This window comes from Citrus sinensis, chromosome 7 (genome assembly GCF_022201045.2).
Source record: "Citrus sinensis cultivar Valencia sweet orange chromosome 7, DVS_A1.0, whole genome shotgun sequence".
NCBI lineage: Eukaryota > Viridiplantae > Streptophyta > Magnoliopsida > Sapindales > Rutaceae > Citrus > Citrus sinensis.
This window is the reverse complement of record NC_068562.1, coordinates 25991669-26063757: the sequence shown is the minus strand read 5'-3', so window position 1 is coordinate 26063757 and position 72089 is coordinate 25991669. Positions and strand designations below refer to the sequence as shown.

The 72089-nt window shown below is 34.1% G+C and overlaps 2 protein-coding genes, 2 long non-coding RNA genes, 1 other non-coding gene and 1 pseudogene across 8 annotated transcripts; 5 read left to right on the top strand and 1 right to left on the bottom strand.

Moving 5' to 3' along the window:
- The first annotated feature begins 20684 nt into the window (after positions 1 to 20684).
- LOC112496301 (uncharacterized) lies at positions 20685 to 22152 on the top strand. Its single transcript, XR_008050674.1, has 2 exons — positions 20685 to 21129; positions 21757 to 22152. It is a non-coding gene; the product is annotated as an uncharacterized LOC112496301 (long non-coding RNA).
- Positions 22153 to 22299: 147 nt separating this feature from the next.
- On the bottom strand, positions 22300 to 24933 carry LOC107175956 (uncharacterized). 4 transcript variants are annotated; one of them, XR_008050672.1, is made up of 3 exons: positions 23257 to 24838; positions 22758 to 23162; positions 22300 to 22616 (listed from the first exon to the last, which is right to left on the bottom strand). It is a non-coding gene; the product is annotated as an uncharacterized LOC107175956 (long non-coding RNA). The 4 variants fall into 4 exon arrangements; XR_008050673.1 differs by lacking the exon at positions 22300 to 22616 and having other exon boundaries at positions 22859 to 23162; positions 23257 to 24445; positions 24598 to 24832; XR_003064645.2 differs by lacking the exon at positions 22300 to 22616 and having other exon boundaries at positions 22859 to 23162; positions 23257 to 24175; positions 24598 to 24826.
- Positions 24934 to 25566: 633 nt separating this feature from the next.
- LOC107175507 (egg cell-secreted protein 1.4-like) lies at positions 25567 to 25992 on the top strand. The gene has a single exon (XM_015526946.1). The coding sequence runs from the start codon at positions 25567 to 25569 to the stop codon at positions 25990 to 25992; it is 426 nt and encodes a 141-aa protein (XP_015382432.1).
- A 3758-nt stretch (positions 25993 to 29750) lies between these two features.
- Positions 29751 to 30233, top strand: LOC107175508 (egg cell-secreted protein 1.4-like). The gene has a single exon (XM_015526948.2). It carries the CDS (start codon positions 29756 to 29758, stop codon positions 30173 to 30175), a length of 420 nt encoding a protein of 139 aa, XP_015382434.2. The 5' UTR covers positions 29751 to 29755; the 3' UTR covers positions 30176 to 30233.
- A 20495-nt stretch (positions 30234 to 50728) lies between these two features.
- LOC112499417 (small nucleolar RNA R71) lies at positions 50729 to 50835 on the top strand. The gene has a single exon (XR_003067024.2). It is a non-coding gene; the product is annotated as a small nucleolar RNA R71 (small nucleolar RNA).
- Positions 50836 to 52905: 2070 nt separating this feature from the next.
- LOC112495567 (tyrosine decarboxylase 1-like) lies at positions 52906 to 58814 on the top strand (annotated as a pseudogene).
- Positions 58815 to 72089: the final 13275 nt, after the last annotated feature.

Here is a 72089-nt window from a genome sequence, read left to right as displayed (position 1 = left end):
AATATGGCTTTCCAGAAATGCAGTCACATGGATCAGAGCTTATTTACAAGGTTTGTTCGTCTGGGAATTCCCTATATAGAGCTGAATGCTCAGGGCAGAGCTTGACCGAGCATAGCCAGACTTTACAATTGGAGGTACAGAGATTTGGGGGACCTTTCTTACATGAATGAGGCAACAATTTTCCGTGGGGCAAATGCTAGATTCTCCTATGATTATCAGTTGGTGGATGTTCCTGATTTCAATGGCAGAGGGGAGAGTGTCCCTTCTGTTGTGCGCAAAATGCGAAACCAAAAAATGCACCAAATAATCACAGAAAAATAAAAGGACACAATTATTTAACATGGTTCGATAATTAAACCTACATCCATGGAGGCAAGAAAGAATAATTATTTATTTAACAATTAATAGAGTACAAATATTTGAGTAACGAATCTCACTTCTCATAAACCCAAATATACCAAGTACTCTTACACTCTGCAAAAAAGATAAATTCCCCAGACACACTTCTCTCACTTCTCTCAAAAGCTTAGAACTTATAAACTTAACAAATTTTTTAGATGAAATGGAATGAAGAAATGCTCTTTGTTTATAGGCACCAAGCTTGTACCTAACATCCAATTTGCATGCATTATTTCAATGATTGCGGCCACGATTTCTAACTTTTGAAAAACTCTTCAATTACATAAAAACAGTTTTCATAAAGTTGCAAAAATTCTTCTTTTTTTAAAGAAATCATGCATGCGGTTCCTAACTCCTCTAAAAGTCAATTATGCACGTGGGTTACCTTTTCTTTTTCAACTAATTTGAATAAACAAATCACTAATTTTGACTTTTCAATAATTCTCCACCTTGGCGAAGATTTGTCCAAATCTGAGCCGACTTCCAATAAACCATCATCCCCAAAGTGGCTGCATCTTTGTGACTACCTACGTACCCAAAATTTAGGATCAAGCCAATCGTAGTTCATAATTCTCCAAACTCAACACATTCGAAGAATTAGTTTCAATCCGTCTAAAGATTTAATCAATCTGCACACACGATTCTCCTTTCCAGCAACTTTGAAACCACAAGGCTGAGTCATATAGATTTCTTCCTCCAAATCTCCATGCAAGAATGTCGTTTTGACATCCAATTGAGCCAACTCTAACTCATATTCAACTACTAAGGCAAGTAGGATACAAATGAAAGTATGTTTCACTACTGCAGAGAAAACTTTATTGTAATTAATACTTTCCTTTTGAGCAAAACCTTTTGCAATGAGTCTTGCCTTGTATCTAAGAGTTGATTGATTAAGAGATTCTTATTTTTTGGTGTAGACCCATTTATTATCAATAGCCCTTTTTCCCCTTTGTTAACTTTACAAGTTCCTAAGTCTTGTTTTGATGGAAAGATTTCATATCTTCTTTCATGGCTAACTTCCATTGATCACTTTCACTGCTGCGTAATGCTTCACCGAAAGTGTTGGGGATGTCATCATCAATAACTGGAAGTGCATAGGCTATCATTATGTCTTTAGTAAGTCATCTGGGTTTCTTTATCTCTCTTCTTGGCCTCTTTGTTACTATAAAATCATCATTATCTACATCATCAATTGTTTCTTCATTTTGTGGGACATCAAAAGAAACTTCTTCTTCAACCCTGGGTGTCACATCCATAGTTGAATTCTTCTCTGATGTAGAACTAACTGGTACATATGGAGTTACATCAAACTCCACCCGTTACAATACCTCTGTGATCTTATTCTCCACCTACTGAGAACTTGAAGCTTTCATCAATAAAGCTTCATCAAACGTGACATCTCTGCTAGACACAAACTTTTTATCTTCGAAATCCCAAAGCTTGAAGCCCTTTACTCCACTTTTGAATTCTACAAAGATAGTTTTCCTAGCACAAGGATCCAGTTTACCATCTTTGACATGATAATAAGCTGGACACCCGAATATACGAAGGGAATCATAGTCTTGTGCATACTTTCCAAACCACATTTTCATAGTAGTTTTACCTCCAATTGCAACAGAAGGCAACCGGTTTATTAAGTGACTTGCGTAACTCACAGCCTTAGCCCAAAACTTTTTATCTAAACCAGCATTAGATGGCATACATCGTACCTTTTTTCAAGTAAAGTATGATCCATACACTCAGCACACTGTTATGTTGTGGAGTATGTCTCACCATGAAATATTTTTTATGCCCTCACTCAGGCATACTTACAAGAATGGATCAGAAGTATATTCACCTCCATTATCAGATCGTAACACTTTGATCTTTCTGCCAGTTTTAGTCTCTACCAGTTTCTTCTATTTCACAAAAATCTTTAGAACCTCATCATTTGCTCGCATGGTGTACATCCACACACGTCTAGAGAAATCATCAATAAATGTAACAAAATAATGGCTTCCACTAATTGATGCAGTCTTGGTTGGTCCCATACATCACTGTGAACATGTTCAAGGATCTCACGAGTATTGTGATTAGTTGTACCAAACTTGACCCTTGTTTTCTTGCCTATTACATAATACTCACAGAATTTTAATTTATAGGTTTTGGTACCTTTTAAAAGTCCATGCCTCATCAGAGGTTGCAAAGTCTTCTCTTCAGCATGTCCTAATCGTACATGCCATAGTTTCGTAGTGTCACTGTATGCCTCAGCAACATTTGCTTCATCAGTTGTACCTCCCTTCAAATAGTACAGATTGTGACGCCGAACCCCTTGCAGAATCACCATAGTCCCATGTGTAAACTTCATTGTGCCATCTTCAGTGATAACCTTGTAGCCTTTAGCTTCTAGAGCACCTAAAGAAATTAATTTTTTCTTTAAAACTGATATATATCTAACATCTTTCAATTCTCTGACCATTTTATCAAACAGGTTGAGCCGAACTGTATCTATCTCCATCGTGCGACAAGGTTGATCATTCCCTATCACAACTGCACCAGATTCCAATTCGCTGAAATCTGTAAACCATTCCCTAACAGGATATAAATGGTAGGTTGCTCTAGTATCAAGTATCCATTCGCTTGAACTTGCAACATACGTCGTAGACGTAACAGACAATGAGTAGTCTGAGTCTCTATCCTCACGTGTCATGTTTGCTGCTACTGGTTTCTTCACATCTCTATTTTGAGCTTTTGGATAATCTTTCCTCCAATTGCCCTTTTCATGACAAAAGGCACACTCATCTCGAGCTATATTTCTGCTTCTCAATTTGGACTGAGAATTCTTTCCACCACGCTTCTTCTTTTTCTCCATCGTCCTTTCTCTGGCAAACAAAGCTTCAGACGATGCTCTTTTGGAATGTGTATCATTATTCTGAACTTCTAAATTGGTCAATGTTGTGCAAACATCTTTGAAGATGATCACACTTTTCCCATATATCAAGGTAGTCATAAAATGGCTATATTCATCTGGTAGTGAGTGTAACAGAATCACAGCCTTGACTTCATCCTTAATATCTTCATCAAGATTCTTCAAATCAGCAAGTAACTTTTCAAATCTTGAGACATGATCGTGCATTGACACCCTAGGCTTCATTCGAAAGCCATATACTTTGCTCATTGTATGAAGGCGATTTTCAGGACTTTTTAGCAGGTACTTCTCCTCTAATGTTCACCACAAAGTCATCATAAACTTCCTATCTTTCATCAAGTATTTCACCTCATTGGTCAAATAAGATCTTATCTGACCACATGCTTTCTCATTCATACGATCCCAAATTTCTTCATCATACAAGTTTCTTTTATTTTTCAGAATAACATCGAGATCGATTTGAATAAGGGCATCCATAACTTTGCGCCTCCACATGCCGAAGTTGATTTTCCCATTAAATTTTTCAACATCGATCTTTTGGCCTCTTATAACAGGTGTTAAATAGTGATTTGACAAATCTCGTCTCCTACCTAAAGTGTCTCCTGAAATAGTCTCGGTAGATCTCTCCCCAATTTTGAAAGTTTCACCTTCTACCATTTTCTTAACGAACTATTTCTACTTGAAAAACAGCCTCTATGATGTTAATTTCATATGAATAAATACACCAGGAAAGTTCCCAGGAGAATGGAGGGGTCACAACGGTCTCACTTAAAACCAAGACTCCTTAGGCTCTTATCGCCTTGTTGACAGAATTTTCCTAGAAATGTAAAAATACAAACTACTTACAATAGACTGTCTCCTAAGTACAATGGCCGTCTCCACCGTATTTGTGAACAGTACCGTATACTAAAATAGTACCGTATACGTGAATAATACCGTATCCCTCCAAGTACTAACCGTCGGTTCTGATACCACTTGTTGTGCACAGAATGCAGAATCAAAAATTGCACCAAATAATCATAGAAAAATAAAGGACACAATTATTTAATGTGATTCAGTAATTAAACCTACATCCACGGAGGCAAGAAAGAATAATTATTCATTTAACAATTAATAAAGTATAAATATTTGAGTAATGAATCTCACTTCTCAGAAACCCAAATATACCCAGTACTCTCATACTCTGTATGATAGATAAATTCCTCAGACACACTTCTCTCAAAAACTTAGAAACTTATAAGCTTAATAAATTTTTGAGATGAAATAGAATGAAAAAATGCTCTCTATTTATAGGCACCAAGCTTGTACCTAACATCTAATTTACATGCAATTATTTCAATGATTTCGGCCACCATTTCTATCTTTTGAAAAACTCTTCAATTGCATAAAAAAAGTCTTTATAAAGTTGCAAAAATTCTTCATTTTTTAAAGAAATCATGCACATGGTTCCTAACTCCTCTAAAAGTCAATTTTGCATGTGGCTCACCTCTTCTTTTTCAACTAATTTGAATAAACAAATCACCAATTTTGACTTTTCAACACCTTCTCCTTGGTTCTATCAGAATCAGGGAGAGGCTGAATATATTGTCAGTGTCTATATATACATGAGACTACTTGGTTACCCTGCAAGTAACATATCCATCTTGACAACTCACAATGGCCAAAAGCATTTGATTTGTGATGTTGTCAACAAGCGATGTGCTCCATATTCCTTTATTAGTTCACCAAGTCAGATCACAACAGTTCATAAGTTTCAAGGTCAGCAAAATGACTTTGTTTTGCTGTTTCCTGTCCGTACTTTCTTTGTGGGTCATATTCGTGATGTTAGAAGATTGGTAGTCGCCATGTCTCGTTCCCGGCTTGGTCTCTATGTGTTTTGTAGGTGTTCTCGGCTTGAACAGTGTTACAAACTGCAGCCTACATTTCGGTTTCTACTTTAGAGACTGGATAAACTTGCGCTCAATTTAAATGAGAGAACATCGTTCACAGAACGTAATGTTGAAGACCATGGAGACTCGTTTCTTGTAAGGGGCATCGAGGATATGAATCAGATTGTTACCTCCTTCAAGTAGGATTTTAATTAAAATATTATCCCCCATAAAATAGAGAAGGGGAAAAGAAATTGTAAAGCATAAGAAAAAAAAATAGTGGGCCCAAAAAATTTCCCTCTCAACCGATCTTGTCAAACCAGTTCCACCTAAATGTCATGTGGTGGTTCCCTATCTCCAATCATCCATACGAATTCAATGGTTCAATAATATCCATAAACTAATACCAGCCTTATTGCTGCTACTGCTATCGTTGTGACGATGCTCATCAAACTGCCAAATCACCTTATGGTTGCTATTGCTATTGTTGTTATAATGATCATTAAACTGCCAAATTAGTAATTTCAATAATTCAGTACATTTTTGGAAACTCCAACGACTCCACAAGTATCAAAATTGTTCTTGTCCAGGGCCTGATAGTCTCAACTGTCAAGGCTTCGATGTTGCAACGTAGAATCACTCGGATAACATATGTCATCAAAATCTGCGTGGATATTATAGGGGCATAATGAATTATTATTAACAGCGTGATGATTAGTCCACAAAACATCGATACTGATATGGATGGCTTTAGTACCCAGAAATTGCTATTATTGTTGTTATTTTGCTGATCATCAAACTACCAATCAGTATTTTGGTTCGTATGAAATTCTCAGACACAAACATCGGAAATGAGATTATTCAACACAACGATAGCGTTTAGAGTAGCCTTTATATGTTTTCATTCTATCATATTATCAACACTGTTGTTTATCCCTATCATTTTTAGGGGCGTAATTCTCAAAATTGTTGGCACAATTGTGACATGAGTAGCATGATCCGACCAAAGAATCCAACTGCCCACTTTGTCATCAACTTTGCTACCGACCTCTGTCATCATCCCCTATGGTGGTGCCAGAAGTTCAATGTCAAATGAGCTTAGTTTAAATGATAATATAATTTTTTAAAAAATTCCAATAGTACCAAAATCCATATTTATTAAAATATTTCATTCAATTTATCAATAACTGGCGCCGACGTGTTTCCATACCTTGAAAATGTTGAAGGCAAACTTCATTATCAACAGTATAAAATTTATTACTCTCTACACATAATTATACTATCATTCAACCACTAGGACATCAATTCATTTACTACATTCAATTAAACTAATTTATTCTATCAACTTTTGAGGCATTTGACACAAATTGTGTTCTACAATATGCAATTTGTGAAAGTGAAATGTGTTTTACTTATCCAATTTATTTTATGTACCTTAAAATTTTCAACTAAAAAAATGAAACAAACAACAATGGAGTCCTGAGTGACAATAATGCAACTGCTGTTGCTGCAGAAAGAGAAAAAAGATTTTAGATTATAAAAAAAAAAGAAAATCAAAATCAAAACATGTGTCTTTAAACTTTAGAATCTCATTTTTTTTTATCTTTTTAAAATTCAGTAGAGGATTTATGGTAAATCAAGTTAAAAAAATGGAAAAATATCAAAATTAGTTTAAAAATTCTCGAAAGCCCCTGCTAGCCCCTCATGGCATGTTGCCCGTTGTGATTGAGTGATATGAATATCAGAAGGGACTAATATTTGTGCATTTGCATAACGTAATTGGTGTTATATTAAATTTTAGGATTCAAAAATGAAATCCTAGTTTAGAAATTAAAATTGCGTGGAATTAGGAGATGTTGATGACTTTAGATTGCCTAGCTAATTAGTAAATAGAATTAATTAATTGACCAAGAGTGTTATTGATCGCATGAATACACTGTGTGTTTGATAAAAAATTATTAACAGTGATAAGAGTATACGCAAGTCCAAGTGAGAAGCAAAACCCAACAACAAATATGACGAATATGCATGGGCACATGCAAGCAACCATGCGTGGGGCATGCAAAACTATTATTGTGGCAAGGACTTTGGGATGTTGTTGAGTGCAGTTTGTTGACTACGTGTCCACTAGCTTATTAGCTTAAAATTAGGTTGAGTAGTGATTATTTTATTTTGAATAATCTTTGGCGATTTTGTTGTCATTAACTACCCGTTAATGTTCTATTTCTTAGGGATATTATCTAGGAATTAGGAATAGTTGTTAATTTCTTTTGTATTTAAATTCTTTGATAGTCATTAATTAAAGGAGCGGAATCCAATTAAAATTATTGTGGTCTTTTTCTCACCCTAAGAGAATACTATCGTTACTATATAATTTACGGCTTTGATTGGGACCTATCAAACAGCAATGATTAAGATCATACGCCGTTGATTAGACCAGACCAATCAAGAAATAAGTCATCATGCTGAGCTTTACACTTCATCCCAAATAATTAAATCAAAAAATTACTCTATTTAATTATGTATATACGTTCAATTTCTTTCACCATTTATACTTCAGGTTCAAAAACAAAGTACGTCAATTTCTTTACATCTCTTAATTGCCATCTCTAAAACAGATATAATTGAATTTACTCTGTCCTTAGCCTGGAGGTGCTTCAAAGCGAATATAATCATACATGACTCCTTGGAAGGGTCCGTTGCTTCTTGACTGACTAAGACAGATGTTATTTTTTTCCTCTGTGAAGCAAATTGCTTGGCATATTGATGCTGTAAAATCTGTACAACCCATGAATCCATGTCTAGCAATCGCATTGTCCCTTCCTATTGTCCCCGTCGAGAATAGAGGTCGCCTTTTTCTTTGAGGATTGAGCTGAACCTATTATTTTATACCATTATTGTAAGAAAAAAAAATCAGCAAACGAATCAGTGATGATGAGGATTATTGGTTTTGAATTAATGCTAGCTGGAGTTGCTAATTATTATTTAATTTGTACAGTCAAATTAGAGTATGTAGCAGCTGACAAGGCTAATTGGAGTGTATAATTTCCTTTGTTGTCCTCATTCTCCAATTGAAATATAATCTGCTGTGTGATTGGTTGAAATGTGTTAGTTTCTACTTTCCCGCAATGCAAAATTTATTATTAAGAGCTAGGCCGATCTAACAATTTTGGTCTCCAGGATTAATTCAGAAACGAGAAGAGATCGATCATTATCGATTAAATAATTATACAAGTACATAGTAACATGAGCAAAGAACCAGTCCCGAGTGTAATTGCTCACACCAATGGTGTATTTGAGATCATCGTTGGAATAAAAGTCTGCATATCGTTTCCATAATTCGTCTTGTCTATACCTGTTTGTAAATTAATCATGCATATTCAAAATTAATTATTTAAGCTATAATAAATGAAACTAATTAATGGTGTAGTAGCTAAAGCGAATTTTCAAAATGAGTTTAAATGTTGAATTAGATACTAACTTGTCCGAGGATCCTGTGAACAATGGGTTCTTGAATTTTGCGTAGGGATCTAGTACAAAGAATTCGGAGGCTAAGCGATGAGGGACTCCAATTCTCCACAATGTAGGACCATTTCTGGGTGGCTCATAAACAATGGTTCCCAAATTCATCTTTGATCCTGATTCCAATTACAGTGTCAAAGAAATGGTATAATGTAAAATTAAATTTCTATTAGCCACACTCTTGATCACTGAATTAATTTACAAAATGAAAAGCTTACCTGCTCGGACAATAATATTTTGGCTATATTTATAAGGAAGGCAAAACTACCCGCCAACCTGCAAACTCGTCCAAACTTTCCTAGGAACATGGCTGCCCCTAGAGTAAAGAGGCTCTCATTTGACCGATTTGTGGAATATGTGGATCTTCGCCCTGGTGTCCAGTTGAGAGAGCTTGCGGATAATGTTGATATTATGGACCCCGGAATTGACAGGGAGTCGATTTTACTTTACCGCCAACAAATTGAGGTATTATCATTCCCTATTCCTCCCCTAGTTATGGAATTTTTTGCACGTTGTGGAGTTTCGCCCTTGATGATTAACCCCTGTGTTCTAATATTATTACAAGCTTTTGCCACCACCAATTTGGCTCTTAAGGGGTCTCATCTCCTCTCCTTTTATGATTTCTTAATATGTTATAGACTTAAATTTTATAGTGGTCCTAAGGACGAAAGGGATTCATGGTTCACTACCATGAGGTTTGAGGATAAGGGCATTTTTTACAAAATTCTTTCTTCGATGAAAAAGGACAGGTTTAGGGAGTGGTCAATCAACCGTCCTATAATATTTACTGGCTATTGGTGTAGGAAGGAGCATATGGAATCCTATGTTCTCAGTTACGCCTTTCGAAAAAAAGCTCCGTAAGTATTTATTCCTTTTGGGCGTGCTATATGTGGATTCCTATTGCTATGTTTTTTGTGTTACTCAATTTTATTTTTTTTTAGCTGGGCCTATTGTTGATCCTCCTTTATTGGGTGCTCGAGTGGCATACCTGGAGAGGAATTTTTGGGGAAAGGATTTTTTGTGTGTTACAGAATTGATTTCGCGTCATTGTTTGAGACGCGTTGATCGATTTAACTATGTTCGTCATATTGATAGCTTGTGTTTGAGAGGAGGTTACATTGTTTTCCCCCTTGGGCTTGCCCGCCTTTCCGATTATGATGAAATAAATGAGGATGCGAGGACAATACTTGACTTATATGTGGCTGGCGAGGATGAGAATCCTAACATTCCTCTTTCGGATGGGATTCCTATTGACTTAGGGGACAAGGCGCCTATATCGAGCCCAAGGTCTCCTCCCTATGGGTCTAAGGAATTGTATATTCCAAGGAAGGTTAATAAAAAGAAGGCAAAGCTTAGGGAGAAGATTCCTATTGAGAGACAAAGTAGTGAAGCTAGTGAAGTTGCTAGGAAGCGATCTATGAAGAAATGTGATGTTCCCATCCGAGGGGCTTCATTTGGGTGTAGGAAGACAATGACTAATCCTACATAAAAAATTCATAGCGAGAAACTTGGAAATGTTGGTCTACAAAAGGAGAAATATTCTGATCCTTCAAAAGGGGTGCAAAAGAAGGGGCTAAGCAAAGTTCTTCTTCCAACTGATTCTAATGAGTTGGAATCTGATAGTATATAAGTTCCTTTGCTCTTGCTTATGTTGTTATTTTATGAAGACACACACACACACACACACACACACACATATATATATATATATGTTATTTTCTTAATACTTTTTTGGTTTTCAGAAAATCATGATGAATATCTTTTTTGATCCACCAAAGGAGTAGTGACGAAAAAGGACCATAGGAGTGGTGGCAAGGAAATTTTATCTAAGAGATGCTTGAGTAAGGAAGCTTTTTCCGATGACAGAGAGGATAACAATGCTCGTGTAGGAAAAAATCAAAAACTGAGGAACGATGGTACGTGTTGGATTTTTATGACTTTTCCTTTTGTTATTGATTTTTCCATTTATTCTTACCTGACTTCATGTTTTGTTTTAATTGTGTTGCTACTTTCTCCAGCCAAACTTCTCCTTCAGGGAATGCTGAGTGCGGAAAGCAGGGCGTGGTTGTGGAGGAAGTAGTTCCTACTGCTATAGGAGCTTTCGAGGGAAGTACAACTGTTCCGGCTGTAGATTTAAGTAAAGTACAAGCTTCCAGGCTATTAAAGTCTAAAGTACCCACGTGGTCGTGGGTTCGATCCCCACAGAAGGCGCCAATGAAGGCAGCAGAAATTTACCTTCACACGTACTTTTGATTTGTGGAGAACTTGTGACACTTGGTACCTGGAAAAGGCACTCCGATGCCCAAGTCAGTGTTTGATTTTTAGATTTAATGGAAGTGAGAATAATAAATAAGATTAGGGTTTTTTTTGGTGAGATGGTCCCTATTAATAGTTGATGGATGACATGGGTCTAGGGTTTAGCCTTGATCTCTCTCCTTGATGATCCGTGCCACCCACTATTATTGCACACGTGGACGTGAATTTGTTCGTAGGAAAATAAATATGTTTATCCCGGACCTACGTCATTTATTCTGTGCTCATGTGCTTCCTTACTTTTATGATCTTAGGTGTGATTCTTTCAGACCCCGAATCCCAGAATTAGTTATGGTTCCCTCAGACCCCGGAATCCCGAAATTAGAATGAGTTTTTACTCTTAGTTATTATCGTAAGTTCCAGGGAAATTTTATTCTAGTGTTACTTTCTCCGAAATAAATTGGATATAATTTACTTACTTATTTGATATTTCAGGATAGTTTCTTTCTTTCTTTTTTATTTGGACATTTGGTGTAATTTGGTGCCTCTAAGTTATGGCACATACAGAGACCCATCAATCATCATATCCAAAGACCAGAAGATTGTAAAACAGTTACCACATAGCTGGAAATTAATTAACCGGAGCCTTGCATTTAATTAAATTAGACAGCCGGAAATGTAGAAGATAAATTACAAATTCACAGTAGGCTTTTTAGCATGCATGTTGCCTGCTCATGCGATAAGCCGAGGGAGGGAAACATTTAATTAATTAAGACGTGATTAGAGTTTTTTTATTATTATCTTTTGATTTGGGGGGGGGGGGGGTAAAATATAGGGGTTGGCAAAGTTGAAATAATTTTTTTAACCTATTACTTCCTTCTTCTTTTTTTAATACAACCTATTACTTCCTTAGGATTTAAGCTCTAGACCTGTCAAAGTGAAAGGCCGATGGATTACTGAACGTAAATCTGTGCATGGCCCATGCAAATAGGCTTAAAAGCTGTAGATAATCCCCTTCCGATGGGCTGTGAACAGCCAAATAAAATTATTTAACAGCCACTCAATCATGGTCCTGTGGGCAAAATGTGATTAGACTTATTATCACATCATTTGTGATTTAATTAATTTTCTAAGAAGAAATGTTTGACGAGAAGATGAAGGGATTTACAATGATACGGCTTATTGTTTAATTTGTAGGAGATCGATGAAGTGGCGAAGCACTAGGCATGACCCTAACAAATTTTTACTTAGAATAGTCACATTTTTCTTTTGTTTGGCGTGTGTGTGTGTGTTTTTTAATCCAATGTTTTAACACCTTTAACAATAAGATGTATTAAAAACTTATAAAAGACCAATGTGAGAAAAATAGGGGTAGGTTATTTGTACTTTAAATTGACTCTGAACACTTCAATTTTGATAAAAATACTTTATAATAAATATTCCTCTTATAATTTTTTAATAAAGATAATTTAATTTAAGTTAATAGAATACTCCAATTGAATCCAATTATCCTGTGATAAACCTAAAATTTCCTCACCATTAAATCTATTTCATCATCGAAAACAAAAAAAATACTTAAGAACAAATTAGGGATAGCAATTAAATTCGGATCCAGCCTGGATCCGAATATGACAATTTGAGATCCGCACGGATTCGAATCCAGAGGCAAGTGCATCCTGAAAACTGAATATCCGATCCGGATAAATTTTATTTTAAATTAAAAATCATATTAAAATATATATTAAAAATTAAATGAAAAATTAAAAAATAAATTTTATGTGTGGATTTATGATGTTGTTGTACATTATTCATGTTGAATTATTAATTGTTGGATTATGATTGAATTTTATTTGATATTATTAGGTAAATTATTGAATTTTATTTTTAATTAAAAATATATATTAAAAATTAGATAAAAAATTAAAAATAAATTTTATTTGTAGATTTATGATGTTGTTGTATATTATTCATGTTGAATTATTAATTCTTGGATTATGATTGAATTTTATTTTATATTATTAGGTAAATTATTGAATTTTATTTTAAATTAAAAATATATATTAAAAATTAAATAAAAAATAATTTTTATTTGTAGATTTATGAGATTATTGGATGTTATTCATGTTGAATGATTAATTGTTAAATTATGATTGGATTTTATTTGATATTATTAGGCAAATTATTTGAATTTTTACATTATATATTATGTTATTAAATTTTAATTTTTGCGGATCCTGATATCCGGAATAAACGCCCACATCCGTTGCGGATATTACCCGTATCCGGATCTGTATCTTTTTTGTTGCAGATCCGAATACGGATCCAGATATAGAAATATAAATCTGGATCCAGATTCAAATTTTGCTAACCTTAGAACAAATAGAGTTGCCAACTACAAAAATTCAAAAATTTACTCATGGAGAAAAAACTAATAGCAATATTGAAAAAGAAAAAGAAAGAAAAAATAAAAAAGCAATTCCAAGAGAAATAGAAATTAGTAACTTCTTACTATTGATTGAACACTTCAATTAACAATATAGATTGGACTCCTTACTATTTTTATAATATCCAAAAACTCTCATGATACCAAAAGTCCAAAAATTTAAAAGAAAAGAGGGATAAATGGGTAATTTACTTAATAATTTATTTTGAATATTTAAAATATATTTATTATAAGAAATTTTTTAAAAATAACAAAACGTACAAGAAAAATATTTTATTATTAACTTTTGAGGAATGTTTTGGTATTTGAAAGAGTATGTAGAGAAAAAATTTCAAAATTTATTGAAAGAGTGTACAAAGTAAAAGGATGTTTAGAATAGAATTTGGAGTGAAAAAAAAAAACCTTGTACTAAAAATAAATATTAAGTGTTTACAGTTGTAATGAGACTATAACTTAAAAAAAAAAAAATTGAAGAGTCATGTTTACAGCTCATAAGGAAACCACAGAAGCCAGTTATAGTCAAGAAATGCCTAAGCTTCAAATCGAAGGAGCGTCTTAATTATTTGTTGTCGTATCAAATTGACCGAAGATTTTTTCATCCAAAAAAAAAAAAAAAGAACTAAAGTTATTTTTAATTAAATTGAAGTTTTTCTTTTAATCTTCTTCCAAATTAAATTAAAGTGCGCAATGTGTTATTTTTGTTTTAAGAGAGTTAATAATATCTCTTGGTTGAAATCCTTCGCATGGGAATAAAAAATAATAATAATTTGATTAATTAAAAAAAATGATAGTCGGGTGCAATTGCATACGCTACATTAATTATCAAAACGGAGGTATGACTTTGAAGTAAAGGTTCATGTGATTAATGAGGGTTATGATCACGTGGTTGAATTGCCTAAAAAAAAATTTTTCAGGAGAAAATGATGGGATTTTGTACCGACGCAGATCATATATAGAATCTGTTGAAGTCAATAAATTGTTGGTGCAAATTTGTTGAAGTCAACAAATTGTTGGTGCACCAACAATTTGTTGATTTTGTAAAGCCGAAAAGAAAATGGGGGATGGATTTGAAAAATAATAATAATTAAAAATTATATTTTTAATTATTTTATTCTTAGCATAGTAATTCATTTCTCCTATAAATAGCTAAGGATTTCATTCATTTGAGATCATCCCAAAATTGTTAAGCTTATAAGTTTCTAAGCTTTTGAGAGAAGTGAGAGAAGTGTGTCTGAGGAATTTATCTTTCCTGCAGAGTGTGAGAGTACTGAGTATATTTGGGTTTCTGGGAAGTAAGATGCGTTACTCAAATATTGTACTCTATTAATTGTTAAATAAACAATTATTCTTTCTTGACTCCGTGGATGTAGGTTTAATTACCGAACCACGTAATTCTTGTGTCCTTTGTTTTTCTATAATTATTTGGTGCGCTTGATTCAGCATTCCGCGCACAACAAGTGATATCAGAACCGAAGGTTCGTACTTGGGGGGATACGGTACTGTTCACGTATACGGTACTATTCCCGTATACGGTGCTGTTCACATACGATACTGTTTACGAATACGGTGGAGATGGCCATTTGTACTTGGGAGACAGTTTATTGTAAGTAGTGTGTATTTTTGCATGTCTAGGAAAGTTCTGTCAACAAAGGCGATAAGAGTCTAAGGATTCTGGTTTTTAATTGGGACCGAGTTCCCGTCCAGTCTCCTGGGAACTTTCCTGGTGCATTTATTCACGCGAAATTAACATCAGAGAGACTGTTTTTCAAGTGAAAATAGTTCGTTGAGAAAATGGTAGAAGGTGAAACTTCCAGAATTGGGGAGAGATCTACCGAGACTTTTTCAGGAGACACTTCAGGTGGGAGGTGAGATTTGTCAAATCGTTATTCAGTACCTGTTATAGGAGGCCAGAAGATCGATGTTGAAAAGTTTGATGGGAAAATCAACTTCAGCATGTGGAGGCGCGAAGTTATGGATGCCCTTATTCAAATCGATCTCAATGTTGTTCTGAAAAATAAAAGACACTTGTATAATGAAGAAATTTGGGATCGTATGAATGAGAAAGCTTGTGGTCAGATCAGATCTTGTTTGACCAAGGAGGTAAAATACTTGGTGAAAGATGAGGAGTGTGCGGTGACTTTGTGGCGTACATTGGAGGAGAAGTACCTGGTGAAAAGTTCTAAAAATCGCCTTCATGCAATGAGCCAAGTATATGGTTTTCGAATGAAGCCCGGGGTGTCAATGCACGATCATGTTTCAAGATTTGAAAAGTTACTTGCTGATTTGAAGAATCTTGATGAAGATATTAAGGATGAAGTCAAGGCTATGATTCTGTTACACTCACTACCAGAGGAATATAGCCATTTTGTGACTACTTTGATATATGGGAAGAGTGTGATCGTCTTTAAAGATGTTTGCACAGCATTGACTAGCTTAGAGATTCGGAATAATGATAAAAATTTTGAACGAGCACCGTCTGAAGCTTTTGGTGAGTAGAGATTGGGCGATGGAGAAACAGAAGAAGCGTGGTGGAAAGAATTCTCGATCCAAATCGAGAAGCAGAAATATAGCTCGAGATGAGTGTGCCTTTTGTCATGAAAAGGGCCATTGGAGGAAAGATTGTCCAAAGGCTCAAAAGAGAGATGTGAAGAAACCAGCAGCAGCAAACATGGCACAGAAAGATGAGGTGTTCTGATTATTCACTAAGTATTACTCCTGTAGCATACGTGGCTAGTTCGAGCGAGTGGATACTTGATACTGGAGCAACCTATCATTTGTGTCATATTATGGAATGGTTTACGGATTTTCGTAATTTATAATCCGGTACAGTTGTAATGGGGAATGATCAACCTTGTAGCACAATGGGGATAGGAACAATTCGGCTCAAAATGTTTGATGGAATGGTCAGAGAACTCAAAGAGGTTAGATTTGTTCCAACTTTAAAGAAAAATCTAATTTCTGTGGGTGCTTTGGAAGCTAAAGGCTACAAAGCTACCATTGAAGATGACACAATGAAGTTTACACATGGGGCTATGTTGATTCTGCAAGGGGTTCGGCGTCACAATCTGTACTATTTGAAGGGAGGTACAACTGATGAAGCAAATGTTGTTGAGGCGCACAGTGACACCACCAAGCTATGGCATGTACGACTGGGACATGCTGGAGAGAAGTCTTTACAAATTCTGATGAGACATGGACTCTTAAAAGGTACCAAAACCTGTAAATTAAATTTCTGTGAGCATTGTGTAGCAGGCAAGAAAACAAGGATCAAGTTTGGTACAGCTAATCACGATACTCATGAGATCCTTGAATATGTTCATAGTGATGTATGGGGACCAACCAAGACTGCATCAATTGGTGGAAGCCTTTATTTTGTTACATTTGTTGATGATTTCTCTAGACGTGTGTGGGTGTACACCATGTGAGCAAATGATGAGGTTCTAGAGATTTTCGTGAAATAGAAGAAATTAATAGAGACTCAAACTGGCAGAAAGATCAAAGTATTACGATCTGATAATGGGGGTGAATATACTTCTGATCCATTCTTGCAAGTATGCCAGAACGAGGGTATTAAAAGACATTTCACGGTGAGACATACTCCGCAACAGAACGGTGTGGCTGAGCGTATGAATCGTACTTTACTGGAGAAGGTACAGTGTATATTATCTAATGCTGGTTTAGATAAAAAGTTTTGGGCTGAAGCTGTAAGCTACGCAAGTCACTTGGTAAACCGGTTGCCTTCTGCTGCAATTGGAGGTAAAACTCCTATGGAAATGTGGTCTGGAAAGTATGCACAAGACTATGATTCCCTTCGTGTATTCGGGTGTCCAGCTTATTATCATGTCAAAGATGGTAAACTGGATCCTCGTGTTAGAAAAGCTATCTTTGTGGGATTCAAAGGTGTAGTAAAAGGCTTCAAGTTTTGGGATCTCAAAGACAAAAAGTTTGTGTGTAGCAGAGATGTCACATTTAATGAAACTTCAATGATGAAAGCTTCAAGTTCTCAGCAGATGGAGAACAAGACCAAAGAGGTATTGCAGCGGGTGGAGTTTAATGCAACTCCATATGTACCAGTTAATTCTACATCAAAGAAGAGTTCAACTATAGAGGTGACACCTAGAGTTGAAGAAGAGGTTGTTTTTTCTGATGTCCCACAAAATGAAGAAACAATTGATGAAGTAGATAATGATGATTTTATAGCAACAAGTAGGTCAAGAAGAGAGATAAAGAAACCCGGATGGCTTACTAAAGATATGGTGGTAGCCTATGCACTTCCAGTTATTGATGATGACATCCCCAACACTTTCGGTGAAGCATTACGCAGCAGTGAAAGTGATCAGTGGAAGTTAGCCATGGAGGAAGAGATAAAATCTCTCTATCAAAATCAGACTTGGGAACTTGTAAAGTTACCAAAAGGGAAAAGGGCTATTGGCAATAAATGAGTCTACACCAAAAAGCAAGGATCTCCGAATCAATCAACTTCTCGATACAAGGCAAGACTCGTGGCAAAAGGTTTTGCTCAGAAGGAAGGTATTGACTACAATGAAGTTTTCTCTCCAGTTGTAAAACATACTTCCATTCGTATCCTACTTGCCTTAGTTGCAGAATATGAGTTAGAGTTGGCTCAATTGGATATTAAGACGGCGTTCTTACATAGAGATTTGGAGGAGGAAATCTATATGATTCAGCCTTGTGGTTTCAGAGTTGCTGGAAAGGAGAATCATGTGTGTAGGTTGATTAAATCTTTGTACGGACTGAAGCAATCGCCTAAGGCAGTGGTACAAAAGATTTGATCAATTTATACAAGGGCAGAAATTCATCAAAAGTGAACACGATCATTGTGTTTACTTTAGAAGACTACCAGATGGAGCTTTCATTTATTTGTTACTCTATGTCGATGATATGCTTATAGCTTCGAAGAATAGAGATGAGATCGAAAGATTAAAGAAGTAGCTGGCTTCTGAGTTCGAGATGAAAGACTTGGGTGATGCACAAAGAATACTTGGGATGGAGATTCGTAGAGACAAGAAGAATGGGAGCGTATGGTTGACTCAAAAGTATTATTTGAAGAAAGTGCTAGAAAGATTCGGTATGGATGACAAAACTAAACTGGTATGTACACCTCTAGCTCCTCATTTCAAATTAAGCTTTTCTTCATGTCCTAGATCTCAAGATGAGCGCGATTACATGGCTCGTGTTTCATGTAATGATATGCTTATAGTTTCGAAGAATAGAGATGAGATCGAAAGATTAAAGAAGTAGTTGGCTTCTGAGTTTGAGATGAAAGACTTGGGTGATGCACAAAGAATACTTGAGATGGAGATTCGTAGAGACAAGAAGAATGGGAGCGTATGGTTGACTGAAAAGTATTATTTGAAGAAAGTGCTAGAAAGATTCGGTATGGATGACAAAACTAAACTGGTATGTACACCTCTAGCTCCTCATTTCAAATTAAGCTCTTCTTCATGTCCTAGATCTCAAGAGGAGCGCGATTACATGGCTCGTGTTCCACATGCTAGTGCTGTGGGTAGTCTTATGTATGCTATGGTATGCACAAGGCCCGATATATCTCAAGCAGTGAGCATCGTTAGTAGATACAACACAATTCGGGTAAAAATCAATGGCTTGTGGTAAAGTGGATTCTCCGATATCTGTATGGGACAGTTGATGTTGGGTTATTGTTCAAGAAGGATTGTGGTCAACAATGTGTTGGGTATTGTGATTCTAATTTCGCTGGAGACCTTAACAAGCGAAGATCAACAACGGGCTACGTATTCACATTGGGTGGAGGTCCGGTTAGCTGGAGGTTGATTCTACAATCGACAATTGCTCTGTCCACTACAGAAGCAGAGTATATGGCAGCAACTGAAGCTGTAAAAGAAGCTATCTGGTTGAAAGGCTTGTTAGGTGATTTGGGAGTAATCCATGAGAACATTGCGGTCTTCTGTGATAATCAAAGTGCGATATTCCTTGCGAAGAATCAAACATATCACGCTCGAACGAAGCACATAGATGTGAAATATCATTATGTGAGAGAGATTATCGAGAGCAGTGTTGTGTTGTTGAGAAAGATCGATACCAAAGATAATCCATTAGATATGTTGACGAAGGTAGTTTCTGGAGTTAAGTTTCAACATTGCTTGAAATTAATTCAAATCCTTCGATTGTGTTAAGATATGTCCTTCGAGAATTTTGAACTATGGTTGGTTTGATCCCAAATTTTGGGTACGTAGGCAGTCATAGAGATGCAGCCACTTTGGGGATGATGGCTCGTTGGTAGTCGACTCAGATTTGAAAAATTTTTGCCGAGGTGGAGATTTGTTGAAGTCAACAAATTGTTGGTGCACCAACAATTTGTTGATTTTGTAAAGCCGAAAAGAAAGAATGGGGGATGGATTTGAAAAATAATAATAATTAAAAATTATATTTTTAATTATTTTATTCTTAGCATAATAATTCATTTCTCCTATAAATAGCTAAGGATTTCATTCATTTGAGATCATCCCAAAATGGTTAAGCTTATAAGTTTCTAAGCTTTTGAGAGAAGTGAGAGAAGTGTATTTGGGGAATTTATCTTTCCTGCAGAGTGTGAGAGTACTAAGTATATTTGGATTTCTGAGAAGTGAGATTCGTTACTCAAATATTGTACTCTATTAATTGTTAAATAAATAATTATTCTTTCTTGCCTCCGTGGATGTAGGTTTAATTACCGAACCACATAATTCTTATGTCCTTTATTTTTCTATAATTATTTGGTGCGCTTGATTCCGCATTCTGTGCACAACAGAATCAATTCATCAATTACACATTTCCAGAAGGAAATTCAACCAACTCTAATACACAAAAAGCACCTTGAGTTATTATTATTATTATTACTTTAGAGAAATTCTATTAAAAAGTTAAAAATTGATAAATGTCTTGTATGTTGGAGCAATGCTATTCTATAGTCAGCCAACTTTGTAAATGAAACTCAATGTCTAACAGTTCATCAATCTGAATTCAGAGTAGCTTGCATTTAGATTCGGACAAGGCTACGTTGCATTTGTGATTCCAAATCACGGAATTTTGTCTTTTACCAAAGACACCGTTGGATAAAATCTGACGGATTGAAAAGATACACATACAATGACTTGATGAACAAGTTAGGAGCCGGTCACCAAAAATTTTACAATTATCTGCTACACAGTTACAAGTAACTGGTTGCAAACAACAAACACGTTATTGAATGCAACAACCCGTTACATGCAAGTCTACGCTGAAACTACTCTTTGCATCCATGCCAATTTCCGTTGGGACCAAAATTCACATGTAATGTTATAAAATAATTTCTTGAATAAATCAGTTTATTTACTGCCTATATAGTTAAGGGTAAGAACCTTTGTTTTGGTCGCATTCCCATTTAACAACTTATGTTCGAAGTTGAAAAGAACTCCAATTTTTTGTGGAAAAAATGGAAGAAAGAAATTAGGGAAAGCATATGTAATAGGGTTAATATCATTAGCACTGACAGCAGCGTCTACTTCTGCTTGTTCCCACTCCCGTCGGCTGTTTGCTGATGGCGCTCTGAACTTCTCCCCTTTCTCTTTTGGTACTTCTCCTCAATTTGAGCAATCTCAACCGTCCAATTTGCTTTAGTGATCTGCAACAGCGGCTGGAGATGAGTGAGCGACCATTTTCCTGGCTGTCAAAACAAATGCTTGACTCCTTAAATCGACGGCGTTCCAAATTACCGCCAGGTTTGTTCCTTTTATTCTTTCAATTCTCCTCAATTCTTGTTTCCAGAATTTTCTTCTTCAAAATTTCTAGAATTCTCTTGCATTTCCTTAATCTTATTGATTTACTTTCCAGTGTTTTTTTTTCTTTTGTATGACAAATTAAAGTATACAAGTATTCGATTTTCTTTTGGAGCCTATTGCCTAGATTTCTTATAGATGCACATATTCGTTATTAGCTTAATTGCTTACCAATAGTAGGATATAATAGTAATGTCCATGTTTTGTATAATAGAATAAATTAGATCTTTGGAACTGAATATGTTGGTTCATGATTTTTTTTTCCCCCTTTCTTTTGAAGAAGAAGTTCATCTCTAATTTTAATTTTGTAGAGGGCCTGGAGGCTTTACCATGATTTTTACATACAGTATCTAAGCATTTGTTTTGAAGTTCTTGGATATATAGCTTTTTGTTTAAATATGTCTTTAAGTATGTTTTCTAATGCGGATGTTGTTGATGATTCTTTAGTCTTATGTGAGTACCATTTTAGATCATTAATTTGTCTTATGAAAAAAATGAATCCTTCTACAATTGTTTAATTACCTTTATTTTGTCTTTTTTTTTATGGGTCTCTTCTATGGTTACTATTAGGCTGACTTTTTACGTGTTCAAGGTGTTGCGATTCCAACGGTTGAGGGAATCGCAAATGATCTTAAGCATATTGGTGCGCAGAGAGATGGAAGGACAGTGCAGGTTTCTTGGATTAACCTTCGTGAGGGACTGGCAAAATTTATCAGCATACAAGTTTTACTTCTTGTTCAGTACATGGTCATAATGCTACAATTTAGTTTATGTTTGGGATTTGCATGACTGATGAAACATCATGATTATTGTGGTATCAGTTTTTTGTACTTACTTCCTGAGTGATAGAAACTTCAATTCATGAAATGTTGTGGGAAATTTGTCTCACTGTTTTTCCAGAAGCCAAGAGAAAAAACTATCCAACATTACAGGAAAGACCAAGTATCAATTTTTGAACTGAACATATATCTAATGTTAAGCTATTTAGAATGGTGCATCTTTTTGTTTCAGGCATCATAATCTTAACTTATCTCATTTTGTTCCAAGCACCATAATTTTAACTTACTCATTCTTTTTTGTCTTTTTTTTTTTAATTAGATCATCATATTACCTTCAAAAGGGCCCCCCATTTTCTTCAAGGAATTTTGTTCACTCTGTCACTCAGTTCTAATAATTGTTGTCACTCAATTTACATGTATAATAACCAATTTTCAGTTTGTTATTCTGCTTTCTTCCTTTATCTTTTTACTCTTTCATTGTTTTTCCTTATTTCTTTCTCCAAACTTAATAGTGTAATGAAGAATCATCTATAGACAATAGAAAAGCCTCTTGTAAATGACCACTCAAATGTTGGAGACAATGGTGTGCGTTGGACATGATTATCTAAGTATAGAGGGAAAAGCATTCCAAAATAATCCGCTCTGACGTCACTGCAGCACCACATAAGGCAAAAGCAAATTTATCAGTCAAATCAAGTACATTTACAGAAATAGTTACGTATGGAGTGTGGAGTAATTTAGTGCATCAAATCCTTATTTTTCTAGATACTAAAGACGGATATAAAGTTATACCTCAGTAACATTACAACCCAACAACTGTCTAGAGGATAGAATTAGTTTATTCACCCAAGCACCATCATGATTCATGAGCAATGTAGTCTAAGAACAAGATTAAAATAGAGCAATGACAAGTACGATATAAGTATTAAACCCGCGCACAACATTCATGGCAGTGCAGAAACTGTAATTATGGTATCAAAACATACAAAATAAGATTTGACGCCACATTGAATTCCCCTGATACAACAAACAGAAAAGTAGCCCAAATTGTAGGCATTTGGAATATTCAATCACAAAAGGAATCTTAAATCTTGCCTCCTCATCAGCAACTTTCTCAACTTTGTGCGACTGACTTATATATTTGATTTTTCCGCTTGGAGGTAGGTTCTTAAATTCCAATCCTATTTCTTTTCGATCCTACGAGAATTCAATGAATATTATTACATATCATTCCTAAAATATTGTATTTCAACCAAAATAAAAAATAAAATAAACATCACTTCCAACTTACTAATCTCTCTTGTAATGCATGCCCTTTCATTCCCTGCCTTCATCCCATGTACCGCTTCCCCAATAAACATTTAAAGATTGCAACCAAAACCTCTCCTTTAGCAAAAATCAGATTCAATCTTGGATATGCAAAGAAATAATTGATCGATAAAGTTTTTTGTCATTATTTCACAAACTTATAAGAAGTCGACAAATCCATAACTATTTTGCGTTGGGTTCATTTCCTTCACCATTGACAACAGTCATTGTTTCAATAAAACTATCAGAATTGAATGCCTTCCGCTTACGAACTGTCCCCAATTCCATTCTTGCCTTCGGTAAAATAAATCATAAATATCGCTTAAACTGGTATTACCTTCTTTCGTGGCTTTAAATCAGTGATTTGAGACTACATATCATACAACCATTACAAATTAAAATTCCATGTAATTACTGACAATTGCTATATTATCTACATTGGACAAGCTATTTCGACACAAGTAGGCTAGTTTAAAAGGCAAACACAACAAAGCCTATTTCGATGATTGCCTCAATACACATTCAAATGCCTACTAAAATCAATCCATCTAAATTACATTACGGAAAATTTATCATCATAAGCCAAGTACGTAAATCTAGTACTCCCTACACATATATTATGGGTATCCGATTCCGAATGCATAATTTCAAAGAAGGAAGAAAACACTGTTTTATGATCCCCAAAAAAAACTTCCTTGTGAATCTGGCCATTTGCTGACCAAATACCTGGTGCAAATCAAAATCTTGTGCAATAATATGTAATGGGTGATTTTGTATTAAAAGCTAATCTATTTAAAATTGACATGATTAATCAAAAGGTTTTGTGCAGACAAGCCATACTTGACTAATTCCCGGGCATATGAAGAGTGTATTTCTATTCTCCATGACAAGCGATGTGGAAGCTGCGCAAATTTCAACAGCCAAGAATGACAAGTTTGCAATCATATTACCACATAAGAAGGTTCCGACAAACACATATTATTTTTATCATGACTTCAAAACATCTGCATGATTGCATACCATATTTAAATTCCCTGATATGACAAATAAGAAAAGCAGCCCACAGAGCAACATTTTCATTATTTAACGAGACAAAAGTATGCCAAAGTTTGTTGACTGTGTCAGACCAAGGAATAAGCAGGAACACCTCTGTTGAGGTCTATGGAGTTGTTCTAGGAAGAAAAAACAGTATCAATGACATGTACAATCGAGAATACCCTTATAATTTCAAAGTCCCAATATGCCCATTATAAATTTATGCAAAAAAAACTAACAGGCACGCTAATTAACACCCCCAACTCCGCAGTTCTTATTAAAAACCTACCTCAATCTCCACTTTCACCTTCAATCGCCAGCATTTGATTCTCCGTCAATGATTTGATCTTATAAAAACCCCTCCAGTACAGCTCCTGAACGATCTCTCTGTTATCTAAAAAGGCTGGATAAATCTAACAAGCACCACCACAAACCCCTTAACCATATGCCGCCGATAATATTTCTAACCCATGTTTTTTTCAAAGGCTTGGTCATGCCGGTAACCAGTTAACAACTTTATGACCATAGGTTAGTTCAAAGCCGTTGGATATTTCTCTGTGGAATCTAAGGGCAAGTTAAGATAAGACAAAAAAACGTGATTTCAAATCACGTAAGCACTGTAGCTGGACCCTTTAAATTCTTTTACTCATCATCATAAATTGACTCTGACCGCCTTGTGAAAGCATTAAAAAAAATCTTTATAAATAAGTCTCTGCCTAGCATTTTGTCATGCGTGCAAGTCAAGTTACTCAATGGGACTTCCTACTATATATAGCAGCTGCGATTGAAGCCATTTGCTCTCTAAGTTCAGCATCTATATGTCTTTAGTCATTGAGCAAAACTGACAATGCTACAGCTTCTTAGTCACATTGATATGTACTTAATTATTTTGTAGAATTATAATCTGAAATGAGCTGATTTCAACGCCTCTGGAGTAACCCAACAGGCAAAATCTCCCAATAATTAGTATATAAATAGCATCAATGTATTAAAGTTGTATAGAGATTTCAGATTTGACTCTTCATCTTCTCTCAAGATCTCATAATTAATTTAATTGTTATTACACAATCAATATGTAACAATTCATCAAAAGACCCACTATCTTCTCTAATTAAAACCTTCTTGATCATAAATTCAGCAATAATTTATAAACATTTTTAATTAGTCTTCTCTTCTGCCTCACCTTAATTTATAAATAGCAACAAAAAATATGATATCCCACATGAACATAAACACAACAAAAAAAAGAAAAAGAAAAATGGCAATGACTCTAAAGCATGTGTTTTTCATTTTGGCCCTTACTTGCCTGATCATGACAAATATTGCAAATGCAACCAGCAGGAATGATAATCTCAACAACAATATAAAACCAGGCAACAATCTTGCAGCAAGACTTGAAGATAGCAGAAGCCTAACAGAGTGCTGGAACGCGTTAATGGAGCTGAAATTATGCTCAAATGAGATTATTATATTCTTCCTTAATGGCCAGGCTGATATTGGCCCTGACTGTTGCCGCACTATTGACATCATCACCCGTAATTGCTGGCCTACCATGCTCACCTCCCTCGGATTCACTGCCGAAGAAAGGAACCTACTAAGAGGCTACTGTGATGCATCTTCTGCTCCTTCTCCAGGTGGCCCCGAGGTGACATATGAGCCTCAGGTTTCCAAGGTTTTGGTTTAGATAAAGTGCATCTATGGCCCTTTTATTTCCATAGTGTTAATTTAGTTAATGCAAATTTAAATAATTAAAATAGTCTTTTTGGTTCTAGCTTTGCTTTACTTTTTCATGTTTATTATGGAAGTCTTGCCTCTTGATCTACGGTTTCTTGTGTGGAGATGATTATCTAGTTTAAATTGGTTTCGTGTCGTGTTAAATTCTGCTCATATAGAATACAATATGGCTCACACTAAAAATCAGAATGGAATTGTAGTAATGCAAAATCAAGAGACTGAATTACACGATATAGACTAATAAGTCTATTTTGACAACGTACGTTGAAAATCAGACTGATAATATATAACGTTTTCCAATCTCTCTATTTATAAACTTTTCTGAATATGTATTATAACATGGCAATTGACGGATGGTTGCAAATTTTGTACCCTCAATAATTAATTAAATCCAAATAGGGTTCATTTTTATTTTTCAGAATAACTTTATGATAGTAAAATTGGTTTCAGAGTTGGAAATGTGCTTGTCATTCAAATGAAAGAAATAGCAGGAGAACCAAAGGCTTGTAAAGAGCCCCTAAAGTATCCCCCCAAAAAGTTATTACATTATCAATCGGACAAGACTATTGGCTTAAATCCCCAAAATTTGCTTAATCAATCAAATTAAATTACACTACGTCACTACGTGTGCATGTGGGTAAATACAGTTCATTTATAAATTACACAAGGAAGAATCATGTATTGTTATTGAAATTTAGAAATTCGTTTCTTGTGCAAGAAAACTTTCAAATTAAGATAAGTGAACTTTTCTTCTGTCAGCTGTTAATGACTCGTGACATTATTAGCAGTTACAATTACCTCCATTAATGTTACATATGGGAATTGAGTGGTTGCATTTTATTAAAATTAAGTGATTTATTAAGTCAGTTTCATGCCGTAACCTGACATAAAAATTGAATTCTCATGGACATCACAAAAAGCAACAAACTGTGGGTCTGTGATTATTCAGAATCTAGTAGAAGAAACGGAGCTGTTTTGCCACTTCGTTTGTTAGAATGTGGGTATTGACTATTGAGACCAAGACTTGAAGATAAGAAATAACCAGAGCCTTAATAGCATTGGGATCAAGAAAAATTTATTGATTAAGCTAATATTAATTAATCCAATTATAATTTAGTAAGTAAACCCTAAGTCAGGACTAGCAAAACTTATTATTCAATCAAAATATTATTTTATCGAATATTAATTTAATTGACGTTGTATTCTCATAATATATAGAAGGTTCAATTTCTCGTATGGAGTGGAATTAGAAATGACATTGTTTGATAATGTGATATTAACTACAAATCAGCTGAACAGCAAAATATTCAGGAGCCAGCCTGTCAACCATCCCCATGCCATACGGACTCTGTTTTGAATCTAGCAAGGCTTGATATGAAGGAATCAGAAGAATGTAAAATTAAGTCTTTTTATTTCTTCAATTTCAGTCTTTGCAGTAGTCAGCGACCTGCTCGAATCAGTTTTGGCACTTGCAGATTGTGAAATAGCCAGAGAAGAACTGCAAGTCTCCAAATCTGCTTCCATTGGCAAACCGTTGATGTAGTAAGCCTCAAGCATCGCATTCAGGGGTTGAAACTTTCATGTCCTTCCCTGATTTAGACAGCTCATCAAATATTTCTCTGGCCCTTGAAACACTGTCACAATATCCATACTAATGAGACACTCACATGTGACAACTTCATTGCAGTCATCTTTTGAAGAACATATTAGGCTTTCCCTAGAAGCCTTCCTTGCAAGTAATCCTTTTCAATATGCATATATAGAATAGGAGAAATTCTTCTGTACATAGAAGGTCTAAAATCAGGCTTCCCTAGCGTGAGAAGTAGGAAATGGCCAGCACTTTTCCTTGTGAATTATGATTACCTGAGAAGTGCATGAGCTGCAAATCGAGATAGGTAATAATAGATTGTACCACCTAAACTTGACCTTGACGAAACCCCACCACCCGTAAGTCTGCAACCAATTAACCTTGTAACTGCATTCATAAACTCTTGAAGCTTTCTTCTTCTTTATCGGCGCCAAGCTACCCAAGTCTTCCACCGCGGCGAATCTGCTTACCATTTAGCTGCCTCAATAATATATTCGCATTTGGCAGTAACATATTTCTCGTAAACATAAAGGCAATATACTAATCAAAAACCTCTTGAATAAGCAAATAATCAATCACTGGAAAAATGGTTCCAATTCAGTTGCTTTTTCCATGCCTTACCTCTTTTTTTTTTTTTGGTAAAAGAACGAGCCTATCAACATGCCTTACCTCCTTTTACCAAAAATAAAACAGACATGTAGCTTTAAGAGTTTTTATAAGACGACAAATCGTCAATAGTAAGCACGGGGGATAGGGATGCAAATGGGCACCGCCTGCAGCGGAAACCACAGAAGCCAATTATAGTCAAGAAACGCCTAAGCTTCAAATCGAAGGAGCGTCTTAATTATTTGTTGTCGTATCAAATTGACCGGAGATTCCCCAGCCTCCCACCCCCCCCCCCCCCAAAAAAAAGAACTAAAGTTTTTTTAATTAAATAAAGTTTTTCTTTTAATCTTCTTCCAAGTTAAATTAAAGTGCGCAATGTGTTATTTTTGTTTTAAGAGAGTTGATAATATCTCTTGGTTGAAATCCTTCGTATGGGAATAAAAAAATAACGTGATTAATTTAAAAAAATGATAGTCGCGTGCAATTACATACGCTATATTAATTATCAAAATGGAGAAATGACTTCGAAGTAAAGATTCATGTGATTAATGAGCGTTATGATCGCGCGGTTCAATTGCCTAACAAAAAGTTTTGAGGTGAAAATGATGGGATTTTGTACTGATACAGATCATAAACAGAACCAATTCATCAATTACATCTTTCCAAAAGGAAATTGCGTCTAAACGGGCTGTTTCATGAGAAATTCAACCAACTCTAATACACAAAAACACCTTGAGTTATTATTATTATTATTACTTTAGAGAAGTTCTATTAAAAAGTTAAAAATTGATAAATGTCTTGTATGTTGGAGCAATGTTATTCTATAGTCAGCCAACTTTGTAAATGAAACTCAATATGTAAAAGTTCATCAATCTGAATTCAGAGTAGCTTGCATTTAAATTCTTCTACGCATCATCATAAATTGACTCTGACCGCCTTGTTTAAGCATTAAAATATATATATCTTTATAAGTAAGTCTCTGTCTAGCATTTTGTCATGCTTGCAAGTCAAGTTACTCAATGGGACTTCCTACTATATAGCACCTGAGATAGAAACCATTTGCGCTCTAAATTCAGCATCTATATATCTTTAGTCATTGAGCAAAACTGACGATGCTACAGCTTCTTAGTCACATTGAAATGTACTTATTGTAGAATTATGATCTGAAATGAGCTGATTTCAACAGCTCTAGGGTAACCCAACAGCTAAATCTCCCAATAATTAGTATATAAATAGCATCAATGTATTGAAGTTGTATAGAGATTTCAAATTTGGCTTTTCATCTTCTCTTAAGATCTCATAATTAATTTGACTATTATTACACAATCAATTTGTAACCATTTATCAAAAGACCCACTATCTTCTCTAATTAAAATTATTCTTGATCATAAATTACGCAATAATTTATCAACATTTTTAATCAGTCTTCTCCTCTTCCTCACCTTAATTTATAAATAGCAACAAAAAATATGATATCCCACATGAACATAAACACAACACAAAAGAACAAAAAATGGCAATGGCTCTAAAGCATGCGTTTTTCATTTTGGCCCTCACTTGTCTGATTATGGCAAATATTGCAAATGCAACTAGCAGGAATGATCACCTCAACAACAATATGAAACTAGGCTACAATCTTGCAACAAGACTTGAAGCTAGCGGAAGTCTAACGGAGTGCTGGAACGCATTAATGGAGCTGAAATCCTGCTCAAATGAGATTATTATATTCTTCCTTAATGGCCAGGCTGATATTGGCCCTGACTGTTGCCGCGCTATTGATATCATCACCCGTAATTGCTGGCCTACCATGCTCACCTCCCTCGGATTCACTGCCGAAGAAGGGAACATATTGAGAGGCTACTGTGATGCATCTTCTGCTCCTTCTCCAGGTGGCCCCGCGGTGATATATCAGCCTCAGGTTTCCAAGGTTTTGACTTAGACAAGGTGCATCAATGGCACTTCTATTTCCATGGTGTTAATTTAGTAAATGCAATTTTAAATAAATAAAAGGGTTTTTTAGTTCTAGCTTTGCTTTATTTTTCGTGTTTTTTTTATGGAAGTCTTGCCTCTTGATCTATGGTTTCTTGTGTGGAGATGATTATCTAGTTTAAATTGGTTTCATGTCGTGTTAAATTCTGCTCATATAGAATACAATATGGCTCACACTAAAAATCAGAATGGAATTGTAGTAATGCAAAATCAAGAGACTGAATTACACGATATAGACTAATAAGTCTATTTTGACGACGTACGCTAAAAAACAGACTGATAATATATAATGTTTTCCGATCTCCATTTATAAACTTTTCTGAATCTGTTTTATAACATGGCAATTGATGGATGGTTGCAAATTTTGTACTTAAGAACCCTCAATAATTAATTAAATCCAAATAGGGTTTATTTTTACTTTTGAGAATAACTTTATGACAGTAAAATTGGTTTCATAGTTGGAAATGTGCTTGTTATTCAAATGAAAGAAATAGCAAGAGAACCAAAGGCTTGTAAAGAGCCCCTAAAGTATCCCCCCAAAAAGTTATTACATTATCAATCGGACAAGACTATTGGGTCAAAACCCCAAAATTTGCATAAGCAATCAAATTAAGTTAAACTACGTCACTACGTGTGCATGTGGGTAAATACAGTTCATTTATAAATTACACGAGGAAGAATCATGTATTGTGATTGAAATTCAGAAATTCGTTTCTTGTGCAAGAAAACTTTCAAATTAAGATAAGTGAACTTTTCTTCTGTCAGCTGTTAATGACTCGTGACATTATTAGCAGTTACAATTACCTCCATTAATGTTACATATGGGAATTGAGTGGTTACATTTTATTAAAATTAAGTGATTTATTAAGTCAGTTTCATGCCGTAACCTGACATAAAAATTGAATTCTCATGGACATCATAAAAAGCAACAAACTGTGAGTCTGTGATTATTCAGAATCTAGTTGAAGAATCGGAGCTGTTTTGCCACTTCGTTTGTTAGAATGTGGGTATTGACTATTGAGACCAAAGACTTGAAAATAAGAAATAACTAGAACCATAATAGCTTTGGGATCAAGAAAAATTTATTGATTAATCGAACTATAATTTAGTAAGTTAACCCTAAGTTAGGGACTAGCAAAATTTATTATTCAATTAAAATACTAATTTATAGAGTATTAATTTAATTGAGGTTGTATTCTCATAATTCATAGAAGGTTCAATTTCTCGTATGATGGAGTGGAATTAGAAATGACATTGTTTGATAATGATATTAACTACAAATCAGCTCAACAGCAAAATATTCAGGAGCCAGCCTGTCAAACATTCCCATGCCATACGGACTCTGTTTTCAATTTAGCTAAGGCTTGATTGGAAGGAATCAGAAGAATGTAAAGTTGTCTTTTTATTTCTTCAATCTCAGTCTTTACAGTACTCAGTGACCTGCTTGAATCAGTTTTGGCACTTGCAGATTGTGAAATAGCCAGAGAAGAACTGCAAGTCTCCAAATCTGTTTCCATTGGCAAACCGTTGATGTAGTAAGCCCCAAGCATCGCATTCAGGGGTTGAAATTTTCATGTCCTTCCCTGATTTAGACAGCTCATCAAATATTTCTCTGGCCCTTGAAACACTGTCACAATATCCATACTAATGAGACACTCACATGTGACAACTTCATTGCAGTCATCTTTTGAAGAACATATTAGGCTTTCCCTAGAAGCCTTCCTTGCAAGTAATCCTTTTCAATATGCATATATAGAATAGGAGAAATTCTTCTGTACATAGAAGGCCTAAAATCAGGCTTCCCTAGCGTGAGAAGTAAAAAATTCCCAGCACTTTTCCTCGTGAATTATGATCACCTGAGAAGTGCGTGAGCTGCAAATCGTGATAGGTAATAATAATAGATTGTACCACCTAAACTTGGCCTTGACGAAACCCCACCACCCGTAAGTCTGCAACCAATTAACCTTGTAACCTATTCTCTTCCGCATTCACAAACTCTTGAAGCTTTCTTCTTCTTTATCAGCGCCAAGCTACCCAGGTCTTCCACTGCAGCAAATCCGCTTACCATTTAGCTGCCTCAATAATATATTGGCATTTGGCAGTAATATATTTCTCTTCTTTATCTATTTGTACTGGGCACATCCAGAGTCTCAAAATCTATAGTGTATTTATTGACACGTGGCTTGGTGTAAGTGACCAAACTTTATGGTACTTACAGCTATGTTCTACTAGATTGTAAAAGAAATATGTGGCAGCTAAGATACTTATATATATACACACATAAATGCACACGTTATATTAAAATATAGGGGGATTGTCCCTTTTCCCCCTACAGTAATCAACATATATCATTTACCTTCCTGTTATTTTTATAATGGTAAAAAACCTCATGACAGTATAAGTTTACAATATTACCTTTATTTTTAATTACTCTTTTATTTATATTTATTATAAATTAAATAAATTACATGAATAGCAACTAAATAAAAAAATTAAGTATTAAAAACAAGAAATATATGTTTTGATATGAGAAAAAATTAATAATAAAATTTTTTCTTGTAATTATTTATTTTGTGAACATTTTCTTATAATAAACATTTTGTAATATTTTAAAATTAAATGTAAAAAGTATAGGCAAAATATTTTATTATTTATCTTATAATAAATTTTTATTAGTCATTCAAATTTTCTTATAATAATTTTTTTATCATTTTATAATAACTTTCTTATATATTTATTATAAGAAAATTTTTACAAAATAAGTAAAAGAAAAAAAATTTGTTATTAATTTTTTTCTCATATTAAAACATATATTTCTTGTTTTTAATGCTTAAATTTTTTATTTAGTTTCTATTCATGTCATTTATTTAATTTATAATAAATATAAATAAAAGAGTAGTTGAAAATAAGGGTAATATTATAAACTTATGCTATCAAGGAGGGTTTTTGGCCATTATAAAAACAGCAGGGGGGAAAATGGTATATATTAGTTACTGTAGGGGGGAAATTGGCAATCTCCCTAAAATATAAGCAAATATAGTTTTAAGTTAAAATAATCAGCAATCTTTGTGCAACTAACCAATGAATTAACTTTTATTTCAAATAAGGGTCATTATTGATAGAGTTAGCAAAATATGAGAGAAATTCCAAGACTTATGTAGACAGGCGAGAATATCAGAAGACAAAACAGAAACTAAACAACACGAAACAAGAAACCTTTAACTTGAAACTGGAGAGGCAGCTGGAGGATTAGTTGATGCATGGCAGCAGCTTTTTAGTATTAATTTGGCTTTGTCGGATGAGAGGCCCAGTGAAGTGGGCATGGAAGGCCAACATTCATGCATAATGGTGCAAATGGTACGGCATGCGACATTCAGGGGCACGATCAGTCTTGCCAGCGACAAAAAAAAATTAACAATGTATTTCGAGAAAGAATTAACCGCAAAACTGAGATCCAGCCTTCAAATAGGCCATTTTTGTTGATGGCATCAAGCCTCGTGCTGCTTGAGGGGAAGCTCCCTGGATGCGGTTGCATATGGATATGATGACGACATGAGGCATGCCAAAACCGAAAGAAGAAGCACATTTTTGAGAGCCATGTTGATCATATAATAGTCTTTGATTTTCTATTTTTATTTTTATTAAGAGAAATACAAAAAGACGAAGAGAAGTTGAATCTCTATGAGGGTTTTATGGAGAATGGAGGAAAGAGAGAGGACTGTGAAGTAAAATTGTAACAACACAAGTTTGTTAAATTAATAAGTTTGTATGAAATTGACTAGAGATCATAGCTTTCCATATAGTAAATAAAATCGACTGATTTACACCCAATATCAAAGGATAGCAAAACGGCACAGCATAATATTTCATTAAAACATATACAAAGTACTACACAGCTATAAGATATATGGATCTAATGGCAATGTTCAATTTGCTCTAAAGGCTGTTATCAAATGTCCTTTGCACATATAGGACAGCTTCACCTGTCTTCATGCCCAATCATATGCTGCTGATACACAAAGGACCCCTGCTGACGGGGGCTTGGTGTAGAGGAGCTCATTGAAACGTTTCATCGAGCAGTTAGTTCATTGCATCAAACACTTGATTCTGACAACAAATATTCTCAAACATGCTACTTCCATTTAACAAAATCTCTTATTTGAAACCAAATCTTTAATCTCACAATAAGCTTCACCAATAATTAACTTAATAACAAGGAATAAATTCATCAATGGGATCGAAACATAAAGTAAATCAACTTACCGTAACATAAGTTGTCCCATTTGAGCGTAGGTTACGTTCAATCCTCCAATTTGCTGCAGTGAGATGGAGTTTACAAAATGTATAATTATGTAAATTTTCTTGTAATTCTATTAATAAACTCCCTGTTGCATCAAAGTATAATGAAAATAGACAAATGGCGACAGTGCATGACTTCATGTTCATGGCATGTACTGTGCATAATGAAGCAAGAAATTAAAACACATTTTACTATTGTTTATGTCAAATATCAAAAGACATTATAAAGTTTTCTTTTTATGTTAAGAGAGCAGATCATTGAGAGTTATAGGGCAATACTTAAAGTACAAAACAAAATCTGAGCTTTCTTTTTTTTTAATCATACCTTCATCACTGGTGGTTTATAGATTATTTCCCATTTAGATATTACAATAAGCGAAAATCTGAAGTAAAGAAGGACTCGTGATGCAACATCTTCATGTATATCATGCCCAAAAAGTTTGCATTATGAAATTTGAAAATCCTTGTATCTTACCTTCCTATTTCTGGTAAATCGCTAATTCGATATTATCAAACTTAATTTTTTTATAACTTTTGTTTCCTCTTCTTCTTCATCTTCTCCTTCTCGTTCAACAACTTCAACCATGATTTTTGTGAAATATTATCTAAAGAGGAATATTTAAGAAGTTTTACAAATTAGAAAATGAGTTCTTGTGTAAAATGTGAATGATCAAGAGAGCCTCTAGAATTATTTATAAGAAGAAAAGTAGTGGTTTAGAGGGTATTAAATATGAAAAGGAAAAAAAAAGGTTAAATTCTAAAGAATCCGTTATATAACCTAACATAGAGTAAAAGAATCTGAATTCCGAAGGATCCGTGAAATAATCTAAATAGAGTAAAAGATCTAAATCCTAAGAGTCCGTTTTATAATCTGACATATAGTAAAAGTTTAAATCCCGAAGAATTTGTCATATAATCTAACATATTGTAAAAAATCTGGCATATGATTCTGATATTTGGCATAGTAGTAAATTATATGGTCTGTAATTAAAAATTATAATCTAATCTATAACCTCGCATGTAATATAAATGTTATTATCAAATAAAAAATTGTATTTACATGAATTAGAATCCTCTCTTAGGTAGCATTTGTTTTTTTGTCTGAAATCTAAATAGATCTGAATTTTTCTAAAGTTTGAATGGGTCTGATTACGAAAATCTAAATGACATGTTTGTTTTTCTTTTTTAAATATCTGAATATAAGTGGCATCTTGTTTATTTTTACAATAAAAAAATATCTTAAACTTGGTTATTTGACATTTGTGTCTTGGTAAATTAAAACAAAAAAGGATTAGATTTTATAGTTTAGGAAATAAGTTATTTTATAGAGATATTTTTAGAATATAATATTTACTTGTCATTCAGACATTTTTTCCATTTAGATAAAAGTCACAAAAGTTTACTTTTTTTATTCAGATGTAAATGTCTGAAAATTAGACATAAGTTACAAAAAATAAACAAACATATTTTAAAAAATGTCTGAAATTATAAAATTTCAGACTTCAGACATTTATCAAACAACCTCTTAGTTTAAGCGTTTTCCTTATATTCGTTAACCAATTTATGTAGACCAAAAAACTATAAAAGTTTAGATTTGCGAAAAAATTTAATTATTAACCAACTTGTTTATGACAAGTTTAGTTAATCGAACAATTATGTCAAGTTGACCTGCCAATTCATTCAAGATTGTATAACAAATTGAGAAACTCTAAAAATATATTTATAACTATATGAGAAGAACAACTAGTGAACAGTAGTATCCACCATATAGTTAGCACGTAAACACATGGTAGAATTCTGTGACACTATATGTTAAAATGATCGAAACAATATCACATAACACTATCTTTCACTATAAAATAACCATCATTGTCCACTAAATCACTACGCTAATGATATGTTTAAGGAGATTGTCAATTTCCCTTATACTGAAATCAATATATATCACTTACCCCTACTATTTTTATAATAACCAATAACCCCCAACCAACATAAATTAACCCTTTTATTCATATTTATTATAAATTAAATAAATTATATAAATAAAAAATAAAAATTTAAGTACTAAAAATAATAAATATACATTTTGATGTAAAAAAAATAATAATAAGATATTTTTCTTGTACTTTTCATTATTTTATATATTTATTATAAGAAAATGTTTGTAAAATAACAAAAAGTATAAGAAAAATATCTTATTATTAATTTCTTATTCACATTGAAACATATATTTCTTATTTTTGGTGCATAAATTTTTATTTTAATTTCCATTTATATGATTTATTTAATTTATAACAAATATGAATAAAAATGTATTTAAAAATAAGAGCACTATTGTAAAATTATGTTGTTATAGGGGTTATTGATTGTTATAAAAACAGTAAAGAGGTAAATGATATATATTGATTTCAGTAAGGGAAATTTGTAATTTCTCCACTTTAAAACATCATGTTCCAATTAGTTTAGTCAAACAAGAGGAGGGTTTCGCTTTTTTTCCCCCATTAATAGTACATGCTATATATGGTTTTTAAATAATAATTTTATCAAAAATGGTAATTATATTAAATTTTTTTAGTGGACAAATGTGAAATAAAATCACCTTAGCTTAAAGCCATTGGAGTAATGGTTTGTTTATTTCTTGAATTGGAAAATCAGAATAAGAAATGAGAATCATTGAGAGTATTTACTTATAAAAATATAAGGAAATGAAAATGGATTTTTGGTGGAGCCCACAAATTTGGTAATAATAGTTAGATGTGAAAATGTGGGAATGAGAATAGGAAATAAATTAACATTTTTATCCCTTCAAGAAAAAAAATTCTTTTTTCCCATTTAAATATTAAATAATAATAATAATTTTAGCAATAATTTTAATTATAATAATATTCATAATAAAAATGAAAGTATACATAATAGTAAACTGACGCTAAAAATATAAATAATAACAATGAAAATAAATATTATTAACTATTATAATAATAATAATAATAATAATAGTTAATAAGAATAATGCAAATGGAAATAATAATATTGGCAATAATATAGTACACAAGCATTTTTTTTGAAACAACCCACCCCGAACTCTAAGGTGAGCCTATTTAAGGGCAGTTAATTGAACTAATAAAAATCTAATTAGTAAGGAATTCTACCGAAAATTCAGCAAAATCTCCCTTATAAATACAACATTCCCAAACTTAACAAATAAGCTTTCCTAAAAATAATTCAAAATACAACCAACTTTATTAGTCAACCTTCTCAACTAATATACTAGAATGCACTCAAATATCCAATGCCAAATACATGTACACACACACACACACACACACACACACACACACACATTTTCTTATCTTCAATCACCCAAAAATAACAAAATTATACAATCCAAAATATCTTAACAATAACATCAAATACTCCTAGTACCATTTCGTAAGCAAAATCCAAAATAAGTACATTTGTTGGGTCGACTGGTGTACCTATAACCTCCTGGGGGGTGATATAATAAAAATAGGGGAGTATAAAACTCAATGAGTTTAGTGAGTGGATAATAGTTTTTAAAAATAAATTTACTTTAAAAATAGTCATAACTTTTCAATAAAGCATTTTCATCAAACTAAAAGTACAAACATAATTATATTATACAAACTTTAAATTAAACAACTATCGTTAAAAGGAGACATGATACAATACGTAATGCTCATGATAGTGATATCAGAACTTAACATAAAATACTCAATTATGAAACCATCACTAAACAAACACCTAAGGGAATAATCTCGTCGTACCCAGAGCTCATTCGGGCAGTGCAATGACAAACTAAGATATTATCATGCTTAGAGGTACCACAAGTAGACCAATGAAGTGACATCTCATATATCTTATAGATCTCATTGTATCTCTGCATGCATAAACTAGTCCCCAAAGGACAAAGACACTTAAACACACAACCCAAAACCTCTGCATGCACTCAAACTGGCCCCAGAGGCCTCTATCTCATCTGTATCTTAGTAACTTTATCTATGTTATCATCACACGGCATACATAAAAATTTCATCATCGAAATTTATACATATGATGAGAACAGGTGGGGATATTGAGCTAGTATTCAGTCTTCGCACTCCCAAGTAGCATTTTCCTTTGTGTGGTTCATCCACAACACTTACTAAAAGAATGGTTTTAGAATACAAGACTTGGTATTTTCCTTATAGTATCTCCATTGGTTCTTCTTCATAAGTCAAGTCTTCCTTCAACTGAATTGGTTACTTTAATAACACATGACTCGGATGATACATGTATTTTTGGAGCATTAAGACATGAAACACATCATGGATTCTAGATAACTCAATGGTAAATCCAATCGATAAGTTAACAGACCAATGCATTAGGTGATCTCATACGGCCCAATATAGCATGGGCTTAGCTTCCTGCACTTCCTAAATTGAAGTATTCCTTTCCAAGGAAATATCTATATGAACACTCTATCACTAACTTCGAATTCAAGTTCCTTCATGTGCTTGTCTGCGTAGCTCTTCTATCTATCTTAGGCCACTTTTAATTTATCCTGAGTAAGTTGTGTCTACTCGTTAGTATCCTCAACTAATTTGGGACCAAATAATCTCTGCTCACCAATCTCATCGCAACATACTGGAGTTCTACACTTTCTATCATATAACGCCTCATATAGTGCCATATCGATGTTAGCTTGATAAATGTTGTTGTAAACAAACTCCATCAAAGGTAAGTAATTGTCTTAATTACCTTTAAACTCTATAACACAAGCTAGCAGCATATCTTCTAAGGTTTGAATAGTACGCTCTGACTGACTATTAGTCTGTGGGTTAAAGGTTGTACTAAAGTTCAACTTGGTGCCTAATGCATTTTATAAACATGTCCAAAACTTAGAAGTGAATTGACAATCTCTATCTGAGATGATAGACAAGTACCCTATGAAGTTGAACTATCTCAGCCATATAAATACTCCCCAACTTGTCCATAAAATAGTTTTGAATGGTAAAAAGTGAGTAGATTTTGTTTGATTGACAACCATCTAAACACTATCATGTTCCTTCTGAGTACGTGGAAGCCCTGCAATAAAATCTATATTGATGTACTACTACTTCTAGTTAGGAACAAAAAGCAGCTAAGAACACCCTACAAGCCTCTAAGATTCAGTATTAATCTGTTGACAAACTAATCACCAATAAATAAATTATGATATCTCTCTCTTTATGCCCTGCCACCAGTAATGATTGTTGTGCAAATTTAATTCCACTTGCAAGTACACAAATCTATTGTATAATAGATTTTGTAGCGACGAGTGTCGATCCCACGGGAGGTAGATTTAATTATGCGTAAGGTTAATTTTCTAAGTGTAAATGTGAGTTGGTTGGAAGTGAATTTTTTTATCTTAATATTTAAATAAAATTATGGGAATGGATTAAAGATGAAAACTATGCAAATGAGACGCTTGAGTCTCTGGATTCACTTTCAACATTCACCATGTGATTAATATTTCCTTTTTAGTTCTAATTAATTCATGAGGGGGGTATTTCCACTCCTCATAATTCTCACTCTAATAAATATAGTATCAAGCGCTTAGTGTGCCAGTGATAATGATCTTCTACTAAGTGTAGTGTTAAGAACACGCAGTACTAGACGATAATAATCCTTCTGTAGACAATATGGCAATACCATCCACTAAATATCTTAGATACACACTCTGTCGATACTAAATCAAGACAACCCACGAAATACTAGAGGGAATTTTCTCTTTAATCAATTTGGTGATAAACACTCATTATGCTAGACAGTAATGATCCTTCATTAGGGAGCTAATATACCATGCAAAATCTAGACATGATACATTATCTGTCAACAATGAGTCAAAACAACCACATAAATTAAAGAGGAAAAGAAAATAAACTTACCTGATTAAGCTCATAGATCATGTTGAGGTTTCACCTTCAACCCAAGCTTGAAACTAAACTAGCCACCCATAATTGAACTAAGGGTAAAATAGTATTTTTATTAAAATACATAGAAAATACAAGATGGAGAGAGAATTACAAAAAATAAGGCTAAAAAATGGATTCATGAGTGTCAAATTAAGGGGGAATCCCTCTATTTATAGATACAATAGGTAAATCATAACCATCGGATGAAAACAATTTGGACGCCCAAAATTGCACCACGTGCCAAGTATTGATTAGTTGGAACACATCATCAGGCAACACCACATCAGCATTCCAATCCAATAAGATGATGTCACATCATCGATCAATGCCACATCGGTATTTTGATCCAATAACATTCTGCTACATCAGTAGTTAACATTATATAATCAATCAATACCACATCATTGGTCTAATAAGATGCTGCCACATCATCGGTCAATGCCACATCATCATATCGTATGTGTGAACAGTGTTATACTTGTTAACAATGCCGTATATGTGAACAACACCATATACGTGAACAGTGCTTGATACCATTTTATGCTTCTCCAAGGGTTTTCAACTGTTCCAAGTTCAAAAACGCTATTCATTTTACTGTCTAACTTCTTGTTAGTCGTAAAATGGACAAAACATCCCTGAAATACATAAAATACTTAAATTATAATAAAACACACATAATAAAAGTTTAGAGGATTTAAACACATAAAAGTATAAATATTAGTAAGACTTGGAGCACAAAATGATAATTTTACCCTTTATAAATATGCATTCTCTAGTACTCAACAATGTCCCTCAAAGTATGGTACATCTTCGTACTACTAGGATGCATCGTATAAGCTGAACAATGAACTTCTTCTATGATTTCCTTTTCAGCTCTTTAATATCAAGTACACAGAGTCTACCAACCCTTGACTAAGACTTCATCATCTCTCACTGCAAAATCGGTTAAACTTGTTTACACATCCTCTATCAACTTCATTAATTACAGGTCCTAAGCTTGCATCTGGTGGACTTTGTCAATCAAAGTCAACCTAATTCAAAAATTAGTTATCAAAGCTCTACAATTATCATCATTTAATTCGACTCCCAAAGATCTCATCTTGATCAACAGAGACATATATGCCACTCATAAGTGAGCTATAGAGTTAAAATATTTTTTAGTTAGTGCGTCAACTACCATATTTGCTTTGTTTGGAAGATAATCAATAATGCACATGTAGTCCTTAATTAGTTGTATCTATATCCTCTGTTTTAAATTTAGCTCTTTCGAAGTAAACAAATACTTGAGGCTCTTATGATAAGTAAAAATCTGAAATGTTGCCCCGTATAAGTAATGCCTCTATGTCTTGAGTGCAAACACTATTGCTGCTAGCTCTAGGTCATGTGTTGCATAGTTTTGCTCATGTTTTTCTAAGTTTTTTAGAAGCATAAGCCACCATTTTTCCATGTTGCATTAGCATAAAACATAATCCTTGTCTAGAGGCATCATTGTATGCTACAAACTCTTCGTTACTTGTTGAAAGTGTGAGAACTCGTTCTTAAGTTCTTAAAAAATCTTTTTACAACTATCATCCCATTGGAACTAAGCATTCTTTCTGTTAACCATGTTAAAGAACTAACAGTCTTGAATAATCCCTCTACAAAACTATGGTAATAACCAGCCAACCTAAGGAAACTTCTAACCTATAACATTTGTAGGTCGTTCTCATCTCATAACTACTTCAATCTTTTGAGGATCAATATAAATGTCTTTAGCTAATATCACATGGCCCAAAAATACTACTCTCTCCAACCAAAACTCACACGTGGATGAACTTCACATACAACGATTTTTGCCTTAAATTTGCAAAACGGTCTACAAATGCTCTGTATGCTCCTCCTCACTCCGAGAATACACCAAAATATCATCAATGAATATAATCACAAACTAATCTAGATAAGAGTGAAATACCTTATTAATGAGATCCATAAAAGCTGCTAGAATATTAGTCAACAAAAATGATCATTAAAAACTTATAATGTTCATAACGGCTTCTAAATGTTGTTTTACGAATATCGGCCTTTTTAATTCTAAGCTACTAATATCCCAAGCACAAATCAATCTTAGAAAAAATACTTTTGCCCCTTAAAGTTGATCAAACAAGTCATTAATACATAGAAGTGGATACTTATTGTGCACTGTAACTTTGTTCAATTGTTTGTAGTTAATGTAGAGTTTAAATATGCCATATTTTTTTCTTAGCAAACAAAATTGGAGCTCCCCACAGGGATACACTAGGTTTAATAAACCTTTTATCCACTAATTCTTATAGTTGAACTTTAAGTTCCTTCAATTCTGCTAAAGCCATCATGTACAATGCTATAAATATACAAGATGTTCTACCTACAATAACCTCTAGTGCAACACGTGCTTTCTATTGTGTCAAAGCGAAAACTTGAGCCTGAGTATGAGGTCAACCGGGCTGACTTCCTGGCCTGGAGCAGTCATCTGACTTTTAAAAGTATATGTGGAACCCTTTGTCTGCACACCTCTCTAACCCTAAACTAATCTAGAGAGAGAATAATACTGTTAGGTTGTCCCTTGAGCAGAACTGTCACCTTAAGACAAAGTAAGGTAGAATCTCTTGATATGTCTAGGCTGATCACATAGACAAGAAACTTATCTCCAACATGGCATTAGCTGTAATAGTTCATGTTATAAGAAGTGTAAGAAGTCTGCTCGATACTATTAGAACGGTGATCACGATATCCCCTACTACTTCTATCATAATATCCCTGATTCCTGACATTACTCCCTACTGATTGCTGAACTGAGGTATGACTGACAACTTGTATCAGGTCTCCCCTGAAACTTGTATTATAACTCTTCTGAGTCATATCAGAGCAATTCGTATGAATGCCCCCTCTCTTAGGCGGCCGGCTACTAGAGCCACCATTTGTCTAACTCTGGCTACACTTTTACTTCAATGTTTGAACTATGCGTCCCTCTGCAATACGGTGACCTACTTTCCTGGCTGCCTTAACTACTTCTCCAAACGCAATGTATCGTGATGCAGTTACGGTGGTGCGAATCTCAAATGAATAACCCTCCTCAAACTATTTACATCTTTCTCTCATCATCAATTGCAAATGTAGCAAATCTAGAAAGATTCATGAACTTCCTTTCATACTCCTCAACTATCATAGATTCCTGAACTTGCCGAAAGAGTTCACTCTGTTTAATATCCTGATACATAAATGGGAAATAATGATCATGGAATTCCTTGCAAAAAATAGCCCAAGTTATCATAGCATGCCCAAGATATCGTTTCTCTACTGTATGCTACCAATAGTAAGCTCTATCCTCATGTATAAAAGTGGCAAAGGACAGTTTGTTCTTCATGAACACTTCATCACATCAAAAATTTATTCTACATTAATATACCATGACTCAGCCTTAGGTGGCTCTCCATAACCATTAAAACTCATCGCCAGTAAACTTCTCACATGCTCTATAGTGTTTGCATTATTGGCATGCGCTTGAGTCTAATTCTACACAACTTAGTCGTGATTTGAGCTAGTCTATCATGAGTGCTCAATATTTAGGACATTCTCTGATGCTTGTTGTGCAATCTCATGCATCGAAGATTTAACTACTCTATCATTCACAAGTTTGCTATCCCCTATAGGTATACCATCTGAAGTCAACCTAGTTACTAACCTAGTATGACAACAGCCACAGCCACGTCCACTGTTACGACGAAGCATGATGGTGGCTATAAAACATCAATTCCCACTTTAATAACAATAAAACTTATTCTTACTAAGATAGTAAAGTCTACAGAATCTAAAACCATGCTCTGATACCAATTAAAATGACCCCCCCAAACTTTAAGTGTGAGTCTATCTAAGGGGAACTACCTAATTTAATAAAAGTCTAATTACTTAGGATTTTGTCAAAAATTCGACAAAATCTCCCCTATAAATACAACATTCTCAAAACTGTATATTTAACAAATAAGCATTCAAAAAAATAATTCAAAATACAACCAACTTCATTAGTCAACCTTCTCAATCAATATACCAAATATCATTTAAATATCCATTGCCAATATATATATATATGAATATATTTGTTTATCTTCCATCACCCAAAAATAACAAAATCATGCAATCCAAAATATCTTAACAATAATATAAAAGACTCCTAACACCATCATGTGGCTAAATCCAAAATAACTATATTTGTTAGGTTGACTGGTGTACCTGTAACCTCCTGTGGGGGGCAATATAATAAAAACGAGGTGAGAGGATAATGGTTTTTGAAAATAAACTTACTTTAAAACTAGTCATAGCTTTTAAATATACCATTTTCATCAAATTATAAGTACAAACATAATTATATTATACAAAATTTAGACTAAACAACTGTTATTAAAAGGAGACATGATACAATACATAATAGTCATGAAAATCATGTCAAAACATAACATAAAGTACTCAATTCTGAAACCGTCACTAAACAAGTACCCGAGGGAATAATCTTGTCATACCCGGAGCTCATACAAGCAGTGCAATGACATACTACTTAAATACTGTCATGCCTAGAGCTACCACAGGTACACCAATGAAGTGTTATCTCATATATCTCGTCTTATTTCTACATGCATAAGCTAGTCTCTAAAAGAGGCACCTAAGTACACCTCTGTGTGTACTTAGATCAACCCCAAAGGCCTCTATCTCATATGTATCTCAATAACTATATCTCTGTTATCATCATACGGTATGCATAAGTCCCCCAAAAGATAAAGCGCCCAAACGCACGGGCCAAAGCCCTTATGTGTGTTCAGACGGGCCACAAAGGTCTCTCATCTCGTCTGTATCACTGTAACTAAAGGGGAAGGGTACTATTCAATGAATTTGAAAACAAACTTTTACATACATATGCATAAACTTTGTAATCATACTTGAAACTCTTATTTCCTTTTTTAGTAACATACTTTTAATCTATTTTCTTTTCTTTGAAATACGCTCATGCATTTCTCAAAAGCAATAAAAAACCAATAATCATACACTTTTTAATACTGATATCAATACGTAAATAAGAGCATTTAAACACTTGTTTCTGAAAACATGATTTACTATACTTTAAAATCATGATAAACTATTAAAATAAGTTTTGTATATTCCACTCAGAGTGACAATACTCAAACTCAACTATCATCCACGTTTGTAGGTTGGTTCACGCTCACGGCTGATCAGTTGCAAGTTGGCAGCTTCTGGTGGCTGTTGATGGTGGGAAATTGAAGAGAGTGACCTGAGGAACAAAATACAGCCAGTGGGGTGGCCAGAAACTAACAAAATCATGAGAATCTAGGCAGTGGTTGTTGTGAAAATTTTAATATACTCGCAAGCGTACGAATTTAGAGATAGAATAGTGGTAACGAGGTCGATCCCACATGGATTGTTATAAATTGAAAAGTCTAATTTAAATCTAAAATTAATATTAATTCTAACCTAGTTGACCAAAGTGAGTTTATAAGAAAATTAAACCAATTAAACTAAGGAAACAATTAAAATAAAGGAGAATTCAATAAGATAAGAATTACCAAGGTTTCAGAATCCACCACTATTCAACTAGTAATTATCTAAATATTCATTAATTCCCAATATTAGAGTGACAACTCGAAATCAATCTATGTCATCTCATGGATATAACAATTAAGCCCAAGTAATTAAATCTAATGTAGGTTCTTTTTCTACTTAATAATATGACATCTAAGCATCCCATGTAAACATATTGAATAACAAAGAGTCAAAGTTTTCCTAAACACTCTATGTAAACAATTTAATGAAAGACATAAAATCAAAGATAATCCTGCATAAACTTTATAGATCCAAGCATAGAATTAATCGAATATTAATCCTAACAATCAATAATGCATGACAGAATTGATGAAAAGATTTTAATAACATCTAATTAATCATGTGAAATAAAAATCATAATCATCAAAGAACATATATAGGGAATTAATTAAATAAAAAAGATAATTATTTCATTAAATAGGGTTTCATCCTTAACCTCAGTATAAAAAAATTAGCTAAACATACTTGAATTGTGAGCAACAAAAGAAATAAATCCAACCATTAAAAAGTCGAACTACTGCAGAATTTCTTCTCTGTCTCGCGTTTTCCTCCTCTGGCGGCTCCTCCCTATTCTAAAGCCAAAGTTTGGCTTTTATATTTTTAATCCCTAGCCGAATCCTTGTCAAATAATGATAGCTAGTGAATTGCTCACACAAGCTAAAATCAGCGCACTCTTGCAAAGCCCAATTAAACTTCCTTTAATCCTTCATGTGCTGGCAAAGCTTTTAACTTGTCTTGGCTTCTATCACGTGTACTCCAAAAAGAATTTTCAATCCTTTTCCACTCATGAAAGTCAAGTGCGGGTCCCTTTCTATTGTTTTCCACCCCTTTATCTTCTTTGTCCGCATGTGCATGGGTTAATGAATATGTTGAATTCGGTTTCCTTGGCTTGAATTAACATGCATATAAGTATAATTGCTTCCAAGTTAATTAATGTATAATGCTCACAAATAGAACTTCTTTATGCTCTTTTTATCCATAATCTCTAATTAATTCCCTATTCAATAAAATAATACAATTAATTAAAAATAAGAAATAAAAATAACTAGCAAATATGTAATAAAGGGTAAAATATATATATATAAATTATGCTTATCAAATACCCCCAAACTTAGATTCTGCTAGTCCTCGAGCAAAACTAAAACTAAAAATAAAAAATAAAACAATGAAACAAAAAGTAAATCCTAACTAAACCACTTTCGCAGGTAATCGCGATTGCATTTAGCACATGCAACAAGCCTTTAAACCCCTAGGCGGCTCTAGTGGACGAGTTATAGTCTCGTGAGGGCTTCAGTGATGATACCCACAAACATCATTTAAAAAAAATAATAAATTAAATTAAAAGAAAAAAAAAACTTTAAATAAAACATGAAAAATAGCCTCAAAGATTGCCAAAAATTATATAGCTCAAAGAAAATTTCAAATATTGGCAAAGTTCTAACTTTAATTCAATAATCAATTCCATCTCTCTTTCGATTCTTATAGTGTGTGTGTGAAATCAATTCAATCAAATCCATTCCCAAAATCTTCAATATCAACAGCCTTCGCCTCAAACAAAGAAAAGAGTAGGTCAAACTAATCTTATCATCTTAATCTCCAATTTTTTTTTCACAGGCTTTTATGTGCATTTTCTTTTGATTTTTTTTTTGTTCAGCACATGCACTTGATTTTTTTCTTCTTTTTTTTTCTCAACCATAGTCAGGAGCTTTCACTCTACCCCTTAAGGTAGTCTTCTTCTCATGGTAGATTATCCTCTACATACTTGTGGTGCATAGGCCCAAATTACTCAAGGATAGCTTCACTCTTAAGGGTTATAGGTAGCTATTTCTGACTTTGGCGCCTGTGTATACTAATTTGTATTGTGGAGATAAGAATCAAGACAAACAGTCATTTACTCTATCTAAAATTCTCAAATCAGGCTGCGTCAATCTCAAATTTCAAGTCAAACTTATGAAAGAACTGATATTAGTGCTCATGGTTTAAAGAATTTCAATCAAGAGGAACTAACACAAGAATCAAGTATAAACTAAGACAATATTCAACCCTTTCTAAAAACCATATTCATTGTCAATCAAATTCTTATCATTGGCTTTTCACAAAAAAACAAAAAGAGAAAAAACAACACAAATTTTTTTTTGAATTTTTGAAATTTAAAAAAAAAATTTGGTTTTTTTTTTAACAAACAAAGCACACATTATTCCCACTCCCAAACTTATTCAGAACATTATCCTCAATGTTTCACAAACAAAAGATATGCATGCGAACAAATGAAAGAAATAATAATAATAATAATAACATAAATAATAAAAAGAAAGTTGGAGAGAGCACACCTGGATGGGCTGGGAAAGCTTAAAAAAATGACAACTAAAAAGAAAACGTTAGAAGAAATATAAATAATGAAATAAAAAAAAATCCTACTAACAAATTAATGTAAACAACAAATCAACCAGGATCAATAAGAATTTGGTGAAAACCAAAGCAATTATACAGAAAATGCCAGAAAACATAATTGACTAAGCACTGGAGCATTTTATCTATAAAAGGATGATGGTAATAAAACTCCTCAATATCACACTGCTTTGATCTCTTCTGTTCCAAGCTTTCCTGAGAGTTATCTGAAGTAGTATAAAAATCTAACAATTTAAGCACTTTAGATCTTACCACCTTTTTCATGTCAGAATGTGACCTATGTTGCATTGCTTTAGGAAGTACCTCCAACTTGAATGGTTCAATTTTCTCTTCAGGAGGAAGTGGCTCAATCTTTTCTTTCCACTTAATTAGATCTATGATAAGAGTCGAATCAAGTAAAGCATTAACTTCTTCATTACCACTATCAACATCAATAGAGAAATCAGAGTCAGTTGTGCATGTTATTAATGGATTGTCACAGTGGTTAGAAATAAGTGAGTCATCAATTGATGCTTCTATCATATCTACTTCAACGACTTCATCATCTTCTTGTGCCTGCTTGGGAACATTAAAAAATGTTTAATTCCATGGCCATGTTACCAAAAGATAATTGCATGTTTCCAGTCCTGCAACTAATATGAGCATCAATTGTAGCTAAGAAAGGACGACCTAGAATAACTGGGGTGTGTTTCTTAGGATCATGTACATACTGAGTATCAATAACAAAAAAATCAACAGGATAATAAAATTTGTCAATCTATATCAACACATCCTTTATAATACCACGAGGTATTTTCATTGACCTATCAGCAAGTTGCAGAACAATAGAAGTTGATTTTAATTCCCCTAGTCCAAGTTGCATGTAAACAGAATAAGGCAAGAAATTAACACTAGCACCCAAATTCAATAATGTTTTATCAAAACATTGGTTCCCTATAAGACATGAGATAGTAGGGGAACCAGGATCTTTAAATTTTGGTGGCATTTTACATTGAAGTAAATTGCTAGTTTGTTCAGTTAAAAACGCCTTTTTAGTGACATGTAAATTTCTCTTTTTAGTGCATAAATCTTTCAAAAACTTGGCATATGAAGGAACTTGCTTAATAGCATCGAGTAAAGGGATGTTTATACTTACCTGCTTGAAGATTTCCATAATCTCACCTGTTGAAGTCCTTTTCTTTACCTTTGCTAACCTTTGAGGAAAAGGAGCCTTGGAAATGTAAGCTGGCGGGCCACTCTCTTCTGGATCATTTGGTGATGAGTCTTGTGATGGAACTAGATCTGAAGAAGTAGGCTCAAATGTCTTCCTTGTTTGACCCTCTACTTTGTTGTAAAATAATTTTCCTCTTCTCAAGGTCATAACAGATTTTGCTTCTTCATGTTAATGGCTTGAACTCGATCCAACTTCATGCACTCCTTTGGGATTAGGAATTGGTTGACTTGAAAATTTTCCTCTTTCTCTCTCCGCTACAGTAGTTGCTAATTGACCCAATTGATGTTCAAGCTTTAAAATAGCTTGAGTGTTTGACTGAAAAGCTTGTTGGGTTGACTGAATGAAACTTTGAAGTGTTTCCTCTAAAGAAGACTTTCTTTGTTGGGGTGCAATAAATTGAGACATAGGCTGTTGGGCAGGAGGATATACTTGGTTAGGAGGGACAAATTGTTGATTGGGCATGTTAAATTGTTGCCCTCCTTGGTTTGACAAAGGTTGATTTTGTTTCCAAGAAAAATTAGGGTGATTCCTCCAATTAGGATTATATGTGGGTGAATATGAATTATTGGAGGTTTTCTCATATGATTGTAAGGCATGTACCTACTCAGAATAAGCTTCTTGATAGACTAGTAATGATGGACAATTCTGTGCTGTATGAGACAAGTTAGAACAAAGAGTACAAACCTCATTAGCTACACTAGGATGATGATTTATGGATTGATTCATAACTAAGGCATCTACTTTCCTAGAAAGTGTAGCTAGAGTGGCTTTCACATCAAAGTCATCCTTAACTTCGTATAGACTCTTTCTATAAACTTGAGATAATTTTTCCCTTTGATTTGAAAAATCCCACTGTTGAGAATTTTCAGAAAGTGAATTAAAGAAATCTCATGCAGCCCCTTCATGTAAGTTCAAAAATCTCCCACCATTCATAGACTCTACCATATGACGATTTGACATAGTTAAACCGTTATAAAAGCATTGTATAAGTCTCCATTTCTCAAAACCATGGTGAGGGCACTTAAGGAGTAAATCATTAAATCTTTACCAACACTCATAAAATTGCTCACCCTCTCTTTGATAAAAATCACTTATCTCTCTCATAAGGGCATTTGTTTTAGACATAAGGAAAAACTTAGTGATGAACTTATTACTCAATTCATCCCACGTAGTTATAGACCCAGCAGGAAGCGAATTCAACCAAGCTTTCGCTTTGTCTTTTAATGAGAAAGGGAATATACGAAGCCTAATTGACTCATCATTAAAATTTTGAAAACAAAATGTAGAACATATGTCAAGAAATTCCTTAATGTGCAAATATGGATTCTCTCTCTCTAACCCATAGAAAGATGGTAAAAGTTAAATGACTGAGGGCTTAAGTTCAAAGTGTGTTGCTGTAGTTTGTGGCAACACAATACAAGATGGTTGGTTGGCTACAAGTGGTGAAAAATATTCTCTAAGGGTTTTCTCTGCTTGCACTGGTGGAAGTATTGGCAACAATCTATTTGGGTCATCCATCACTTCTAAAGAACTAGCTTGACTACTATCAATTTTCGACTCTCTTTTAACTAAATGATTTGTTGAATCACGTTTCCAAACACTCATAAACTAACTAGACAAGGAAAAGAAAAATAAAATAAAATAAACCAACAATAATGAGAATAAACGAAATTTAAAAATAAAAGAAATCAAACAACCAAACAATGAATTTAAAGACAAATAAAAGTTTTTTTTGTGTTTTTTTTAATTAAAAAATAAAAGACAACCTAAATTATAACTAGTGGAAGAATCAAATCAACCTAGATTAAACTGACTTTCTAGCACAATCCCCAGCAACGGCGCCAAAAACTTGTTGTGAAAATTTTAATATACTCGCAAGCGCACGAATCTAGAGATAGAATAGTGGTAACAAGGTCGATCCCACATGGATTGTTATAAATTGAAAAGTCTAATTTAAATCTAAAATTAATATTAATTCTAACCTAGTTGACCAAATTGAGTTTCTAAGAAAATTAAACCAATTAAACTAAGGAAATAATTAAAATAAAGGAGAATTCAATAAGATAAGAATTACCAAGGTTTCAGAATCCACCACTATTCAACTAGTAACTATCTAAATATTCATTAAGTTTTTAGTGTGAATAACTGTCATATTGCATTATATTAATATTTCTAATTAACCCCATCTCAGGTTCTGTGGAATCCGTGGTCCGAACGGTATTAAATTAGATTTCAATATTACTATGCTACTTACTTTGAGGACGAGGGTAACATATATGTGGAAGTTGATTAATATCTCTACGCAAATTATAAGAATCCTCGATGGAAATGGGTAGCCGTTCTATGCTTTTACTAAAAGTTGACGGTCAATAAATTTGTTATAAATTAATGTTTTGGACTGCATGTTGATGGAGAATCAGCTATACAAATAGGAAAATGATAAACGAACTCAATAAAGACAAAGGGACGACAGAAACACAAGTTTAGATTGCTATTTTGACTCGTTTCAAGCATTGATTTCTTCTTCTTTTAATATTGCATGGACCCACAAGAAATAAAAAAAAAATGAGTTTGCTTCGTTTTACTCCCCCTTTTACACACACTCCCTAACCACTCATTTTACTCCCCCTCCATTGAGTTTGCTTTATTACCAAACATGAGTTTGCTTCGTTTTACTCCCCCTTTTACACACACTCCCCAACCACTCATTTTACTCCCCCTTTTACACACACTCCCCAACCACTCATTTTACTCCCTCTCCATTGAGTTTGCTTCATTACCAGACTCCCCTCCATTGAGCAGGTTTCGTTCGTTACCAGCCCTTTTTTTTTCTCGCCCAGCCGTAGATCTAGAACGGACCCCTCCATTGAGCAGGCTTCGTTCGTTACCAGCCCTTTTTTTTTCTCGCCCAGCCCCAGATCTAGAACGGACACGATCGCCCAGCCCAGATCTACTACGACGTCGCTGCTTTGGAGACTTGTAGTTGTTGCTTGCTGCATCCGTAAGCATTTCTTTTTATTTTTTTTATTTTTTTATGTTGTGGACGATGAAATTTTGAGATTGACAGTGTTAGCATTGTATTAAAAAAATTGGAAACATGGGTGAGTTGTTGTTGACAGTGTTAGCATTGTATTTTCAAAGATAAATAATTGAAAATATTGTATTAAAAAAATTGGAAACATGGGTGAGTTGTTGTTGGTGGTGTTCGATTTGATTTTGTTTGCGTGTGTGAATGTGTATCGTAGCTCACATGGTACGGCCTCGTGTTCATTTAATTCGTTGCTTCAATGCTTCTTCTTCTTCTTCAGAGACATTGAACGTCAGAGCCTCAGCCTCTGGTTTTCATTTTCTCACTCGTCTTCATAGATACTAACAGGGCATTTATTACTGCTCACTACTCTGTTTTTGAGTCTCGACTATGTGAAAATTCATTTATTTGGTTATTATTGATCGTTGAGTTCCGACTTTGGATCTATGCACTTGGGTTTTCAAAAGGGTAACCAGATTTGCTTTTAAGTTATTTCATTTTTTTTTGTTTTTATTTGGTTATTATTGATCCCGCTCCGTATTGCTTTAGATCAAAATTTGATTTTTTTTTCTTTTTGCCCTTCTTTTGACTTGGTACTATATTGGGAAATATTAATTGTTCAGAAAATGTTTGACCTAGATGCAAATTTGTCTATTTTTTAGCCAAAAAAAGAGTTCTGCTATTTGAGCCAACAAAATCACATGGGTCGTGTCCTTTTTTAGGTTTTGTCAATGGGATTTGCTGGCATTGCTGTCTTTTTAACTTACTTATGGTGATGTTCTTTCCTTTTGTGTATTGAGTTGTTTCAAGTCTAAATTGATTAGAGACTTCCAACAATGTTTTAGCGTTATGATAAATTGGTAATGGTTGAGGAGATGAATTTGTTTGCTGGATATTGGTGGTTTAGTCTGACAACCAAGATGGTGTAGTTGCCAGTGGATTAAGAGGATTTGTTTGCTGGATATTCATTTTCTCGTTTTCTTTTGGTCTGAATTTGTTTGCTGGATATTCATTTTCTCGTTTTCTTTTGGTGCAAGTTGCTGTGATCTGTCTCACTTACAGTTGCAGAAATTAGTTTCTTGGTTGATGTTGGCCTTTGTGCTTTGCTGTGAGGCTCCCATTCTTTTTCAGAAGGTTAAAATGTTACTCTTTTTTTCCCTCATGGTTTTGAAATTCTCTCTTATTGTTGGCAGTTGAAATTCTTAGCATAAAAGTCTAGAATATTGATCTAAATTTTTCCAATGTAGAATTCAAATGCCTACTCAAAGCTGTTATGTTGTTTTCAAAGGACGAAAGCCGGGCATATACAATTCTTGGCCTGAATGTCAGATGCAAGTAAATGGATTCAAAGGGAATTCTTATAAATCTTATACATCTTTGTTGGATGTCAAAATAGCCTACAATGATTACATAAAAAGGCATGAAAATTTGCCAAAGACATCCAATATGTTAGAAAATACAAAATTTATTGTGGAAACACTCGAAAATGGGGTGCAAACTGAAGTGCCTACATGTGACAAAACTATGCAAACTGATAAAGGCAGAAATGATTGTATTATTCTGCCTATATTATCCATTGTATGTTGTATTTTTGGGATAATCGTTGCTATATGTATTTTGCATAAATGAAATTGTATCCCGTGTTATGTATAAATTTAAATAATTTAAATAAAATGATTGTTGTGTATGAATTGTTCTCACGGTTTCAAATTTCCTAAGTTTTTCCTCATTTGCTTGAATTGATGCTTCATGCAAAATATATAGTGTGACTAAACTAAAATTTGACTTAATCAAATTAATTACCCCGGCTTAAAGGAAAGCGGGCGGATGAAACCTATCTAGGCTAGCAAATCTTTTAATCTCTTTAAATTATCTAATAAAGCAGCGAGGCCACAACTATAGCAAAATTAAATAGAACAAAAGATGAAGAAAGATAAGAAACTGTATGAATTGAAAAGATTATTACCTAATTAACCTAACCTTTAAAGAGCTTATATATTGTCATGCAAACATATATACGGTTCAAAATCTATTGATAGACTTCTCACTATTAAAAAAGGAAATAGCGAAATGGATTTTAATAAAAATATCGGAGCTATTCCTTAATAAACGAAAGCCTTGATAATCATTTCATTCATTTTTCATAAAATATGGACTTTCAAATTAGAAAAAGATTCTCTGCAAAAACTGGTCTAAAATGCAATTCTGGTTATAAACGGTGAACCGTTTATTTAAACGGTTAACCGATAACATCTAGAGAGCAACATATTGCCTAAAGCTCTAACCGTTTATGAAAAACGGAAAACACAAAAGATGGGATGGCTACTGGAAATTAACGGTGAACCATTTATTTAAACGGTTAACCGATAACGTCCAGAATTGAAGGTTGTCATCCTCTGGCACTGATTAACAAAACCTGATAAGGCTAAATTGTTTTGCAGGTTACTGAAGCCAAACGGCTAACTGTTTATTACAAACGGTTAACCGATAATATCCAGAGAAGCCACTTCACGCAAGTCCTTAACCGCTTAATGTAAACGGATAACTGATGTTCATTTTGCAGGTTACTGGAGACAAACGACGAACCGTTTGTTACAAACGGTTAACCGATAATATTCAGAGAAGTCACTTCATGCAAATCCTTAATCGTTTAGTGTAAACGGATAACTAATGTTCATCTTGCAGGTCTCTGGAATTTAACAGCGAAAGGTTAATCTGTCCGATAGTTTGTAACGGCTAGATTTTCAACTCCAGATATAAATAAGCTCATTCAAATTCAAAGAAGGTTGATAACAATTTGTGTTGGATTTGCATTGAGTTTTGCTTTAGAATTAAATAATTTTTAATATCTCAATTCACCCCCCCTCCTGGGTTTGCCTAGTTAGTATTTCACATACCTCCACGCTCCCTCTTTTAATCTGGTAAATGCATGCAAGTGACGATCAATTATCAGTAGGTCAAATTTCACCATCACAATCACATGCAACTATAGTATTATTAAGAGGAAAAATTTTTACCTTAAACAAATCTAACGTAATTTCAAAAATTAAAAGTTCAATTTAACACAAAACATTATTCCATCACTACAATTTCAAAGATTTAAAGTCAAATCTAACATAATTTTAAAATTTCAAAATTCAATTTAACACAACATTATTTCATCACTACAATTTAAAGGCAAAATACAAGTCAAGTATCACAATTGTTATCTTCATTACGCTGCTGCTGCTGTAGTAACTGTTGGAAATTCTCACTTTGAGATCCTTGATAAGTCATCGAAGGAGAAGAATAATGCAACTGCGAAGTATACGGTGGGACTGGTTGCTATAATACATAAAAATAAACATCATATTACATTACAGAAATATTAAAATATATGTATTCATTAATGATTTGTAAACAACAACTTACTGTGTGCCAATTTTGCCTTCCTGAACACAAAGAACTCTCGTACTCAAATGAGAGAAATTCACATACTCAAATGAGAGAAATGGAGAGAGACTACAGAACTAAAAAGTAATCTCATTTTCATTTATTTTCGTTACTTTTCTTTATTTCTTTTGATTATTTTATTCTTTAAATTCAAAAAGTAACAGACAAAGGGACAAAAGCTGCTTCATTCACGTGCCCATTTTTTGTTTCCATTAATCCCACATGGCAATTTTTTTCTGTCGTCTCTTTGTCTTCATTTCGTTCAAATAGCAGAACTCATACAAATATATATATGTGTGTGTATGTGCGCGCGTCCACATACACACACGTATATATATATCTAAAGTGTGACTGACCGGCACATCTACCCAACTATCCATCCTGCCGGGTAAATCAAACTCAAACAATTAAAATGGGAAGTCTCTCTCCGCAAATGCTAATGCACACAACGGCAACCTCTCAGCAGATTTAGAGCCAAAGAGCTTCCCTGATGAATCGAAAGCTGTCATCGATTTCATTGCTGGTTATTACAAAAACATCGAGAAGTACCCTGTTCAAAGCAAAGTAGAGCCTGATTATTTATCAGTTCGGTTGCCTGACACAGCCCCGCATTCCCGAGAGTCATTGGATGATATTCTAAAAGATGTCGCCGACTCCATCATACTTGGCCTCACACGCTGGCAAAGCCCTAATTTCTTTGGCTACTTCCAAGCAAACGCAAGCACTGCTGGCTTTCTTGGTGAGATGCTTTGTTCGGGGTTCAACGTGGTTGGCTTCAATTGGCTTGCTTCTCCAGCAGCAACTGAACTCGAATCCATTGTGATGGATTGGATGGGGAAAATGCTCAAGCTTCCATCTTCATTTTTGTTCTCCGGAACAGGTGGTGGTGTCTTGCATGGAAGCACTTGTGAATCCCTTTGTTTGAACTCTGGCTGCTGCATTGGAAACACTTGGAGGCTTTGACAACATTACCAAGTTGGTTGTTTATGCCTCTGATCAAACTCATTTCTCTCTGCAGAAATCTGCCAAATTAGTTGGTATCCCTCCAGCAAATTTTCGGCTTCTCAGCACATCATTTTTAACTGAGTTTTCGCTGTCGCCACATACGGTTCGTGCTGCTATTGAAGACGATGTCAAACCCGGCTTTGTTCCATTTTACCTATGTGCTACTATCGGGACAACCGGCGCAGGAGCGGTGGATCCCATTGAGGAGCTCTGAAAAATTACAATCGAATACAAACTGTGGCTCCATATCGATGCTGCTTACGCTGGTAGCGTGATACAGCATTGCCAATTTCTTTGGAGTGGCCCAATCCATATCTTGCAGAATCTTTTGAAGAACGGGATGAATTGCACCAGGAGGAAGATACAACTAGGCCCAACATAGAACCTGTTGCAGGCCCATCACGAACGAGAAAACCACCCAACTGGCTGAAGGATTAGGTTGTGTGAGAAGCAGGAAGTTGTGGATTCCTTTCTAGAATCTTTTATTCGTTTGATATTTTCTTTTGGCTTGACAATTGCTATTTTTTGTAACCACCTTCTGTTAGAGGTTGCAGGAGGTGAAGCATATAAGCATTGTAAGGTTTAAAAAACTGAATGAATGAAAAATACTTGAGTTCTCTTTCTTCTCTGGAATTTCCTTTCTTCTTAACCTCTGTTCTGCTCTTAACTTTTTTTCATATGTTGGAGCTGGCACTCGCTCGAAGAGTGTTTTGTTGCGTTAATTTGCTTGTGTTATAGGACAAGCGTATCGTAGCGCTTGCATTTGCCCGGAATTCAGGCATTACTTGAATGGAGTTGAGCTTGCTGATTCAGTCAGCTTGAACCCGCATAAATGGTTCCTCACTAACATGGACTGCGGTTGTTTGTGGGTCAAGCATTCTAGTTTCCTAGTGGATTCACAATCCACTAAATCAGATATTATGAGAAACAGATCACCAGCTAGCAGCACTAGTACTAACGTTGCGCCTGTTATCGACTATAAAGATTGGCAAATCGCACTGAGCAGGAGATTCAAAGCATTGAAGCTATGGACTGTGATTCGCAAACACGGCTACTCTGGCCTTATGTATCACATTCGTAGCGATGTGAACATGGCTAAGCGATTTGAGGCAATGGTCGCCAAAGACGAGAGGTTTGAGACAGTAGAGCCAAGAAAGTGTGCATTGGTTTGCTTCAGACTGAAACCAAAGCGAGAATCCGACGGCTCAGAATTGAACCGTAGCTGGTTGATGCTTTGAACGCAAGTGGAAGAGCTTTCTTTGACACAAGCAACGTTGGGTGGTGTTTATGTCATACGCTGCTCCATTGGAACCACGCTCACTCAAGACCGTCATATCGACGATTTACGGAAGCTCATTCAGGAAAAGGCCGATCGGCTGTTGTTACTGCAAGAGCCAGAGAATACAAGAGACTATCTTCTCACACTGGTTAATTCAATTAACCAACGTAACAATATACATATAAACCTTATCAGGTCCCGGAGTTACATATTTTTTTTAAATGCAAATTTGGAGATTTCACACTGCTATCAGATATTTTTACATCTGAAAAATCATTTCACAATATTGTGAAAGCATCTGACAACAGTGTGAAATTCCAAATCTGTATTTTTTAAATTGTGGACATCTGCACTAGAGAAGAATTCTCTCGCTCTCCCTCTTTATATATAGAGAGAGAGAGAGAGAGAAGGGTATGTAAGTGTGCATGCGCGGCTAGTTGGAGTCATCTGCATTCCTCCTTCTTTATATGTTATCATTATAATCCTTGCTTTTCCTAAAGCTTTTTCTATTGTTCTTCTAGCCATTGTTGTTAGAAGGCATAGCAATGGATATAGAATATTGCGCTCTTTGCCTTGCCGACCTTGCCCAGGTTCACCCTAAATAAATAAATTAATAAAATATGTTTGGATTTATATGTGCATACATACATACATACATATACATACACACACATATATATATATAGTCCTTCTCTTATACAAATACCCTCGTTTTTTTATGTAGATACATAATTAAGTCATATAGTTTAATAGAGTCAGTGCAAAGATACTATTAAACCACATGACTCTATAGTGAACCAAAAGTTATTAAATCCTTAGAACATGATTAATGATCAATCAACCTAATAAAACTGCTAGGCTACTTTTAATAAGACCAATAATATATAAATAATATGAACTTATTTTTTGAAAAATAAAATAAAAAGAAAACTTCTTATCAAAAGATCGCCCATCTTAACACTACTCTCATCCAAACATATTTAACTACGAAATACTGATGGAATCCAATGCATTAATACTGGTATGGTCACACCCAATATATGTAGGAATAGCAATGGATCGGATCTAACCCAAGATCCACATGATTCAAATCCAATCGGATCATATTTGGGCCGGACTAAAATGAATTTGGATATCGATGCGTACATCTAAAGTAGATCTGGAGTAAGTCTGGATTTATCTTAGTATTTAGATCCAGATCCATATTCACTTACCATTTAATTTTATTTTATTTTAAAATTTTCTTAACAATTATGTAATTATAAATGATAATAAAATTTATTCATAGCATATTAGTGGCATTTAGCATTTAATTAAAAATCTTAAAACTTAAAGGTATTTAAATGATAATAAGACAAAAATTAATTAAGTGTAAAATAAAATTAGGACAATCAACCTTAATTTTTTTTAAGTTTTTCACTCTACAATTTAGCCTCTTTCTTTCTCTTTAGTCTACTGCTACTTCTCCACTTCATTTGAATACTTAGATCAATCATTTAATTAGTAGGAAAATCTCTAGACTTTAGCTTTTTTTTTCCTATCAGTTTCTCATAATCTTATTTATGTTGTATAATCACTAATAAGTGGTGGCTATCAACTATAAAATAATTATGTTAATCATATATTTAGTTAAATATGGTCATAATAAAAATAATAAAGCACTAAATATAATAAATCATATTTAACTTATATGTTATTATTTAATGACATAGGAATGATGATGGTGTGGTGTGAATCTGAGAATGGTAAAGGAGACATTAGAATATTACAATGATTTTATTCCTACAATTACTTTTGATGGATATTTTATTATCTTTCTTAATTATTTGTTTTAGTGTAAAAGTAGAAGATACAATACTTATTAGATTTTTTAAACAAATGATATAATTTAATTGTTACCAATGCATGTTAGTCTTTAATTTTCTTTCTAAAAAATTATTGCTTTCTTATTATTGAGATTTAGAATTCATGATGGATCTAAAACATATTTAGATTTTAATTTTTCTTTTTGGATATAGAGCAAATATAGATCTTTATTTTTTTGTTTCGGATCTAGATATGAAGCGAAAAAACATGGATCCATGATGGATTTGGAGCAGCTACGAATCTAACTTTTTATTATGGATCTAGATCTTGAGCAAAGTAGATCTAATCCATATCTACCCCATTGCCATCCCTAGCTATATGAGATTATTGAATTTACATAATAACATAGATGAACTAATTTAAGTAGTTTCGCTCTATTTGCGTGGATGATCTAGCCAAAGTAAAATACAAATTAGACGTAAAAGATAACATAAAAAAAATTAGAATTATCTTTAATTATATTCCACAAATACACATACAAGGGTCATTTATTGGCATACACAACAAAGTACCTCTCTCCAAAGTAAAATAAATAATCAAGAGAAATTAATTGATGTGAATTTCACACTCATAATTACTTCATTAAACCATGTGATTTAATAAAGTCACCATATTAAACCACATAGTTTTATAGTGAACGGAACGCTACTAAGTCCTTAGAACATGACTAATGATCAATCAACCTGATAAGATGGCCAGGGATACCTTTAAAAAGACTCATAATATATAAAATATATGAGCTTATTTTTTAGAAGCAAAATAAATAAAGAGAAACTTCTAAACATTGATTTCGCCCAAGCATATTTAACTACAGAATTTTAATGGGATCCTGTGCGCGCATTAGTATTCATTTAGTAGCATATATAACACAGTATCTCTCACCAAAGTAAAAATAATAATAATAATTAAAAAAAAATAGATGATCTGAATTTGACACTCATAATAATTAGTAGATTAAATTAGGCGCTAAAGCTGGAGCTGGAGCTGAAGAGGCAGCCGGAGAAGATGCCCTACTACAGTAGCATACGAGCATGTCGAGTTCCTGGTCTGTGTAGCCGAATGCAGGGAGTGGGTCCGTGTACGTGTTCGCGTCAGGCCAGCTGCTGCATTCACTTGTAACCCTGTCAATGGCGCTGCAGCACTGAGCAATGTCTGAGCGGGAGACTGTGAAGAATTTGGCAATCAAATTTGAGCACGAATTCAAACCCTGAATTGCCTTGAAGCACTCATAATAGGCTTGGCCCGAATCGGGACCGTAGCATGGACCTAGATTTGGATTATTCATGTTGTTGTTGTTGAGGTCGTAGCTCCTAGATTCTGTTGCATATGCTCTGTGGCATGTCATCATTAGGACCCAAATGATGAAAAACACATTATTTTTTATGGCCATGGTGATCATTTTTCTTTTATATGTATTTTCTTTTTTTTTTGGACAGAGATGGTTAAAACTTGAAGTTTCAGGATGATTTAATTTATATGGAATAGTGAGAGGAAGAGGAGAAACAAGCAAAATGTGCCTCATTTAGTAAGTCAAAAATTAACTGTGTTAATTAATTTGTATCACAAAGCGAACTAATAAGTCTTTTGGGATATGTACATATTGTGGTATGAATTTGACTAATGATATAGTTTAGCTTAGTGGCAACGTGAAAATTAAAGGAATAGAAGTTTCTGAATAAAAAAAATTAATTTTCTGATGGATCATGATGACAACGGTTTATGTATGATCTATAGAAAGTTCCGAATTCCTCGGATCAGGAGAAATTAATATTTTATTTTGAATTAGTAATGTAAAATGCTAGATGTTCAAACAAGAAAACTATGGTGTGTGTGTGAGTGTGTGCTTTTTTAAATTAGAAAAAAAAAAGGAGAAGAAGAAAGAAAAGTGATTACAAAACCGTCATGTAAGCCGATATTTGGTAACCCCACCAACCATACGAAGAAAGCCCAATTTTGCATATTAGCTAAACAAAATCATTGCTATGGCCTTGTTAATATGATGATATGTGAAATAACTCAAATAGGATATGGGAAATAACTCAAATTCTTAGCCACCCTTTAGAAATCGATAATACTACTTAGTTTATTATTTTTACAACCCCCCGAAAATTACTCTAAGATGTTAAGGTTAAAATCTTTGCTAGGATCGCAAAAAGAAAGGTTGCAGTATTCTTCTTGTTACATTTATGGGATCTTTTAAAACAATACTATAATCTTCTCTAGTCCATTCATAGGATCTTCAATTTGAAGAAGATTATAAACACCGTATCTTTGTTTTTTCATTTAGATTCGATTGTTTTGAATCACTTATCTTGGTTATGGCGCCTAAATAAAGGCATCGCAATAAGATTGTTCTATTTTTCTTGGAGTGAAACAAAAAAATATTGTAAATTTATTATGAATATGACTTAAATTATTATAAATTTATTATGAATATGAATTAATTAGCCTCTTATTTAAGAAAAAAAATGTTTTAACCCAAGATTAGGTTCACCGAATAGTTCATAGAAAAGTGATAGGAATCCTAATATTGAAGTCATATAAAATTTGAGTATCTGTATCTCAGTATATGTCACGTAATTAATATTAGGGTGGTTGTGGGCTGGGTTGGATAAGGTTTGAGAAAATTCAACTCATCCTACTATTAAATGAGTTGAGATAAAATCAACTCAACTCAACTCAATTAAATAAATTTGTTTAACCAAATCCAACCCAATCCTTAATCATATCGGGTTAGGTTGGGTTGGATTAATCGAAATGAAGGTTAAATTAAAATTAAAATTAATTAAAGAAAAAAATAAAACGTGAAATGAAACTTATTAAAATTAAATATAAATCTATTATAACGTGAAAATTCTATTCACTATTTAGTATTCGATAAACAAAATGTAAAAAATCAACTATCTTAAAATTAAGAAAATTTCGACAACTTCTAGACTTTATTCCTATCTTCCCGAATCTCTTTTTTGAATTTCAAATTCAAACCTTTTAGATAATTAGCTAGCACCTTATCGAATAAAAACAATGAAAATGACATACAATTATATACTTTTAAGTGCTTACGAAAGATAAAGAGAAACTGAAACCTACTTTCAAAATTAAACTTATAAGATAATAAATTTACTTCTATGAGAGAGTGATTTTAGTTTTAGAATTAGAGTTTAGAGTAGTAGATGTGAGAATGAAATGGTACCTTCTAAACATAAATAAATAAATAAAAAGAGTTAAAAATTAAGTTAGCCATTTAGGTCTTTAAAATTTTACAGTTGAAGATTTATATATCATTGTTATTATTATTAACGTGGGTTGAGATGGGTTAGATGGGTTCATCATAAGTAACCCAACCCAACTTGATTATTAATTGTGTTTGAAAAGATTGACTCAATTAATCCACAATAATATATTCAACCTATTAAAATTAAATTTGGTTAGATTAGGTTGGATCAAGTCTATTGGGTCAGATTAAGCCACTCCTAGAATTGTGAGGGCACGAGTTCGAGCCCTCACAATGTTTAATTTCCTTTTTTTAATTTGAGTGAGGGAAACTTTTGAATTGTATTATATAAGATTTATAAATTAATCTTAGTAATTGTTTGATTATAAATATTATGAAATATGAGTTGTAATTAATCTCATATAATTTTTAAAAAAAATCTATTGGGTCGGATTGGGTTTGCCCACCCATAAATAATATTACTCGTTAACTTAGTTAAAAATATTCATGGCTATGTATTTACGGCATGATTTTACGTGATGATTTGGTTTTAATTATGACCGAGTCTAGGATAAAAGTCTCTTTAAACTCTTTTCAGTCTTTTGTTCAGACAAATGACACATGGATCATAGCACTATTCAAAGCTTTACTCACAATCATTACCTCCTTCCCTCACTATCAGTGAAAGCTGCCTGAGTTTCCAGTGCATTTTTTAGTATTTGTTTTGCTCATTCTAGTTGCACAAAATGATCCTGGTGATTTAATAATCAGCCACGACAGTCTCAAAAATGTTTGATAAACACTTACAAAGTTAATATTTTACTTTGGAATTTAAATTACCAATGGGCTAAGGCCGCCGTTGCCCGTACGCTAGCAAAACTTTAATGCATAGTCCAGTTTAAAAGGCTAGTCTATCTTTGTAAGACAACTGCATGTTTTAGGCTCGCCCCAATATAGGTGATCTACATCTGCGAGTTTATTATTTTTCTAAAACAAATAATAATCGCAATTAACTGCTACAGTTTATTATATATTTAAAGAAAAAAAATTACCAGTCAAATTCTTAGCACGATAATCAAGTGCCCTCCGTAATTATTCGAGTGAATTTATTCCTTCCTTACTGATAATTTATTTTGCCTTGTTGCTTCTTTGTAATTCTCTCGTCACTTTTCTTCTTCAAGTATTATTGTCTTTGTAATTCTCTCATTAACTGAACGTTTTGTAAATATTTAGCATTTAAGGAAAAATTCTTAAATATAATTAATTAGTAACAAATATAATTAATAAATCGTTAGAAATTTTAAATAAACTATCACGTTCAATACGTACAGTTTATTGCACAAAAACATAACACTAGTAAAATTCATTCGACAATAGTTAAACAAATTAAACAATCTACATGATAGTTAGAGTTAATAATTTATTCGTTTTGAACTTAATTAATTAATTTTTTTTGGCTTGCGGCTGATTTTGCAATTCTCTTTACCTGTTATCTATAGCAAAATATTTTATAGCCCATTTCGGGCTCAATTAAAAAATAAAACAAATTAATAAAATCAAGTGACTAAACTTGCTGTTATTCAACTGTCATTAGCATTAATTAACAGAGGCACATTTTGACTTCAAAGCGAGTTGTGTACATGATCATTCTCTATATAAAAACCCTCAAAAAGTATCGAGTTTCGTTCATCCCATAGCAAACAACTACAAAGAAAATTAATCAAAAAGTTAATTATTAGTTCAGTCACCAATGGCTCTCAAAAATTTGTTTCTCATCATTTTGTTTCTAATAACCAGTCTCATTGCAAATGCAAGTGCCATGAATAAGCCAGCTAGCTACGGTCTTGGAGCAAGGCTTCAAGCCAGTGGATGGCCTGGAGGCCAATTCAATGAGTGCTTGAAGGCATATCAAGAATTGAACAAATGCTCAGCCGTGATTTACCAATTCTTCTTTACTGGCATGGCCAATGTTGCCCCCTGCTGCGGAGCCATCGAAACCGTCACAAGAAAATGCGCCTGGCCTAGTACTCTTCCTTGGTTCGGATACACACCCCAGCAAAGCAACATATTCTTGAGCTACTGTCGTGCAATTTCTCCTGCTCCCTCCCCAGCTCAAGCTTAACTAATTCTCTGCTGCTTCTGCCGCTTCTTCAGTTTCAAGGGTCTTGTCTTGTCTTGTCTTGTGTTGTTGATCTATGTGTGCTTGTTGCGTATAGTGTGAATTCAGAAGTCTTTCTTTTATATATGTTTTTATTTGGAGAAAGTCTTTTGCTGTGGATTGTCTGTACGAATAAAAAGTTATACTTGCTTATCTAATGTTTTGTTTTGTAATATTTATTCTTTGTTCTACAAATTACATTGTCAAAGACTAGAGTAACAAAATAAAATAAAAACATGCCACTGGTAAAAATATTATTAAATATTTGCATTTATAAATGATCATCTTAGATAAAATTAAAAGAAAAAAGAAATGGAAAAACTGATTCATGTCTTAGGAATTTCTTGATTTGGCATCACATAAATTTCATTTTTATTTTGCCATATGACTAAAACTCCAAACATTAAAAAAATATATATATTTCTTGTATATATTTCTCTTTAATCTTTTTCTTCCTTCTTATATAATTAATTCACTCTTTTGTATAAACCTTTCCAAAATTTATTTAATTTTAATTACTGCACTTATTTAAAATGTCGGAGGAAACCAAATTATTACAAAATAAAACAAAATTGTGCGCACTTCAAAATCAGTTAAATGATCAAGACTTCAAATGATCAAAGCTTTAATAACAAGAATGAAGTTAGCTAAGAGGGACGTAGAAACACCGGTGTACCCACTTCAAAATAAGTTAAATGATGAAGGCTTAAATGATGAACAATTTCATATTGAGAGAGAACGAAGCAAGGTGGGCAGTAGAAAGTTAGAAACACTGGTTATATTCATTGTCCTTTCCCACAGAATATTTGGAGTATAACCATGAGAAGAAGATTCAAAACTGTTTTATGATACAAAAATAGATTAAATACTTACAATTTATATATATAAATGATCGTCTTAATCAAAATAATGAAAAAAAATATGAAAAACTTATGCATGTATTCGAAATTTTTATTTTGCCAAGCTTAAGAATTTTGTGAGTTATATTTACTCATGCAAGTTTCATTTTATGTGCTATATTTAGTAGAACTCTTGAATATGTAAAGTGTTCTTTTCTATGTTTGTTGCAAATCATTTTCTTCCTTCTTGCAGTTCATTCTTTTGTATAAATCTTTCCAAAATTTATTTAATTTTAATTATTTGACTTATTTAGAATGTTGGAGGAAACTAAATTATTACAAAATAATAAAATAAAAAATATAGCCAGAATAAAAAATCAATATAATTTATTTCTATTTAGTTAGACACATCCTATTAAAATGGCAATTTAGTTTTCTTTTTATAACCATATGTTGATCGAAGACACTGCAGCAATCACAAATATGGAGTTGAAGACTCATCACATGGTTCGTCCGCTCATCGTCGTCTAGCAAAGCAAGTTTTATTTAATTTTTTTCTCAATCTCCATATTTTAATTTGATTTACATACTATCTAAATTCAAAATCGTTTTCTTAATTTTATTTATTTATTTCATATTAATTCTAATTTAACGGCAGACATTTTTAATGGGCTTGGCCTGTAATTTCAAATTTAAAGCATAGAATGTTCAATCTCCAGCAGGAACACACTTATAATATAGTATTGCTACTTTTTTTTTTTTTTTTTTTTTGCAAGATACAGCAAAGTTGTGCGTGAAATTTCCCTGGGAAAAATTTTTGAGTCCTGAAATGAAACCAGACAGGCATTTTATTCTTTTCTCCATGTGGGCCAAAGCCTACTCCCATTCAAACTGAAGACTACCCATTGATTTATTTCAAATGATTGTTCTTAAATCTATGTTGTAGCCTTTATAATCTGTATCATCTTAGTGTAGCTAAAAATACTCCTAAAGATCTGAGAGAATGAAATTAAAAGTTGTGTATCAAGTATTGGTCATTGGTCATTTGAGGACAATAATAAGTCACTACAGCTAGCCCCAAATCTTTGATCCACAGGAAAATTATGTAGAAAATAAACTCTGAGAAAAAAAAAGGCGAAACAAAACTATGATCCTAACAAACTCACAAAAATACTAGTGTCTAATAGCTTAACGTGATCTTCACGTTCTTAGTTGGTAGTATTTCATTATGTTTAGAAGTGCAGTAGTTCATTATGTTAAGAAGTGTATTACTTATTATCTCTTTCATTATTTACGCTAGCTGTAACGTGTATATATTGTAACACTCTATAGCAATACAAAGCAGTTCCATGCAAGTTTAATATGGTATCAGAGCTCTCTCTCTCTCTCTAACAAGAGTAAATTGATCCCTTTTTCTTTTCTCTCACTATGGCCACCGAACCCTCAGCCATCTCCCCTACCTCACCAGCCAGCCAAAGTCCCCACTCATCAAATAACCAAGCCAATGATTGTGTTTCAATCAACGCCGCTGCCCAATTGCCTATACGGCTTACACCCGAAAATTATTTTACATGGAGAGCGCAATTCCTCTCTTTAGCTTTTGGCTACAATCTGACAGGTTACATTGATGGCACATCTAAGTGCCCTTCTCAGTATCAAACTGGCAGCAATAATGGTCCGCCTACCATCAACACAGCCTATACCTTATGGAAACGCCAAGATCAATTGATCTTTCACTCCATCCTAGCCTCCTGCACCGAAAGAGTTGCCCCACTCATAGCTAGTTCCACAACATCCAAGCAAGCGTGGGATAAGCTTGCACGGCTATACTCCAATCGTAGCCGTAGTCGTGTTATCTCTCTTAGAGAACGACTTGCACGACCTCGTCGTGATGGACAACCTGTTGCCGAATATTTAAATAACTTACGTTCTATTTCTGATGAAATTACTTTGATTGATGTTCCTGTTATAGATGATGATCTCGTGGTACAAATTATTAATGGCGTAGGAAAAGATTTCAAAGAAATTATTGCTGGTGTTCGGATCCGTGAGACACCACTTTCTTTTGATGAGCTGTATGAAAAGCTTATAGATTACGAAGATATGTTGAAGCAAGAGGAAAAATCCACAGACACGGCTATCACTGTCAATGCCGCAGTCAAACAGCAGACAACAAACCGTGGCCCTTATCAGAACCAAAGAAGAGACAGCAATCCGGGATTTAATAATGGTCCTAACCGTGGGTATCAGAATCAAAATGGCAACAACAGAAATTATCAGTCTCAGAATCGCAACCCACAAGGCCAGTATCGCAACAATGGAGGATATCAAAAGAAGCAGCCCATCGGCTACCAGGGCTACTGTCAACTTTACGGTACCAAGGGCCATACAGCACGAGATTTTCTGGATTTTACCTCCCACAAAAACAGTCCGACTATGAACCACACAGTAACCACAGGCACATCCAACCCCAATTGGTTAGTCGACAGCGCCGTCTCACATCATGTTACAAGAGATCTCCGAAATTTGAGCACTCATAGCCCTTACCATGGTTCTGATTCCGTCATTGTTGGTAATGGCATGGGTCTTGGTATATCTCACACTGGCTCAACTTCCTTATGTACCTCTAACTCAAAATTTTATTTGTAAAATATTCTTTATGTTCCGACTATCAACAGAAATTTAATCTCCGTGTCTCAATTTGCAATGTTAATAAAACCTCCATTGAATTTTTTCGTGATCATTTTCAGGTGAAGGATTTGAGCACGGGGGCGGTCCTCTTGTAAGGCCGAAATAATCAGGGTGTCTATGAGTGCCCGGCAGCTTCTTCTTTACCCGTACCAGCCTTGCCGACTTCAAATGCTACAATAAAAACTTATGCCGCTCACTGGCATCAGCGTCTAGGTCATCCGTCTAGGGATATTTTGAAATTTGTTTTTCGTACCTTCAATTTGTCTTCGCACTTGGATTTTGAGTCTTGTGAGTCTTGTTTATGCAATAAGAGCCATCGACTCCCTTTTGGCAAACCTTCTTTATGTAGTCCTCGTCCCTTGGATTTAATATATTCTGATGTTTGGGGTCCTGACCCTGTTACTTCCTTTGATAATTATAAGTACTACGTGATTTTCGTTGATCATTTTACTAAGTATGTCTGGTTTTTTCCGTTACGGCTAAAATCTGATGTTTTCTCTATATTTGTTCGTTTTAAAACACTTGTTCAAAATTATTTTCTTACTACTATTCGTAATATTTACACCGATGGTGGTAGTGAGTTCCTCAAACTCACCTCATTTTTTCAACAGACGAGCATTAATCATCTGCTTACACCACCCTACACACCACAACATAATGGAGCCGCCGAACGTCGTCATCGACATATTGTTGAGATGGGGTTGGCGTTACTTCATCAAGTCTCGCTACCTCCTAGCTTTTGGACGTTTGCGTTTCAAACCGCCACCTACTTAATTAATTGTCTACCATCCAAAACTACATTCATGACCTGTCCTTTCCAGCTCTTATTTGATGCCCATCCTAATTATGCCAATCTACGTGTATTTGGGTGTCTTTGTTTCCCGTGGTTACGCCCATATACACGCAACAAACTAGAGCCCAGGTCCAAGCCTTGGGTGTTTCTCGATTATTGCCCATAATAAAGTACATACAAGTGTTTAGATGTTCAGTCTGGTAAGATTTATGTTTCCCGTGATATTCAATTTATTGAGTCTCAATTTCGCTATCAGTCCCTCACATCTACTGCCTCTCCCTCCTCTGTTTCACTCGCCTCCTGGTTTCCATCCATTTTTTCGGTCTCGGTTCTGTCGGCTCACTCCTCTTCTCCGGGTGGTTCTCGTCTTGCAACTTCAGATTCGCTTCCTGCTAGCTCCGATTCTTCACCGATCTCTTCCGCCTCTACTTCGGGTATTATTCATAACCCTCATACTTATTACTCTTTACCTCCCCATGTCCATGCACCAGTACTAACTCCCTCATCTCCCATCTCCAATCTTTCATCACCGGCCCCGTCTACTTTCCTGTCGTCACCAACAGCCCCATCACCATCACCACCAACACCTCCACCTCCACTGCCGACCTGAACCCATCCAATGATAACCCGGTCACGCAAACCAAAACGGCTTGACCACACTACCCTCACTCCTATTATTTCCACACATCAGCTGCCCTTCACTGTTGAACCAACTAGTATTAAGGCTGCCCTTGTCGACCCGCAATGGCTTCAGGCCATGCGTACTGAATATAATGCTCTTATTTTTAATCATACTTGGGATCTTGTTCCTTCTATACCTTCTCAAAATTTGGTTGGTTGTAAGTGGGTGTTTCGTGTCAAACGCCACCCCGATGGTTCTGTTGACAAGTATAAAGTGCGGCTGGTTGCTAACGGCTTTACTCAGTGTTCTGGTCTCGACTACCATGATACTTTCAGCCCTGTTGTCAAGACCTCTACTGTTCGTGTTATTTTTTGCTTAGCCTTGCAATTTGGTTGGCCGATTCGTCAGTTGGATATCAATAACGCCTTCCTCAATGGTTCTCTTGACGAGGAGGTTTACATGAAGCAGCCGCCTGGTTTTATTGATTCTAACCGGCCTTCCTTTGTCTGCAGGTTATGCAAGTCTCTGTATGGCCTTAAGCAAGCGCCTCGTGCATGGTTTACTACTCTGTACAAATTTTTACTGTCCTATAGATTCTGCCAAAGCAAGACTGATGCTTCTCTTTTTCTTTATCACCGTGATGGTCATTGTTGTTCAAATTTTATTGAACTCGCAAGTGCACGAATCTATTGTAGAATAGATTAATGGAGACGAGCGTCGATCCCACGAGGAGGTGGATTTTAGTTATATGTAGAATTAATTTTGTATGAGGGTGATTGGATTTGTGGTGAAAGTGACTTAGATTATCTTAAAATTGGAATTGAAATGGCGAGAATAAATTGAAGTGAAAATCTATTAAATTAACGTACTTGGGTATCTGGATCCGTATCAACATGCACCATGGGCTAAATATTCCTTATTAATACCAATTAAATCATGAGGGGGGAATCCATACCTCATGAACCACACTCTAATCAATATGGTGCTAAGGGCTTATCGTGCCAAATAATAATAATCTTGTACTAGGGAGCCAGTGTAACCAGGGCGGTATCTAAACAAGATTATTATTATTTGTCGACGAAAAATCAAATCATCCACAAAAATTAGAAGGGAAAAGAAAATAAATTTACCAAATAAAGCCCATGACACATGTTGAGACTTCACCTTCAACCCAAGCTTGAAAGAAAATTAACTACTCATAATTGAACTAAGGGCAAAATAAAAATTTATTAAAATACGTAGAAAATACAATATGGAAAATGAATTACAGAAAATGGATCCCAAAAATGGATTCAAAGCTATCAAATTAGGGGGGGAGGCCCCTTTTTTATAGATACACAGAGTAAATCATGGTCATCGGATTAAAAACAGTTTGGACGCTCAGGATTGTGCCACGTCATCAGTCAACAGTACGCGGTTTGACCACGCGGATGAACA

What these genes read in the sequence shown, in the direction of transcription:
- LOC107175507 (XM_015526946.1), top strand. Translation starts at nt 25,567, where the DNA reads ATGGCAATGACTCTAAAGCATGTGTTTTTCATTTTGGCCCTTACTTGC.
- LOC107175508 (XM_015526948.2), top strand. Translation starts at nt 29,756, where the DNA reads ATGGCTCTAAAGCATGCGTTTTTCATTTTGGCCCTCACTTGTCTGATT.